Source organism: Ornithorhynchus anatinus, chromosome 8, assembly GCF_004115215.2.
Source record: "Ornithorhynchus anatinus isolate Pmale09 chromosome 8, mOrnAna1.pri.v4, whole genome shotgun sequence".
Classification (NCBI taxonomy): Eukaryota; Metazoa; Chordata; class Mammalia; order Monotremata; family Ornithorhynchidae; genus Ornithorhynchus; species Ornithorhynchus anatinus.
Genome location: NC_041735.1, coordinates 66,288,790 through 66,359,916, shown reverse-complemented (window position 1 = coordinate 66,359,916; position 71,127 = coordinate 66,288,790). Strand labels below are relative to the sequence as shown.

The following is a 71,127-nucleotide window of genomic DNA, read 5'->3' as shown; positions in this document are numbered from 1 at the left end:
GGAAGGATAACGTGCACTGGGTCTCTCGGCGCCCACCGAAGCATCTTTCGGCGTTTGGATCGACGCGAAACGCTCTCCGCTGTCGGGGTGACGCTCCCTGTCACTGTTCCGGCAAACAGGAAGCTTTTAGGATGCCGTTTTCTGTCCCACCCTGTAAACGTGTCTCTCCGAAGGGAAGAGAGTGTTGGCCGAGACGGATATAAATCGAGACCGATGCTCATCTTCCAAACCTTGGAGGTCATTCGATCGTATTTATTGAGCCCTTCCTGGGTGCAGAGCACTGTACTAGGTGCTTGGGACAGCGCAGAGCAACACGATAACGGACACACTTCCTGCCCACAGTGAGCTTACGGTCTACGCGCTTGATCTTTTACTCTGCCCCCTTCCTCTCCTCCCCACGATTCTATTCAAGAGCCAGTGGTGTCGTCTTTCTGTCGGGCGGAGACTCCTCGCCGGTGGCTTTAATAATGACGTTGGTCTCTGTTAAGCGCTCACTATGTGCCGAGCACCGTTCCAAGCGCTGGGGGAGACACGGGGGAATCAGGTTGTCCCACGTGGGGCTCACGGCCTTAATCCCCATTTTACAGCTGAGGTCACTGAGGCACCGAGAAGTGAAGTGACTCGCCCGAAGTCACACGGCTGACGAGTGGCCGAGCGGGGATTCGAACCCATGACCTCTGACTCCAAAGCCCGGGCTCTTTCCACTGAGCCACGCTGCTTCTATAGGGACTTTAAGGACTTACGAAGCTCTCCGCGCTCACATCCCTCACACCCATGAGAAGCAGAGTGGCCTAGTGGATAGAGCCCGGGCCCGGGAGTCAGAAGGACCCGAATTCGAATCCCTGCTCTGCCACTGCTGTGTGACCTTGGGCGAGTCCCGACTAGCCCGTGAGCCCGTCAATGGGCGGGGGCGGTTCCTATCTGTTGCCGAATTGTCCGTTCCAAGAGCTCAGTACAGTGCTCTGCATGTAGTGAGCGCTCGAGAAATACTCTTGAATGAACTCCGTGCCTCAGTTCCCTCATCCGTAAAATGGAAATTAACACCGTGAGCCCCGTGTGGGACAAGGACTGGGTCCAAGCCTTTTTACTTGCATCCACCCTAGTGCTTGGCCTCTCAGGGCGGCACCTGGAGAGTTTCCAGCCCTCTACCGGTCTCGGCTACGGGAGGGAGAGCCGAGCGGAGGCCCGTCCGTTGCGGGCCCGGCCCGTGGCCGGCGAGCGGCAGGCCGCGGGCTGCAAGTCAAAACTCACCCACCCACGCCGGGGAGCAGAGGCCCGGGAGAGAGTCGAGGGCGGAGACTGGAGTTTACCGCGCGGGAGGACGCGGCGGTAAACCACTCCTGGATTTTGACCAAGAAACCTCTGCGGATCCACTACCGGCACGATGGCGGATGGAGAGCGGGGCCTTCGGGGAGAGATGCGTCCGTGGTGCCGCTAGGGTTTGGAAATGACCCGGCTGCATAAGACAATACAGGACCCTAGCGTGGCTCGGCGGAAAGAGCCCGGGCTTCGGAGTCGGAGGTCACAGGTTCGAATCCCGGCTCTGCCCCTTGGCAGCTGTGTGACCGTGGGCGCGTCACTTCACTTCCCTGGGCCTCAGTGACCTCATCTGGAAAGTGGGGATGAAGACCGGGAGCCCCACGTGGGACGACCTGATTCTCCCGTGTCTACCCCAGCGCTTAGAACGGTGCTCCGCACGTAGTAAACGCTTAACAAGCACCAGCATTATTATCATCAACATTGTGATTACAGTGACTGGCACATAGTGAGCGTTTATCAAACACCACCGTCATATCCCTCGCTGCTCTCCCGCTGCATCCCAGTCCGCACACTTTGCTACTGACACGGCTGCGGCGACCGACCAGTGAGAAGCGGCATGGCGTAGTGGATAGAGCAGGGAGTCAGAAGGTCAGGGTGGCTCAGTGGAAAGAGCTTGGGCTTGGGAGTCAGAGGCCATGGGTTCGAATCCCAGCTCTGCCATTTGGCAGCTGTGTGACTGCGGGCGAGTCACTTCACTTCTCCGGGCCTCAGTTCCCTCATCTGTAAAAAGGGGATGAAGATTGTGAGCCTCACGTGGGACGACCCGATTCCCCCGTATCTCCCCCAGCGCTTAGCGCCCTGCTCTGCACATAGTAAGCGCTTAACAGATACCAGCATTATTATCCTAATCCTGGCTCCACCCTTGTCTGCTATGTGACCTTGGATAAGTCACTTCACTTCCCCTGAACTTCCGCCACCTCATCTGTAAGATGAGGATTGAGACGGTGAGCGCCACGTGGGACAGGGACCGTGTCCCACCTGATTTGCTTGTGTCCACCCCAGCGCCTAGAACAGTGCCTGGCAAATAGCCAGCACTTAATAAATAATCTTAATTATTGCTACCCTCTCTATTTTTACGGCTAGCACTGCTGCTACTAAGTGTATAGCAAGTTTTTTGGCATGCAGAACTCAAGGCAACTGCAGCTTAGTGCCGACACTGTGCTTTAGTGCCGTGACTCAGGCGGTCGATCGATCAATCGATGGTATTTATTGAGCGCTTACATGATGCAGAGCCCTGCATTAAGTGTCTGGGAGAGGACAGTGCAACAGAGTTGGCAGACACGTCCCTCCCACAGTGAGCTTCCGGTCTAGTGCCGGAGGGGGAAGAAACATTAAAAGAAATGACGGGTAAGGGAAGCGGCCGAGCTTCCGAAGGAAGCCTGAGAGCTGTGGACACAAGGATCAGACCGGGGTGGGGAGGGTGGAAGGAGTAGTTAAGTGCTTAAGCGGGGGAATTAAGCACATGGAAGAGGGTTTTTCTTTCTTAATGATATCCGTGAAGCATTGAGAGGTCGTTGTGGGCAGGGAAAGTGTCTCTCGATGGTTATACTGTCCTTTCCTAACGCTTAGTACAGTGCTCTGAACACAGTAAGCGATCGATAAATATGACCGAGTGCACTAGGCGCTGATTTTACCCCGGGAGCATCCCGGTCTTTTCAGCTCACATTTTTCAGTGACTTTTCAGGATTTCTGCAAGGTCTGACTTTCTCCCCGACAGGTTCCTCGGTCAGATCTCTTCTACCGATGGCAGCCTCGTCAGGCATTCCCTGACCAACAGAGCGGCGGCTAGATTCTGAGGTGGAGTGCGAGCTCCTTGAAGGCAGGAATCACGTATTTTTTTTTTTTTTAATGGTAAAAAACAGGATAGGAAGCACATCGATTCTTTTGCCTAGTAGTGTTGGAGAAGGCTGGGGCAAATTCCACGACCTGCCTGAAAGACAAGCAAATGGATTTTGGAGCAAATTAAACCAAAGTGCTCTCTGGAAGGCCAAATGACCCAACTTAGATGAGCATATCGTGGACACGTAAATCCGGGAGGATTCATTCTCTGGAGAAGACACTAAGGCTAGGAAGAGTCCAGGAAAAACGTGGAGGAGGCGAACCGGCAGCTAGACGGATAGAGGCCGTAACAACGGTGACGGAAGAACCGCTCAGAAGGGTCGCGGATCACGGCAGAGGACGGGACGTTCCGGAGAAGGCTTGTCCGTGGAGTCACTATGAATCGGACACGACTCGACAGCGCTTAATAATGAAAATTTGTTAAGCGCTTACTATGTGGCAGACGCTGTTCCGAGCCCTGCGGTGGGGGTCTAGTGAATTAGGGCAGACACGGTCTCTATCCTTCATGGGGATCGCGGTCTAAGTAGGAGGAAGAAGCAGCGTGGCTCAGTGGAAAGAGCCCGGGCTTGGGAGTCAGAGGTCATGGGTTCAAATGCCGGCTCGGCCGTTTGTCAGCCGTGTGACTTTGGGCAAGTCACTTCACTTCTCGGTGCCTCAGTGACCTCATCTGTAAAATGGAGATTGAGACTGTGAGCCCCACGTGGGACAGCCTGATTCCCTTGTGTCTACCCCGGTGCTTAGAACAGTGCTCGGCACACAGTGAGCGCTTAACAAATACCAACATCATCATCAGGAAGAGCAGATAATAGTATACTAGACGATAAGCTCACCGTGGGCAGCGAATACGTTCGTTATACTGTATTCCCCCCCAGCGCTCAGGGCAGTGCTCTGCGCACAGTAAGCACTCAATAATTACGATTGACTAGCCGACTCCCCCAAGCACTCAGGCACAGCGTTCTGCACACAGTAAGCGCTCAATAAATACAATTGACCGACTGACTCTCGGGAAGTGCTTAGTAGAGCTCCCTGCACAAAGTCGGCGCTCAGTCAATAGAATCGACTGACTCCCCGGACACTTAGTACGGCGCTCAGGACACGATAAGTGCTCGATAAACACCATCAGTGGATCGGTTGAGTGATTAGAACTCAGATCTCCCGATTCCCCTTTCCAAGCTTTCCACCGGCCCCCCGGGAGGGCTCTGCGAAAGCAACAGCAGAGGAAAGCGAATGGATTCGTCCAGGAGGGACTCGAACGACGAGGAAGCCGTCGGGGACGTATTTCTCCAACAGAATCTCCCCGGAGAGGCTGGCAGGCTGCCCGCACTGCAGGAGACGTGCTATTTTGCTCCCTCCGAGTGACGGCGTGCCCATAAATCCTTCCGTTGCAGGCTCCCCGTTCTTTTAGAGCCGGAATTTATGGCCGCAGAAGCTCCAGCGGCTCAGCGGATGACTGATAGTGGAGTCCCCGGCCTTTCCCCTCCAAGTCATACGTTTCAATCTACCCTGGTTGGGCAGAGACGGAAATTTCTTCCCCACGGTAGCCGGGGGTTGACCTGCCGGACGTCAATTAAATTCCTCAAGTTACCTAGCGGGCCTAAAATGACGGGGACGGGCGTAGGATGGGGTGAGAAACGTCTTATCTCGGAGCAAGGGCCCGGGACCACATTTAAAATATTGCCGTTTCTTTCCTCCAACTCTAACATTCCTTGGAAAAGCTCGTTTCTCCCTCCTTTTAAACTGTCTGCCCTTCCGGGGTAATCGTTCGATCCGAATCAGTCAACCAGTCGCATTTATCGAGTGCTTACTGTGCGCGGAGCACCGTATTGAGCGCTTGGGAGAGTAGCGTGGCTCAGTGGAAAGAGCCAGGGCTTGGGAGTCAGAGGTCATGGTTCGAATCCCGGCTCTGCCCCTTGGCAGCTGGGTGACCGTGGGCGAGTCACTTCACTTCTCTGTGCCTCAGGTACCTCATCTGTAAAACGGGGATTAACCGTGAGCCTCACGTGGGACGGCCCGATGACGCTGTATCTCCCCCGGCGCTTAGAACAGTGCTCGGCACCTAGTAAGCGCTTAACAGATACCAACATTATTGTTACTCAATAGCGGTGTCGCCTCGTGGATAGAGCCCAAGCCTGGGAATCTGAAGGACCTGAGTTCTAATCCCAGTTCTGCCACCTGTCAGCTGTGTGACCTTGGGCAAGTCACTTCGCTTCCTCTGGGGCCTCAGTGGCCTCATCTGTAAAATGGGGACTAAGATTGTGAGCCCCATGTGGGACAGGGACTGTGTCCGGCCTGATCAGAGAAGCAGCGTGGCTCGGCGGAAAGAGCCCAGGCTTGGGTGTCAGAGGTCATGGGTTCGAATCCCGGCTGTGCCACTCGGCCGCTGCGTGACCGTGGGCGAGTCACTTCACTTCTCTGGGCCTCGGTGACCTCATCTGTAAAACGGGGATTAACCGTGAGCCCCACGTGGGACGACCCGATGACCCTGTATCTACCCCAGCGCTTAGTACGGTGTCTGGCACATAGTAAGCACTTAACAAATACCGACGTTATTATTATTATTATTACAGTGCTTTGCACACAGTAAGCACTCAACAGATACAACTGAACGAATGAATGACTCGTTCCCTTTATTCACCACCTACCGCGCTCCCAGCCCCACAGCCTCTATGTCCGTATCCATAAGGAGAAGCAGCGCGGCTCAGTGGAAAGAGCCCGGGCTTGGGAGTCAGAGGTCATGGGTTCGAATCCCAGCTCTGCCACTTGTCACCTCTGTGACTGTGGGCAAGTCACTTCACTATGCCTCAGTGACCTCATCTGTCAAATGGGGATGAAGACTGTGAGCCTCACGTGGGACAATCTGATGACCCTGTATCTCCCCCAGCGCTTAGAACAGGGCTCCGCAGATAGTAAGTGCTTAACAAATGCCAATATCATTATTATTATTACAATATAAAAGAGTTGGTTGACATTCTCTGGCCCCAGGGAATTTATAATTTAGAGCACTAAGCAATGTCAGTACTGGGTTAAACCAATGATCTATCCTGCCCCGTGTTCTATCTCTACCAGTGGCAAGAGAAGCAGCGTAGCTCTGTGGAAAGAGCCCGGGCTTGGGAGTCAGAGGTCATGGATTCGAATCCCATCTCTGCCACTTGGCAACTGTGTGACTGTGGGCAAGTCACTAAACTTCTCTGTCCCTCAGTTACCTCATCTGGAAAATGGGGATGAAGACCGTGAGCCTCACGTGGGACAACCTGATTCCCCTGTATCTACCCCAGCGCTTAGAACCGTGCTCTGCACACAGTGAGCGCTTAACAGATACAAACATTATTAGTATTATTAAAAGTAGTCGTCGAAGTACTTACTGAGCGCTTACTGTGCGCAGAGCACCGTACTAAGTGCTGGGGAGAGTGCAGATAGAGTTGGTAGACATGATCCTGGCCTGCAAAAGTTCACAGTCCAGAAGGGAAGTTTATAGTCTCTCAAAACCCTACTGCTGACATGGCTCGGTGCTAGAAATCCGGGGCCCCATAAAACAGAAAACGCACAGACCCTTCCGTCTTGGAAAAACCTTAAAATCCACAGGGACTTGAAATCAAGTTCCCTGAAGCGGATTAACCCGTCAGTTTTATTAACAATAGTTTGCATTTATCATTTTTATTGGCTTCATCGCGGAACACTCTATGGGGATAAAGGATGATTTTAAAAATCAGAACCGCTATCGCCCACTGCTTCTTTTAGCAGCTTAGAGAGCGAAAAGCCGAGCACGTAAAGCAGAGCACTACGGCAAAACCTCTAGATGTTTAACTGCTCCATTCCCGCTTCTCTGCTCTGATGCCCAAGGCCAGGAAATAACGATAATAACGATTGTGGTATTTGTTAAGCTCTTCTTTGGGCCAGACACCCGAACTAAGCGTCGGGGTGGTTCCGAGCAAATCGGGTCGGACACGGTCTCGATCCCCATTTCACAGATGAGGTGACTGAAGCCCAGAGAAGTGAAGCGGCTCGCCCGAGGTCCCACGGCTGACAAGTGGCGGAGTTGGGATTAGAACTCACGGCCTTCTGACTCCCAGGACCGGGGTCTGTCCACTCTGACTTGCTTCTCTGAGCTATGGATTTTCCCCTCCCCTACATCGTGTTATCTGCTAAAAACAGGCTGGGGTCCGTCTCCCGGGCTCAGAGCAAGTGGGGGGGGTCTGGGGGAGGCGCTCCGGATTCGAATGGAGAAACAAAAGTTGCTTGACAGAGCACATTACGCCTTTCCTACAAGTTCATCTTTCATTATATGGCATTTATTAAGCTTGAACTATATGTTGAGGTGCTGGGGATTAAACGATAATGTTGGTATTTGTTAAGCGCTTACTATGTGCAGTGCACTGTTCTAAGCGCTGGGGCAGATACAGGGTAGTCAGGTTATCCCACATGAGGCTCACAGTCTTCATCCCCATTTTACAGATGACGGAATTGAGGCCCAGAGAAGTTAAGTGACTTGCCCAGAGTCACACAGGTGACAAGTGGCAGAGCCGGGAATCGAACCCCATGACCTCTGCCTCTCGAGCCCGGGTTCTTTCCACTGAGCCACGCCGTTTCTATAGAATAATGATGGTATCTGTTAAGCGCTTATTATGTGCCAAGCACTGTTCTAAGCACTAGGGTAGATACAAGGTGATGATGATGATGATGATAGTATTTGTTGAGCACTTACTATGTGCCAAGCACTGTTCTAAGCTCTGGGGTAGATGCAAGGTCATCAGGTTGTCCCACATGGGGCTCACAGTCTTCATCCCCATTTTCCAGATGAGGTAACTGAGGCCCAGAGAAGTGAAGTGACTTGCCCAAAGTCACACAGCTGACAAGTGGTGGAGCTGGGATTAGAACCCACAGCCTCTGACTCCCGAGCCCGGGCTCTTTCCACTAAGCCACGATAGTCTCTGTCCCACACGAGGCTCACGATCCTCTTATATCCCTTGATAATAGAAGGATATTTTCTATCCACAGTTTGTGGATGAGGAAGTGGTCTTGTCTTACGCTGTCGAGTCATCTCTGACCCATAGCAACGCCGTGGACGCGTCTCTCCCAGAACGTCCCACCTCCGTCAGTTGTTCCGACAGTGGAGTTTTCCAGGTAAAAATCCAAAAGTGGTTGACCAGTACCTCCTTCCGTGCAGTAAATTTGAGTCTCCACCTTCGACTCTCTCCCGCGCCGCCGCTGCCCGGCACGGGGGAGTTTGGACTCGTGGCCGACGGCCTGTCGCTCGTTAGCCACTGGCCAAGCTAGGAATGGAATGGACGGGCCACTGCTTGACTCTCCCTCCCGTAGTCAAGACTGGCAGGGGACTGAAAACTCTCCAGGTGCATATTGGTGGGTATTTTTTATGGTATCTGTTAAGCACTTACTATGTGCCGGGCACTGTGCTAAGCACTGGGGAGGATACAAACTAATCAGGCTGGACACAGTCCATGTGCCATGTGGGGCTCACAGTCTTAATCCCCCATTTTACAGATGAGGTCACAGAGGCCCAGAGAAGTGAAGCGGCTTGCCCAAAGTCACAGAGCTGATAAGCGGCAGAGCAGGGATTAGAACGCAGGTCCTTCTGACTCCCGGGTCCGTGCTCTCTCCACTAGACTACTCTGCTCCTCAGGTTAGTGACTTGCCCAGGGTCACACATCAGGCTCGTGGCCAAGCTGGGACTCTCGGCAATCTCACGTTTCCTCTTCCCTCCGCGTCCTACCGAAACCCCAAGCTCAGCGTGGCCCAAACTGAACTCCTCGTCTTCCCTCCCAAACCCTATCCCGTCCTCTTCCCATCACTGTAGACAACACCGCCGTCCTCCCCGCCCCGCAAGTGAACCGCCATGATATTACCCTCGACTCAATCTCTCGTTCGACCCGCGTATTCATTCGGTCAAAAATCCGCTTTGTTCTTTCTTCGTCTAGCATCAGCCCCTTCCTCCTCCAACCGAACCTCCCCCATGTCGGTCCAAGCACCTGTCACGCCCCATCAGGCCTACCGCATCAGCCTCCTCGCTGACCTCCCTGCCTCCAGCCTCTCCGGTCCGTTATCCTTCACTCTGCGGCTCGGTTCATTCTCCAAAGGATGACTCTGCACACGGCCCCTCACTCCTCCCGAACCTCCAACGGTCGCCCTTCCCTCTCGGTGTGGAGCAGAAACTCCGGGCCGTCGGCTTTAAGCCACCCCCAAAGCTCTCTTCCCTTTTATTTCTCCTCGTTCCTCTCCCACCGATCCGCAAACTCTTCTCCTTCATCGCCAACTATCCTCTGCTCTTCCATCTCGCCTCTCTTATAGTCTGCCCCTCGCTCGCATCATTCGGTAGAATTTATTGAATGCTTACAGTGGGCGGAGCACCGTGCTAAGCGCTTACATCTCCCCGCTACCCAGTAATCCCTCCCCTTCCTGACAGAGCACCATTCTCCCTATCTTCAAAGCCCTACAAAAATCACACCTCCTCCAGGAAGCCTTCCCTAAGCCCTCATGTCCCCACCCCATTTCCCTCCCTACTGAGTCGCGAAAGTCCTGCACATGTTTCGATCCCAACTCCTTCCTCTCACGGCGATGACACACATAGCTTTAAACGCCGTAATTTATTTTAGTGCCGCTGTGAATTCCTCGAGGATACGGTCCACGTCTACTAACACCGTCGTTCTTCCGAGCGCCTAGTACGATGCTCTACACCGAATGAGAGCTCGATAACTACTATCGACTGATTGACTAGAACCCAAGTCTCCTGACTTCCCACCCCAAGATCTTTCAGGCCCACGGATCCTTTTTATTCCTCAATAGATCCCCAAAGCCAGGACAGCGAGACCAAGATTTTCAATCCCAGAAAACGCCTCTGGGAAAGAGAAGTTTGGAGCATTTCTTCATAGTTTAAAAAAAAAATACCTGCTCCGCTGCTCAACCAAAGAGAAAATAAGCCTTTACTAATTTGAATCGTAAATCCGTTCTCGGTTAAATGTCAAAATTAAAGGTTTTCTAACTAAGGTTAACAACCTTGACTAAGAAGGTGAAGAACTTCGAATTACATATTTAATGAAATTCTGGGGCCTAATGAATAGTGACCACTTCCTGAGATAGATTTCATTTCCTTCTTGCCCTCTTCAGGTGAATAAGAAGATGGACTGGAAAAAAAGCAACGAGTAATGATTTGGAATAAATAATCGATGCTGTGATTCAGGCCGCTTCAACGAAAAGGGGTTCCCCTATATAAAGATTAATTATTCAAGCAAAAGAGTTCGTTATGGGTGGTTTCTTTTCATTGATAACCCGTGGCTCACAAACTAGAAGTTATCCTCTGTGAAATTGGATAAAGAAGCTTTTCTGTGGAGGGAAAAGAGAAAGGTAAACAGTGGGTGCATTTGGAGATACTCATAATTTTTCTGACTCCAGACTTGTTCTGCAGTATCGCCTTGCATCAGTCAATCGATCGTCTTTATTGAGCATTACCATGTGCAGAACCCCGCATTCAGCTCTTGGGAAGGTACAACAAGACAGCACTGGTTGAGGAGGATTAGGGTGGCGAGGAGGACACCGATCTGAACTCAAACTTACGTTCCTCCTCCTTAACTGAGAAATGGGCCCAGGTCAGAAAGAAGATTTTCTCAATCAATCAGAGCACTCGGAAGGGTATAATAGTTAACAGATATAGTATCCCTGCCCTAAAGAAGCAACGTGGCTTGGCGGCAAGATCACGGCCTTGGGAGTCGGAGGCCGTGGGTTCTAATTCCGGCTCTGCCATCTGTCTGTTCTATGACCTTGAGTAAGCCACTTCACTTCTCTGTGCCTCAGTTACCTCGTCTGGAAAATGGGAATTAAAACCGTGAGCCCCACGTAGGACAACCCGATTACCCTGTATCTACCCCAGCACTTAGAACAGTGCTTGGCACATAGTAAGTGCTTAACAAATACCATAATAATAATAATAAAAAAGGACCTTACAGTCTACAGTGTGTGCAATGCACTGTACCGAGCGTTCGGTAGAGTACCCTAGTTAATATGATCCCTGCCGTCAAGGAGCTTAAAGTCTACTCTGCTCAAAGCACTGTACTGAGCGCTTGGAAGAGTATAACAGAGCTAATTGACCCAAGATTCCTCCCTTAAGCAGAGGAAAGTTCTGGGGAAACTTTGCATCCCAACATCACCTAAATGTTCTAGAAGAGTCTTCGCTAAAATAGAGAAGTTACACGAGACTCTAACCAGTGTCAGTCGGTCAGCCAAGAGCTGGTTGTTGGATAGAGATTGTCTCTTTTGTTGCTGAATTGTACTTTTCAAGCGCTTAGCACAGTGCTCTGCACACAGTAGGCATTCAATAAATATGATTGAATAAATGAATGAATGAATGACATTTATTGAGCATTCACTGGGTGCCGTACTAAGTGCTTGGGAGAGTACAATATAACGCCATAATAGACGCATTCCCTGCCCTTATTGAGCACTTACTGCATGGAGGGCAGCGTGGTCTAGTGGGTACAGCCCTGGGAGTCTGAAGGACCTGGGTTCTAACCCCAGCTCTCCAACTTGCCTGCTGTGTGAGCTTGGGCAAGTCATTTCACTTCTCTGTCCTCAGACTCCTCCTCCGGAAACTGGGAATTAAGACGGTGAGCCCAGTGTTAGGCGTGGATTGGGTCCAACCTGATTATCTCCTATCTACCCTAGTGCTTAGTAGAGTGCCTGGCACAGAGTAAACACTTAACAAATAGCGTAAAAACCCAAAACAAACAAAACGGAGTTAGTAGGCATATTCCCCGCCCACAAAGAGCTTACAATTTAGAGCGGGAGGCGGATATTAATGAAAATAAGTAGTTTATAGATATGTACATAAGAGCTGAGAGCCTGAGGTTGGGGTGAATATGAAATACCCAAAGGGGAGTTAAGCGTGACTTGCAATCCTGAAGATCCAATAAATAAGTCAAGGGAGAATCCAATTTTATTCATTCAGGAGTTCAGGAGTGCAAACTTAACTTGACCTCTGTTTGCCACATTAAGCTCTCTGAAAGAATGTCATCGGGGCAGAAACCGGGAAACGAAAAAGGAGAAAAGAAAAACGAATAGGGAGAGAAAGAGGCTTCTTTCGAGCAGCAAAAATTACGGTGGAAATATGAATCATTAGGCTAAAAAAAACCACCAAATCCTAGAAATAATTTTAACATTTGAATGGCTCCATTAGTTTGAATTCTAAGTCAGCAGGCATAATGAGGTTTAAACAACAAATTCATCTGTGACATGAGAAATTTATACTTTAAGCTCAGTGTCATAATTAGCAGTCAGATGAGCGGCAAATTAATAAATTAAAACATTCAATTCCACCCTGAACATTTAAGGGAAATGCATGCATAATTCTCATTACAGGGATAAAAATGAACGATGCATCTTCCGGAGAAGAGAGTTGTTCATTTTCCTTTATTCTTGACGTGTGGATTGAGGGTTTTTCATCTCCCTCTCAGGACTGCGTTTTAAAGTTCTGATGTCACCTGGGATTGTTACATGAGTCTAATTTCACCTGTCACACAGTAGGTGGCACATTAAATAAAAAGACTTTTCAATATTAATAAGATCTGAAGTGGCATCTACTTCTCGAATGCCAGGCGGCATTGCTTAGAACAAAGGAAAAAAAAAAAAACCATAATGAAGCCTCTTTTCTGAAGGAGCGAGCTGGAGTGTTGAGCACACAATCCCGGTCTCCGGTGAAATTCGCTCTCTAAATCACTTATTGCCCTCGTCTACCAAAGGACGGTCATTTTTTAAGCAGTATCCCCCCTAAGAGGACGATCCACGTCAAACGGAAGCTCCTTACTGTTGGCTTTAAAGCTCTCAATCCCCTCGCCCGTTCCTACCTCACCTGGCTCCTCTCCTACTCCAACCCAGCTCACACACTTTGCTCCTCTAATGCCGGCCTACTCACTGTACCTCCATCTCATCTCTCCCACCGCCAACCTCTCGCCCGCGTCGTGCCCCGGCCTGGAACACCTTCCCTCTTCATATCCAACAGAAATCACTGTCCCCACCTTCACTGTCTCGTCTCACGCCGTCGAGTCGTCGCCAAGCGACTCCACGGACACATCTCTCCCCGAACGTCCCACCTCCCCCCGCCGTCATTCTGGTAGTGGATCCAGAGCGTTTTCCTTCATTCAGTAGTATTTATTGAGCGCTTACTATGTGCAGAGCACTGTACTAAGCGCTTGGAATGTGCAAATCGGTAACAGACAGAGACAGTCCCTGCCCTTTGACGGGCTGACGGTCTAATCGGGGGAGACGGACAGACGAGAACAGTAGCAGTAAATAGAATCGAGGGGATGAACATCTCAGTAAAGCAATAGCAAATAAGTAGAATCAAGGTCATGTACATCTCATTAACAAAATAATTAGGGTAATGAAAATATATACGGTCGAGCGGACAATTACAGCGCTGAGGGGACGGGAAGGGAGAGGGGGAGGAGCGGAGGGAAAGGGGGGAAAAGAGGTTTAATAATGTAGGTGTTCGTTAAGCGCTCACTATGTGCCGAGCCCCGTTCTAAGCGCTGGGGTAGACACGGGGGAATCAGGTCGTCCCACGTGGGGCTCACGGTCTTAATCCCCATTGTACAGATGAGGGAACTGAGGCACTGGGGTAGAGGGAGCAGAAGGAAAAGGGGAGCTCAGTGTGGAAAGGCCTCTCGGAGGAGGTGAGCTTTAAGTAGGGTTTTGAAGAGGGGAAGAGAATTGGTTTGGCGGAGGTGAGGTGGTGAGGTGAGGAGTTTTCTCGGGAAACAGCCGGAAGTGGTCGACCGCTGCCTTCTTCCGTGCGGTCGACTCGAGTCTCCCGTGTCGCCGCTGCCCACCATGGAATGGAGATGCCTCTGCCTGCCTCTCCCGCCTGTATCCAAGATTGGTTGAGTACTGGAAAGTCCCAGGTGCCGTCCTGAGAGGCGCCCACTTTCATAAGCCTTCTTAAAAGTGCATCTCCTCCAAGAGGCCTTCCCTGACTAAGCCCTCTTTTCCTCTTCTCCCCCTCCCTTCTGCATCACCCTGACTCGCTTCCTTCATTCATCATCCCCTCCCAGCTCCACACCACTTATGTCCAGATCCGTCATTTATTTATTCATATTAATGTCTACGTTCCCCCGCTAGCCTCGAAGCTCATGGTGGGCAGGGAACGTGTCTACCGACTCTGTTATATTGTAATCTCCCAAACGTTTAGTACAGTGCTCGGCCCACGGTAGGTGCTCAATAAATACCACTGATCGACGGATTGACCCTAACACAACCTCGACAGCTCATCTGCGTACCCTGCACTTTGGCATTCACCAAATGGATCGGATTGGAAAGTTGCTTCGGCACGGCCTGATGGGAAGGACACGGGATTGGGAGTCGGGAGATATGAGTTCTCATCCTAGCTCTTCCACGTGCTTGCTGTGTGACCTGGGACAAGTCACTCACCTTTTCTGTTCCTCACCTTCCTCATCTGTAAAAGGGAATGCGATCCTTGTTCCTACTCTCCTTTAAGACTTCTTATCCCCCCTGTGAGATGGGAATTATACTCATTCATATTTATTGAGCGCTCACTGTGTGCAGAGCCCTGGATTAAGCGTTTGAAAGAGGAAAATACAACAATAAACAGCCGCCTTCCCTGCCCACAGTGACTTACGACTGACTTGATTGCATTTTAGTCAACCCAGAATTTAACCCAGTGCTCAGCACCCAACAGATACTGAAGTTTCAATCATAGGTAGGTTAAATATATTGGGAAGAGTGGTTTAGATCCACTCATGTCTCTCCCATGATTCAAGGAGGCAGTGTGATAATAATAAGAATAATGGTGGTATTTGTTAAGCGCTTACTATGTGCAAAGCACTGTTCTAAGCTCTGGGAGGGGGTTACAAGGCGATCAGGTTGTCCCACGTGGGGCTCACAGTTTTTAATCCCCATTTTACAGGTGAGGGAAATGAGACACAGAGAAGTTAAGTGACTTGGCCAAAGTCACACAGCTGGCAAGCGGCAGAGCCGGGATTCGAAGTCCCTGATCGAATTCATTCAGTCAACTGTACTTTTTGAGCTCTTACCGTGTGCAGAGTACTTTACTAAGCACTCGGGAGAGTACGATAGAACAACCAATAGACACATTCCCTGTCCAGAATGAGCTTGCAGTCGAGAAGACAGGGGGTCCAAAGACACGATCGACTGGATCCCAATTTTAATTTGGGTTTAGGGTTGAAAAACCAAAAGGAGAATTCAATGCTATACCGACTACAAGAAATCTGAGGCAGTACCATTTCGACTTTTGCTTAGCTATTTTTCTACCCCATTTGAAAAGGTCTACCTAGGGTATGAAGTTTGCTCTTAGTTGTCATAGATGTCAGAGGCTAAGATTCTCTCTGAGGGAATCCAGAGTGTTGGAGGTTCTGGCAGGGATGGGCCGACGAGAGAACCGGGTGGAGGGGACGTGGAAGAGAAGTCAAAGACGGCTGGTGGTAATCAGCAGCAATCAGAAGCCGACACAAACAGGGAGCAGGAAGAGTGAGCTTCCCTCTCTTGCCCTTCTGGCCCGCTGAAATAAATGTGGCGGAAAAGATGGAGGGATGCTTTTCTTCCATTTGAGGTCTGTGAGTGTGTCATCCTTGGGAGAAGCAGCGTGGCTCGGTGGAAAGAGCACGGGCTTTGGAGTCAGAGGTCAAGAGTTGGAATCCCAGCTCTGCCACTTGTCAGCTGAGTGACTGTGGGCAAGTCACTTCACTTCTCTGCTCCTCAGTTGCCTCATCTGTAAAATGGGGATTAAGACTGTGAGCTCCACGTGGGACAACCCGACTCCCCTGTGTTGAATCAGAACAGTGCTCTGCACATAGTGAGGGCTTAACAAATACCAACATTATTATACTTAAATCTTCTCAATTGGACCGGATCGCAGAAATGGAGTTTCACAAACATCTCTCGTCCGTCAGAGATTTGGAACAACCAGCTCTTGGGGGTTGACGGGGGAAATGAGAGGAATCGACTTCCGTTTCCAGCAGCCCACGTGCTCTGCTGGGGGAGTAGGGGAGGTTGGTCTGCTGTGTTGGCTTGAGCAGAGAATAATGCTGGTAGTGATAATAATAATATTTGTAAGCACTTACTATGTGTCAAGCACTGTACTAAGCACTGAAGTAGACGGAAGTTAATGAATCAATTCACTAATTCATTCAGTCGTATTTATCGGATACTTACTGTGCGCAAAGCCCTGTACTAAGCACTTGGGACTGTACTAAGCACTTGGGAAAATACAGTATAACAACAAACAGATGCATTCCTGCCCCCAGTAAGCTCACAGTCTAGAGCAGGAGAAAGACATTAATATGCACAAATAAATAGATAAATAAATTACAGTTATATACATTCATTCAATCATATTTATTGAGCTCTTACTGTGTGCAAAGCACTGTACTAAGCGCTTGGGAAAGTACAATATAACAATAAACAGACACATTCCCTGCCCATAACGAGCTCACAGTCTAGAGGGGCAGACAGACACCGATTAAATAAATAAATAAATAAATAAATGTCTAAGTAGGAGGGAGAACAGGTATTGGAATCCCCATTTTGCAGGTGAGGGAACTGAGTCACAGAGAAGTTAAGTGACTTGCTCAGGGTCACCCAGCAGACAAGGGGCAGAACAGGGATTAGAACCCAGGTCCTCTGATTCCCAGGCCCATGATCTTTCCAGGAGGCCACAGTGGAAAGAGGAAGGAGGACAGTAATCTTTAACTGCTATTTTTATTATTTGAACAAGCACCAGCCCCCATCACAGAAGGCTCCTGGGTGATATTTGCCTGAAACAAATAGACCGTGAGGTCCTTGTGGACAGGAAAAATGTTTCACATTGTATTTTCCCAGGTGCTTAGTCCAGTGCTCTGCACATGGTGAGCACTCAATAAATATGATTGACTGATAAATGTAACTGATGGAGAAACAGAGCCCCGCTAACGCTCCAAACAAAGATGGCCACCATCTGAAGTTTCAGTCTCCAATCCAAAGTCCCGAAGCCACAAAACTGGGTCTTGAGGAAGGGTAAATGGAGGCAGGATCCCAGCATGGAATAGTGGCTAAATCACAGGCCTGGGAGTCAAAGGGTCATGGGTTCTAATCCCAGCTCTGCCACTTGTCCGCTGTGTGACCTTGGGCAAGTCACTTCACTTCTCCGGGCCTCAGTTCCCTCATCCGCAAATTGGGGATTAAGACTGTGAGCCCCGTGTGGGACAGGAACTGAGCCCCAGCAGATTTGCTTGTATCCACCCCAGTGCTTAGTACAGTGTCTGGCACATAGTAAAGACTTAGCAACAACAATTATTATAATTAATTATTAACCATATTTACTGAACACCTCCTGAGTGCAGATGGGTTCTATGATTGGCCAGGGTGGTCTCCTCAATAAGGAGTAGAATCAACTGGAAAACGATCCCAGAGCTTGAGTGGAAAGAGTCAAATTATCTTTTGAGGGAGGAAGAGCCTTAGTTGGGAAAGCAGTAAGTAAATTCGGAGGATGAGAGATGCAGGTGGTAATATTTGCTCTAGAGAAGCTGGATGAAACGATGAAAAGAAATGATAGTTCAGCTGGAAACGGAAATAGTCCAGGCCCCATTCGCTACCATTTATCGTTCCCCTTCGCGCGTCTATACATAGATGTTGGCTCAATGAAGCTCGAGTGCAAAATCTCCAAACATGTGCAGTTCTGTAGTTTATTAAAATTCTGCAAAGATTTTGATATTATTTAAAGACTCGGCAGAGAAGAGTGTCTTACGCGGAGGACAATGGGTCATTTTTTTTTACGGTATCGGTTAAGCGCTTACTATGCGCCAGGCACCATACAAAGCCCTGGGTCAATCAAGTTGGGCGCGGTGCCCGTCCCACACAGGGCTTAGAGAAGTTGAAGTAATAATCCTAATAATGTTGGTATTTGTTAAGCGCTTACTCTGTGCAGAGCCCTGTTCTAAGCGCTGGGGTAGATTCAGGGTCATCAGGTTGTCCCACGTGAGGCTCACAGTCTTCATCCCCATTTTCCAGATGAGGGAACTGAGGCGCAGAAAAGTGAAGTGACTTGCCCACGGTCACACAGCTGGCAAGTGACTTGCCCCAGGTCACACAGCGGAGAAGTGGGGGAGCCAGGATTAGAACCCAGGTCCTTCTGACGCCCAGGCCACTAGATCACTAGGCCACACTGCTCCTACCCCAGCAATTAGTACAGAGGTGCTTAAAAAAATACTATTGAAAAAATAGCGGCAAAGTTAACAGGCCTGTCACAGTAAGTCACAGTAAGAGCTTAGCCTTTGATTATGATCTCTCCTCACCCTGCTCATCTGAGGAGAAATCTCATCCCCAGGGGCGAGCCTGCGCACGAATTGTAGTTGCGAGGGTTGGTACATGTTACGGGCCGATCGTGTGACTGCCGAAGGACCGTTTTAATTCCACGCGTTCCCCTTCTTCTCGGGGCCAGAGTGTAGATCCCTCTAGACTGTAAGTTCACTGGGGGAAGGGACCGTGTCTGTTAATTATAGTTGCGCTGTACTCTCCTAAACGCTTAGTACAGTGCTCTGCGCCGATGAAGAGCTCAATAAATACGACCTGGACAAAGGAATGAATCTCAGCGAGGAAGCTTTGCAGGTCAGGTGAGGCCCCGCGTGAGCCACCTACGATGGAGAGATTCTCGATGACAGGGACTCGATGGATAGTTCGTATTTATTGAACGCTTCCTGCGGGCAGGGCACTGTACTCGGCACTTGGGAGAGTATAATACGACGGGGAAGCAAAAACCCTGGGGAAACAAAGTCCTGAAGCAACTCAGTTTGGTGTTAACCTCTCCGATTGACTTCCCGTCACTAGTTCAAACTTGAAAAAATCACTGTAGTCACCCCCCTCTCCCGTCTCAGAGTTTCCTCGTGAAGAGTCAGAACTTCAGAGGTTCCAGGTCACTGAGCATTCCAACATCTGAAGTCGCAGATTTTACCAGTGAAACATAGCACACCTGGGAGGAAACACAAAACCACAAGACTCAAATTGTCTTCTCAACTTTCAGTTAAGAAAAGACATGGAGGGGAGGCGAACTGAAAAGAGCCAACAGCCATACTCAAAGGTGCCTGAAAAGGAAAATATCAACCCTAAATTTGGAAAAATAAATACAAATAAATGGCGGTATTTGTTAAGCGCTTACTTTGTGCAAAGCACTGTTCTAAGCACTGGGGATACGAGGTGATAATAATAATGCTGGTATCTGTTAAGCGCTCACTATGTGCCGAGCACCGTTCCAAGCGCTGGGGTAGACACAGGGGAATCAGGTCGTCCCACGTGGGGCTCACGGTCTTAATCCCCATTTTACAGATGAGGTCCATGAGGCACAGAGAGGGTAAATGACTTCCCCCAAATCACACAGCTGGCAAGCGGCGGAGCTGGGATTAGAACCCAAGACCTCTGACTCCCAAGCCCGGGTTCTTTCCACTGAGCTACTCTGAATTAATGATATCATTTGAGCACCAAGAAGCCTTCGCTGATTAAACCTTCTTTTCCCCTATTCGTTCTCCGTTCAGTATCATCTACGCTCTTAGGTCTGTAACCTTTGGGCACCTGGTATTCACCCCTCCCTCAGCCCCGAAGCACTTAGAAGCTGAGGAGCAGCACGGTGTAATGGATAGAGCCGGGGCCTGGGAGTCGGAAGGGCCTGGGTTCTAATCCCGGCTCGCCCACGTGTCCGCCGTGTGTCCTCGGATAGGTCACTTCACTTCTCTGGGCCTCAGTTACCTCGTCTGTGAAAAGGGGATTGAGACCGTGAGGCCCCATGTGGGATAGGGACTGTGTCCAACCTAATTTGCTGGTCTCCGCCCCCGTGCTTAGTACAGTGGCTAGCACATAGCCCTGAACAAATACCATTATTAGTATTAATTAATACTAATAATGGCATTTGTTAAGCGCTTACTATGTGCCGAGCACTGTTCTCAGCGCTGGGGTAGGTACAGGGTAATCGGGTTGTCCCACGTGAGGCTCAAAGTTAACCCCCATTTTCCAGATGAGGGAACTGAGGCACAGAGAAGTGAAGTGACTCGCCCACCGTCCCACAGCTGCCAAGTGGTGGAGCCGGGATTCGAACCCATGACCTCTGACTCCCAAGCCCGGGCTTAATTATCATCACTTACATACGTACCCGTAATTTATTTATCATTTCCAGTTCTGTCTCCCCCTCTAGACTGTAAGCTCGTCGTGGGCAGGGAACGTGTACTCTCCCAAGGTCTTAGGTCAGTGCTCTGCTCACAGTAAGTGCTCGATAAATACCACCGATCGACTGATGTACAAAGAACTGTGCTAAGCATTTGGGAAACCGCGATAAAAACGCAAGACAGCCTCTCTCCTTGATGAGATCACAATGTTCATATCCTTACACTCCTCTATTGCTCCTGTCTAAAATTGATTTTATAATATCCCCGCCCAGACTCTGAGCTCCCTGTGGGCAGGGATCAGGCCGACCAACTCTGTTGTCTACTCCCAAGAGTTTAGTACAGTGCTCTGCACATTGTTGGGGGTCAAGAGCTGTCGAAACTCCTCACTCTTGGCTTCAGCGCCGTCCATCCCCTGGCCCCCTCCTACCTCGCCTCCCTCGGAGAAGCAGCGTGGCTCAGTGGAAAGAGCCCGGGCTTTGGAGTCAGAGGTCATGGGTTCGAGTCCCGGCTCTGCCACTCGTCAGCTGTGTGGCTGTGGGCGAGTCACTTCACTTCTCGGTGCCTCGGTGACCTCCTCTGTAAAATGGGGATGAAGACTGTGGGCCTTACATGGGACCACCTGATTACCCTATATCTACCCCAGCGCTTAGAACAGTGGTCTGCACATAGGAAGCGCTTAACAAGTACCAACATTATTATTATTATTATCATCTGCTAAACTAGCTCACTTCCCCCCTTCAAAGCCCTACTGAAAGCTCCCCTCCTCCAGGAGGCCTTCCCCGACTAAGCCCCCCCCCCATTTCCTCCGCTCTCCCTTCCCTCCCCATCGCCCCACTCGCTCCCTCTGCTCTACCCTCCTCCCACCCCCCAACAGCACTTGCGTGTGTATACGTATATATTTATAATTCTATTTATTTTAATCGTGATGCATCTATAGCTATAACTCTATTTATGTGGACGCTATTGATGCCTATCTTCTTGCTCTGTTTCGTTGTCTGTCTCCCCCTTCTAGACCGTGAGCCGGTCGTTGGGTAGGGATTGTCTCTATCCGTTGCCGAAATATACTTTCCAAGCGCTTAGTCCAGTGCTCCGCACACGGTAAGCGCTCAGTGAATGCGACTGAATGAATGAGTAGTGATAATAATGTCGGTATCTGTTAAGCGCTTACTCTGTGCAGAGCCCCGTTCTAAGCGCTGGGGGAGATACAGGATAGTCAGGTTGTCCCACGTGAGGCTCCCAGTCTTCATCATCCCCGTTTTCCAGATGAGGTCACTGAGGCCCAGAGAAGTGAAGTGACTGGCCCACAGTCACACAGCTGACGAGTGGCGGAGCTGGGATACGAACCCATGAATGAATGATTGGATACCACTGATCGATTGATTTCATGTGGGGAAACAGACGGGCAAATAATTTGCAAACAGTGGGAACCGGATGAAGAACGATGCTACGATTGGTAATAGCCGATCAAGAGATGAAAACACAGGTGGAAAGGAACATGAGTTGATATATTCGTAAGTGCTGAGGATCACTGAACTCTACAAACGTCACTGAGAAGCCGCAGCGCGGCTTAGTGGAAAGAGGACGGGCCTGGGAGTCAGAGGACCTGAGTTCTAATCCCAGCTCCGCCACTTGTCTGTTGTGTGACCTTAGGCAAGTCACTTAACTTCTCTGTGCCTCAGTTGCCTCATCTCCTTAGGCAAGTCACTCAACTTCTCTGTGCCTCAGTTACCTCATCTGTAAAATGGGAATTGATTTTGAGACCCACACGGGGCAACCTGTTAACCTTGTAACTACCCCAGTGCTTAGAACAGTGCTTGGAACATAGTAAGAGCTTAACACATGCCGTCAGTATGGATTTTTATTATCATCATCGTTAATCATCATCAATGACATTTATTAATAATAATGTCGGCGGTTGTTAAGCGCCCACTATGTGCCGAGCACCGTTCTAAGCGCTGGGGTAGACACAGGGGAATCGGGTCGTCCCACGTGGGGCTCACGGTCTTCATCCCCGTTTTACAGATGAGGTCACTGAGGCACAGAGAAGTTAAGTGACTTGCCCACAGCCAGCTGACAAGTGGCGGAGCCGGGATTCGAACCCATGCCCTCTGATTCCAAGGCCCGTGCTCTTTCCACTGAGCCACGCTGCTTGTCTATTTGTTGAGCTCTTATTTAGTGAGCACTTCCTGAGCACTCACTATGTGCAGAGCCCCGTGCGAAGCACCTGGGGAAGTACAATACAACAGAGTTGGTAGATACAACAAGCTTCCAGTCCGGTGGAGGAGACGGACATTAAAATAAATACCCAATTTATAATAGAATATATATGCGTACGTATATAATCCTGGGTGGAGTTATTAATTCGGAAACGTCTGCCCGGAGCAGGTGGGATTTCACGAGGTTTTGAAACATGAGAAGTGTGTCCCGGCTGATTTGAAAGGAGAGGGAATTTTAGGCAGAGGAAAGCGTGGCCTGATGGAAAGGGCCCGGGCCTGGGAGTTAGAGATCTGGATTCGAATCCCGGCTCCGCCACTTTTCTGCGGTTTGACCGTGGACCGGTCACTTCGGCTCTCTGTGCCTCAGTTCCTGTGAGCCCCCCGTGGGACGAGGACTGCGTCCAACATGATCAGCTTGTGTCGACCCCATCGCTTAGAACAGTGCCTGGCCCACGAATACGTGTACATAGAGAAGCAGCGCGGCCCAGCCCGGGCTTGGGAGTCAGAGGTGACGGGTTCGAATCCCGGCTCTGCCACTTGGCAGCTGTGGGACTGCGGGCGAGTCACTCGACTGCTCTGTGCCTCGGTTCCCTCATCTGTAAAACGGGGATGAAGGCTGGGAGCCTCACGTGGGACAACCTGATTCCCCTGTATCTACCCGCGCGCTTAGAACAGTGCTCCGCACAGAGTAAGCGCTTAACAAATACCAACGTTATTATCGTCGTTAGTATGTATGAATGAATACAATCAAGTCAGAGGGCGCAGTTCCTTCCTTCAACGAATTTATGGAGCGCGGTTTGGTCTTGATCCCTGAAAAAGTGGAATCTGCCCATATTGGTCAACATCTCCCCCCGGCCCTATACGGTATTGAGGACAGCTTAAATGCTACTAACCACTGTACTCTCCCGAACGCTCAGTACAGTGCTCTGCACAGTGTAAAAGTTCAGTGCACGCTATTGTTTGATTGGATAAGGCGAGGGGATGTTTTCACGGAGCTCTGCTTCTCCCTCTAGACTATAAATTGGCCGTGAGCGGGGAACATGTCTGTCGACTCAGTTTGGGCAGGGAATGTGTCTTCCAGCTCTGCTTTATTGTTACGTAGTACTCTCCCAAGCACTTATTACAACGTTCTGCACAGAGCAAGCGCTCAATAAATATGATCCATTGACTGCTGGCTCTCCCAACTGCTTAGCACAGTGCCGTGCACCCAGTAAGCGCTCAGTGAATATTACCGATTGATTCCCAGTTGGTGGCTCTGCCAGAAGTCCAGGGACTGACACCTCCACCCCCACAAGCCCCGGCTCACTTTCTCATTTCTTAACGGCATTTGTCGAGCGCTCACCACGTGCCAGGCACCGTACTAAGCGCCGGGGTCGATACACGCTTCCTCGGGTTGGATAGGGTCCGACGTTCCACGTGGCGCTCACAGTCTGTACCCCCATTTTACAGATGAGATGACCGAGGATGAGAGGCGTGGGGTCGCCTGTCCGAGGTCACACAGCAGACACGTGGCGGAGTGGGATTAGAACCCATGACCTTCTGACTCTCAGGCCCGCGTTCTACCCACAGCTTCTCAGCGGGCACGGACAGGGGTGGCAAACACCTTCTGCCTCCACGGTCCAAGGCTTGGGTCTCCTCCCGGGGTCACTGACCCCCGCGGGAAGCGAAAGGGACCCCGCGCCCCGTCGTTGCTCCGGCCCACGGCCCTCGTGGCCCAGGGAGGGAGAGCGGGGGCGCGGACGGTGGTGTAGACTCCACTTGTGGGCAGCCAGGAGGAAGCAGTTGGAAGTCCGGGGGGTAGTAATAATAACAATGTTGGTATCCGTTAAGCGCTTACTATGTGCCGAGCACCGTTCTAAGCGCTGGGGGGAGATGCGGGGTCATCGGGTTGTCCCACGGGAGGCTCCCAGTGAATCCCCATTTTCCAGATGAGGGAACTGAGGCCCGGAGAAGTGAAGTGACTCGCCCACAGTCACACAGGTGACGAGTGGCAGAGCCGGGATTCAAACTCGTGACCTCTGACTCCCAAGCCCGGGCTCTTTCCACTGAGCCACGCTGCTTCTCAGGGAAGATGCGGGGGAGAATAAACAGAGAAGACGCACAGGGAACGTGACTACCGACCGTTATACTGTAGTCTCCCGGGCGCTTAGTACAGTGCTCTGCACACGGTAGACGCTCCGTAAATACCTTCGACGGATCCATCGTTGTCCTTCGAGAAGCAGGACTCCGTTGTCACTGCGCAAGGTTTAAATGACGTAGAGCCCCTTTCCTTTAGTCTCTGTGGCCCCGTCTTTAAACGCCTTCGGATCCACCGCACTTTTGTACATACCTATAAATATCATATTTATAGTAATGTCTGTTTCCCCTCCAGAGTGCAAGCTCACTGTGGGCAGGAAACGTGACCACCAAATCTGTTGGAATGAATTCATTCATCCGATCGTATTTATTGAGTGCCGACTGGGTGCCGAGCGCCGTACTAAGCGCTTGGGAGAGTGCGGTATAACAATAAACAGACACAGTCCCAGCTCCAGATGAGTTCACAGTCTGGAGGGAGAAGGAGGGAAACAGACAGCAGTACTAATAAATAAATGTCAGGCAGACGCAAAAATGAGCTTGTTAAGGGCAGGGAACGTGTCTGATGTTATATTTTACTCTCCCGAGTGCTTGGTACAGTGCCTTACACGCAGAAAGCGCTCACTAAATATGATTAATAACAATAACGATGTGCTGTGGGGGCGGGAGGGAGGAAGAACAAAGGGAATAAAATCAGGGTGACACAGACCAAGTGCTTGGTCGACACAATAAGCACTCAATAAATACCGGTGACGATGAATAAATATGACTGACGACGACGATGATGTAAATGGAGGGTGAGAGAGAGGCTGACAGAGGGTGTTGGCCCCAGAGCACCTGAGGAATTAATTGTGGTGTCTGTGAAGTGCTTACTCCATTCATTCCACTGTATTTATTGAACGCCTACTATGTGCAGAGCACCGGACTAAGCGCTTGGGATGGACAGTTCGGCAACAGATAGAGACGGTCCCTGCCCGACGACGGGCTCACGGTCTAAACGGGGGAGACAGACAACGAAACAGAACCAGGCACCGGACTAAGCGCCAGGGTGGATACGAGCAAATCGGGCCGGACACAGTCCCTGTCCCACGAGGGGTTCACGGTCTCAATCCCCGTTTTACGGACGAGGGAATTGAGGCCCAGGGAAGTGAAGGCATTTGCCCAAGGCCACACAGCAGACGAGCGGTGGAGCCGGGGATTAGAACCCATGACCTTCTGACTCCCAGGCCCGGGCTCCGTCGTGCAGCCCGTGCGCTACGGCCCAGGCCCCCGCTGTTCCTGCGGAGATTCCCCAGACCCCCGAAGCCTGCGGGAGACTGTGGGACCGATGTTTCGAGACAAGAAACACTTGCTTTTAATCCCAGGAAATTTCCAATCTCTGACCCACTTGCCCCGCCCCCCCCCCCTTGTTATTGCTCAGTTGCTCAGAGAAGCAGCGTGGCTCAGTGGAAAGAGCATGGGCTTTGGAGTCAGAGGTCATGAGTTCAAATCCCGGCTCGGCCACTTGTCAGCTGGGTGACTGTGGGCAAGTCACTTCACTTCTCTGGGCCTCAGTTACCTCATGTGTAAAATGGGGATTAAGACGGTGAGCCCCCACGTGGGACGACCCGATTCCCCTATGTCTACCCCAGCGCTTAGAACGGTGCTCGGCACATAGTAAGCGCTTAACAAATACCGACATTATTATTATTGTTTGGTATTTGCTAAGCGCTTACTACGTGCCAGGCACTGTAATAAGCACTGGGATAGATAGGAGAGAAGCATCACGGCGTAGCGGCTAGAGCGCGGGCCCGGGAGTCAGAAGATCGTGGGTTTTCATCCTAGCTCTGTCACTTGTCTGCTGTGTGACCTTGGGCCACTCGCTTCACTTCTCTGGGCTTCGCTAACCTCGTCTGTAAAATGGGGATCGAGATTGGGAGCCCATGTAGGGTAGGGACCGCGCCCAATCCGATCTGCTTGTATTCACCCCAATTCAAAGGCGCTTAGTACAGTGACTGGCCCACAGGAAGCGCTTAATGATAATAATAATAATGGTGGTATTTAAGTGCTTTCTATGCGCAGAGCACTGTTCTAAGCGCTGGGGGGATACAAGGTGCTCAGATTGTCCCACGTGGGGGCTCGGTTTTAATCCCCATTTTACAGATGAGGTCACCGAGGCACAGAGGAGTGAAGTGACTCGCCCCAAGACACACAGCTGGCAAGCGGCAGAGCGGGGATTCGAACCCATGACCTCCGACTCCCGAGCCGGGGCTCTTTCCCCTGAGCCACGCTCTGCTTCTCTGCCGCTTAACGAATACCGCAATTATCATCGGTGGACCGAGCGCAGCCCTGGGAGTCAGATGGACCTGGGTTCTAATCCCAGCCCTATCACGTCTTCTGTGTAACCTTGGGCAAGTCACATCAGAAGCAGCGTGGCTCAGGGGAAGGAGCACGGGCTTTGGAGTCAGAGGTCATGAGTTCGAATCCCCGCTCTGCCACTTGTCAGCCCGGTGACCGTGGGCGAGTCACTTCACCTCTCTGTGCCTCAGTGACCTCATCTGTAAAATGGGGATGAAGACTGTGAGCCCCACGTGGGACAACCCGATTGCCCTGTGTCTACCCCAGCGCTTAGAACGGTGCTCTGCACATAGTAAGTGCTTAAATACCAACATTATCATCATTATTACATCACTTCTTGGGGCCTCAGTTACTTCATCTGTAAAACTGGGGTTAAGGCTGTGACCCCACGTGGGACAGGGACTGTGTCCCAACCAATTTGCTTGTTTCCACCCCAGAGCTAAGCACAGTGCCCAAGCCCATAGTAAGTATTGAACAAATAACAATAATAATAATGGCATTTGTTAAGCGCTTACTATGTGGCAAGCACTGTTCTAAGCGCCGGAGGGGGGGCTGGTACAAGCTCATCGGGTTGTCCCACATGAGGCTCACAGTCTTCATCCACCACTATCATTCATTCCATAGTATTTATTGAGCGCTTACTCTGTGCAGAGCACTGTACTAAGCGCTTGGCATGGACAAATCGGTAATTATTAAACCCGGGCTTGGAAGTCAAAGGTCGTGGGTTCTAATCCCCACTCCTCCACGCATCGGCTCTGTGACCTTGGGCAAGTCACTTCACTTCTCTGGGCCTCAGTGCCCTCATCTGCCAAATGGGGAAGCAGCGTGGCTCATTGGAAAGAGCACGGGCTTTGGAGTCAGGGCTCATGAGTTCGAATCCCAGCTCTGCCACTTGTCAGCTGTGTGACTGTGGGCAAGTCACTTCACTTCTCTGTGCCTCAGTTCCCTCATCTGTAAAATGGGGATGAAGACTGTGAGCCCCACGTGGGACAGCCTGATTCCCCTGTGTCTACCCCAGTGCTTAGAACGGTGCTCGGCACATAGTAAGCGCTTAACAAATACCAACATTATTATAAAGACTCTGAGCCTCCCGTGGGACGACCTGATGACCCTGTATCTCCCCCAGCGCTTAGAACAGTGCTCTGCACATAGTAAGCGCTTAACAAATATTAGCATTATTATTATTATTATCTCTCCCAACGCTTAGAAGAGTGCTCTGCACATAGTAAGCGCTTAACCAATATTCTCCTGCTTCTTATTTCCAACTGTGATGGTGCACTCTCCCAAGCGCTTAGCACAGCGCCCCGCACATTGCAACCGGTGCAGCAGGAGGCCCCTCCTATGCGCGCGCCCGCCACGCGTTCCCGGGGACAGAGAGCTCCGCGCCTGCGCACTGAAGACAGGTGGGGAGGGGCGGGGGGAGTCGTCGTCCAAGGCCGGAGGAGCGGTCGCGCCTGCGCACTGAAGACAGGTGGGGAGGGGGGGGAAGTCTTCTCCGGGGCCGGAGGAGCGGTCGCGCCTGCGCACTGAAGACAGGTCGGGGGAGGGGAGTCGTTCTCCAGGGCCGGAGGAGAGGCCGCGCCTGCGCACTGAAGACAGGTGGGGGGGGAGTCGTTCTCCAGGGCCGGAGAGGCCGCGCCTGCGCACTGAAGACAGGTGGGGGGGAGTCGTTCTCCAGGGCCGGAGGAGCGGTCGCGCCTGCGCACTGAAGACAGGTGGGGGGGAGTCGTTCTCCAGGGCCGGAGGAACGGCCGCGCCTGCGCAGTGAAGACAGGCGGGGGAGCAGGAGGGGGAGGAGGAGGAGCCGTCGTCCAGGTCAGGAGGAGCGGGCGCGCCTGCGCCGTGAAGGGAGGCGGGGGGGAGGGCGGGGGCGCCGGCGCAGTGAAGAGAGGCGGGGGCGTGGGGGGGGGGGCGAGGGGGCGAGGGGGGGCGGGGGAGCGTGCGCGCCTGCGCAGAGCGGGCATTAAGGCCGGCGGCCGCTGCGGGGCGGGCGGGGCTCGAGGTGACGCAGCTGCGGGAGGCGCTCTGCACCGCTCCTCCCCCTTCCCTTTCCCCCCGCCGGAACGCAACGCACCGCACCGCACCACACCGCACCGCACCGGACGGGACCGCACCGCACCGCACCGCACCGGAGCCCCCGGGTCGCGGGTGAGGGGGCGCCCGGAGGGACGGGACGGGCCGGGCCGGGCCGGGCTGGGGAGGGGGGCGGGGCGGGGCGGGGCGGGGCGCTCCCCTCCCCTCCCCTCCCCTCCCCTCCCCTCCCCCAGCTGCACTGCACTGCCCGCCCCTGCCCCTCGCCGCCGCCTCCTTCTCCTCCTCTTCTTCCCCTCCTCCTCCCGCTCCCCATTTTCCTCCTCTCCTCCCCCTCTTCCTCCTCCCCATCCTCCCTCCTCTCTTTCCATCCTCCCTCTTCCCCTCCTCCTTCCCCCATCCTCCATCCTCCCTTCCATTCTCCCTCCTCCCCTCCTCCCCTCCTCCTTCGCATCCTCCCGTCCTCCCCCCCATCCTCCTCGTCGTCCTCCTCCTCCCCGTCGGGTCGGTCCCCTGGCCGAGGAGCCTCCGCGGCCTCCCTGGTCCTCCCTTCCTCCCTCCCTCCCTCCCTGGTCCTTCCTCCCTCCCTCCCTGGTCCTTCCTCCCTCCCTCCCCTGCCCGCCCCCCTCTGAGCCTCTGTCTCCCCCTCCACACCGGCCGCTCCTTGTGTGCAGGGGATGACCCCGTTGGACCCTCCCAAGCGCCTACGACAGTGCTCCGCTTTCATTCGGGCGTATTGATGGATTCGGGAGGTATTTAGTGCACCCAGGAGGTGCTCAGTAAATACCCCTTGATGGCCCCTTTCTCCATCCATCCCCCAGCGAGGAGTCGCCTCGTCCTCCACGGTCCTTTCTCCCTGCCTGCCCTCCTCTGAGCCTCCGTCTCCTTTACCCTGCAAGCCCCTTCTGGGCGGGGGAGGTGTCTGGTGGACTCGATTAGACTGTCCCAAGCGCCTAGTACAGCGCTCTGCACACAGTGGGCGCTCAGTAAATACTCTCGATTGCCCCCTTCCCCCTCCCCAGGCTGAGGATCCGCCTCCAGCCTCCATGGCTCCTGCTCCCCGCCCCCCTCTGAGCCTCTGTCTCCTCCTCCACACTGGACGCTCTCTGTGGGCAGGGGGTGGGCCTGTCATAAGTCTCTTGGACTCTCCCAAGCGCTTACTACAGTGCTCCGCACACAGGAGGTGCGCAGTAAATGCCCTCGATTGCTCCGTCTCCACCGCCCCCCTCTCCCCCTCTAAACCACCGGCCCTCTACGCCCCAGGTCCCTTGTGGGCGGGGGGGGGGTGCCTGTTGGAGTCCATTGGACTCCACCAAGCGCTTAGTACGGTGCTGTGCGCACAGTGGGTGCTCAGTAAATACCCTTGATTGCCCCCTTTGTCCATCCCTCGTCCCTCCCCCGCCTGAGGAGCCTCCTTGGGCTCCCTGCCCTCACTGCCCCTCTCTACCCTGGAAGCTCCTTGTGGTTAGGGGAATGTGCCTGTTAGACTCTGTTGGAGACCCTCCCAAGCGCTTAGTACAGTGCTCTGCACACAATGGGCACAGTGCCCTGCACATAGTGGGGAAATACCATTAATTACCTTTCTCCCACCCTTTCTGTCCCCCCCCCCCCCTTCACCCTCTTTTGCTGAATGATGGTTTTCATTCATCCGTATTTGAGCGCTTACTATGTGCAGAGCACTGTACTGAGTGCTGGGAAAGTACAATTCAGCGATAATAATGTTGGTTTTTGTTAAGCGCTTACTGTGTGCCGAGCGCTGTTCTAAGCACTGGGGTAGATACAGGCTAATCAGGTCGTCCCACGTGAGGCTCACATCTTAATCCCCGTTATACAGATGAGGTAACTGAAGCACAGAGAAGTGAAGTGACTTGCCCACGGTCACACAGCTGACAGGTGGCAGAGCCGGGATTCGAACTCATGACCTCCGACTCTGAAACCCGTCCCCTTTCCACCGAGCCACGCTGCTTCTCCAAAGAAAGACAATCCCTGCCCACGCCGGGTTTACAGTCCAGGCGCTGTACTGGCCAGGCACTGTACTAAGCGCTGGGGTGGATACAAGCCAATGGGATTGGACCCAGTCCCTGTCCTATGCGGGGCTCACAGTCTCAATCCCCATTTTACAGATGAGGTCACTGAGGCCCAGAGAAGTGCAGCGACTTGCCCGAGGTCATCCAGCCGATGCGTGGAGGAGCTGGATTTAGAATCCGTGACCTTCTGACCCCCAGGCCCGTGCTCCATCTACTAAACCGTGCTGCTTCTCGTGTCTTTTCTATCCCCTCTTTACCCCCCAACTCACATTTCTTTTTTCTCTTTCTTTTCCTTTTTTTTGGGGTGGGGGGGGGGGGGGATGGCGAGGAGCTGGAAGCTGAGCGAAACCACGAGTGTTTTCTTCATGTCAACGGCACGGGTGGCCCGAAAACCACCCTGTAGGGGTGGTGAAATGTCCAAGGAGGATTGAAAGCCGCCAAAACCGTATCCTGACAAGTGCGCGTGTGGTTGCCGGCCGTAGCAGCCGTGGCCGTTGAACTCGGAGTCTCGGGAAGGCCCCACGGTTTCCTTTTCTTGCTACTCCTTTTTGTGTGTGTTTTTTACATAGCGTAGTAATAATGTTGGTATTTGTTAAGCGCTCACTATGTGCCGAGCACTGTTCTAAGCGCTGGGGTAGACACGGGAATCAGGTTGTCCCACGTGGGGCTCACAGTCTTCATCCCCGTTTTACGGATGAGGTAACTGAGGCACAGAGAAGTGAAGTGACTTGCCCACAGCTGACAAATGGCAGAGCTGGGATTCGAACCCATGACCTCTGACTCCAAAGCCCGTGCTCTTTCCACTGAGCCACGCTGCTCCTCTTTGAGGTGGTTCTAGTGTTCAGTGTCCGGTGCTGATAGGTTCATTCGGTCGTATTAGGCGATTAGAGTGTGCAGAGCACTGTACTGAGCGCGTGGGAAAGTACGCAGTGATGTGATGATCCCCCCCCTCCGCCTTTCATTATTCGAATGTAGCCCCCCCCCCCCCCCCCCCCCCCGGAAAGCCAGGGATCCTGCCCGATTCCTCCCCGGTGTGTCTAGTACAGGTCTTTGCCCGCAGTAAATGCTCAGTAAGTACTGCCGACCATGGCGGGGTCAGCCCTGGGGCTGGGGACGGCGCGGGGGGCGGTCTCGTCGGTGGTGGGCCGCATTCACGGCATCATTTTGCTTCTGATGCTCTCCCTCCTCCCGCTGCCCCTCAAGGGATTTTTTTCCCATTGCTTCGCACCGATACCAAAGTGGCACCGGAAACGTTTTTTCTTAAGGCCGCCTCGATCCCAGCCTGGGCCCTGGCCAGAAGACTCGGTGCCCCCACCGATAATAATAATGATGATGGTCGTTAAGCGCTTACTATGCGATAGGCACCGTCCTAAGCCGTGGGGCGGATACAGGGTAGTCAGGGTGTCCCGCGTGGGGCTCACGCCCGGAATCCCCATTTTACGGATGAGATAAGCGAGGCACAGAGAAGTCAAGCGACTTGCCCCAGGTCATACAGCGGACGTGTGGAAGAGGCGGGATTAGAACCCCCGTCCTCTGACTCCCAAGCCTGTGCTCTTTTTCCACTAAGCCGCGCTGCTTCTCCGATGAGACCGCCTCCCCTCCTGCTCGAGAAGCAGCCGGGCCTAGTGGACAGAGCCCGGGCCCGGAAGTCAGAAGGACCTGGGTTCTAATCCCGGCTCCTCCACGTGTCCGCTGTGTGACCTGGGGCAAGTCGCCTTACTTCTCGGTGCCTCGGTTCCCTCGTCTGTAAAAGGGGATTAAAGACTAGGAGCCCCATGTGGGGCAGGGACTCTGTCCAACCCCATTTGCTTGTTTCCACCCCAGTGCTTAGTACGGTGCCTGGCACGTAGTGAGCGCTTAACAAATACCATTATTATTGTTTTTCTGACTCGCATCCGTGATACTCTCCTAAACGTTTGGCGGAGAGGAACGGGAGCAAGACACGGAAGCACCGTCTCCCTGAGCTTGTAATTCAGGAGAAGCCTGAAGTAGCTTAGAGGTAGGAGGAAGAATCAGTCAGTGATATTCAGCACTTACGTGAAAAGTGCTGTAATAATAATGATGATGGATTTGTTAGGCGCTTAATATGTGCCCGAGCACTGTTCTAAGTCCTCAGGTAGTCGCAAGGCCATCGGGTTGGCCACAGTCCCTGTCCCGTGAGGGGCTCACGGTCTTAATCCCCGTTTTACAGATGAGGTAACTGAGGCACGGAGGAGTTGAGTGATCCGATCACCCAACAGGCAAGTGGCGGAGCCGGGATTAGAACCCAGGGCCTTCTGACACCCAGGCCCGTGCTCCATCCGCTAGGCCACGCTGCTTCTCAGGACAATAGATGGAAGATGTGTTCCCTGCCCACAAGAAGCGGGACCGGTCAGTGGTTACTCCTCCGCACAACTGTATATATCTTCGTTATCCTATTTATTTTGTTAATATGAGACGTACTTCACCTTGATTCTGTTGGCTGTTGTTTTAATGAGACGTTCTTCCCCTCGATTCTATTTATTGCCATTATTCTCGTCTGTCGGTCTCCCCCCGATTAGACTGTGAGCCGGTCAGAGGGCGGGGACTGTCTCTCTCTGTTGCCGATCTGTCCATTCCAAGCGCTTAGTACAGTGCTCTGCACATAGTGCTCAAATACTATTGAATGAATGGCCTTTATATCATCATAAGTGGTCCTTTTTGACGGTTTACTAGGTAAAGAGCAGTGCTCTGCACGTAGTAAGTGCTCAATAAATACTACTGAATGAATGAATGGTCTTTATATCATCATAAGTGATCCTTTTTGACCATTTACTAGGTAAAGAGCACTGCACTAAGCACTTGGGAGAATAAAATGTAGCAGAGTTGATAGGCAGGTTCGCCGCCCACAACGAGCTGATCTACAGATCGTGTACTCGGTGCCGAGCACTGTACTAAGCACTTGGGAGCGTAAAATAGAGACAGTTTCTAGCCCGGCAGGAGAAACAGATACGAAAATAGGTTTACGGGTTAGAAGAGGAAGAAGGACAAAATTATGAGGATGGAATGGCTGCATAAATTGAATGTATAAACATAGGTGCAAAAGGATGGAGGGATGGAATATATCTTGGCGAAGAGTTGGGTTACGTGACTAGAATGTGTGGGTCACATGCAATAAAAACAACCCAGAACCTAGAGAGAAGCCGTGTGGCTCAGTGGAAAGAACCCGGGTTCGGGAGTCAGAGGTCATGGGTTCGAATCCCGGCTCTGCCGCTTGTCAGCCGGGCGACTGTGGGCAGGTCGCTTCACTTCTCTGGGCCTCAGTGACCTCATCTGTAAAATGGGGATTGACTGTGAGCCTCACGTGGGACAACCTGATTATCCTGGATCTCTCCCAGCGCTTAGAACAGTGCTCGGCACATAGTAAGCGCTTAACAGATACCAACGTTATTATTATCTTCTGTGACACCGGTCAGTAAGTCGGTGGTATTTATTGAACGCTGTGGGCAGAACACTATACTAAGCCTTTGGGAGGGTAGACGGCAACCAGGTTGGTAGACGAGTTCCCTTCCCACAACGAGCTTACGGTCTAGAGGTCCTACATCCTCTCCCTTGTCTCGTCTTGGAACCTTCGAGACCAAAATCCAAATTTATCCCCATTTTGGCAACCGGAAATTCTTCAGCGTGGCTCAGCACGGGCTTTGGAGTCAGGGGTCGTGGGTTCGAATCCAGGATCCGCCGCTCGTCAGCTGTGTGCCTGGGGGCAAGTCACTTCACTTCTCCGTGCCTCAGTGACCTCACCTGTAAAATGGGGATGAAGACCGTGAGCCCCACTGTGGGACGACCTGATTCCCCCGTGTCTACCCCAGCGCTTAGAACGGTGCTCCGCACATAGTGAGCGCTTAACAAATACCAACACTGTTGTTATAAAATGTCTCTATTCTTTCAAATTCAGGAGACTGTAAATCTACTGGAGAAGCCTATTCGAGGGGGAGACAGTTCCGTCCACAGTAAACTCTCAGTAAATACCGTCGATTGATGGTGTCGATTTGGCTGCCAAGCACAACCGGGAGGGTTTTGATAATACAGCCTGTGTGCCCTCCTGAGCGAGGGGATCGCATCTGGTGTTAAATTGCCTTTGGAAAATTCAGTTGCGAACGGAGACGTGGGCTCGAGGTTACCAAGCGCCGGCAGGCGCTATTGCCGAAGCGCATCCCTACGCCAACCCGCTCAAAAACATCGTTGACGTCTGACGTCGTTTTAAAACTGCAGTTCACGGTTTGGAGCCCTGTCCTTAATGGATAAATTTTGGCGAGCGATTGCGGGCAGTAAAACGGGGCGTTGGGTTAATCCTAGTGGAGGAAGGCGCGTGGGGATAGAGGTCGGAAAACCCGCCAGGAAAATCGTTCTACCGTATTTTGGAAATTGAAGTTGGGGTGGCTCAGCCTCGCTGTGCAGCCTGTGTGGGGAAATGGTGCGGTAGAAGTCTAATTCTGTGTATTTTAGGTGTGTGCAAAAGGTCTTGTTGCGGTTAGTACAGAGTCTAACGTTGGGTAATAGAGCCTGACGGGCAGAATTTGTTGAGCAATATTTGAGATCATGGGTAATTAAAGGGTTCTCCCCGTTCTGCCCTGGTGAGAATTTCATTCATTCAACAGTATCTATTGAGCGCTTACTATGTGCAGAGCACTGTACTAAGCGCTTGGACTGTACAACTGGACTGTAGAGACAGTCCCTGCCCATCGACGGGCTTACAGTCTAATCTGGGGAGACAGACGGACCGAAACAATAGCCATAAAGAGAATTTCTCCAGCTGCCTAGAGCATTCCCTCTTACCGGGTGGGGAGTTTCTGGCTTTCAATAGTAACGCCTGCTTGAGGCTCTGAGGTTCCCAAGCAGTGGATCAAAAGCACTGATTGAGCTCCTACTGTGTGCCGAACACTGTGCTGGAATTAATTCACGTGTGTTAATCCTGCCCTCGAGGAGTTTACCATCCGGATTGTCTCGTGGAAGGTGATTTCGGGGGTCGGCGGTGGCCGATCACCCACCTCCATGCCGCACCGGGGAGGTGAAGAGTTGCCTCTCGATCCTAGTGCTTGGCACCTAGTAAGTGCTTAACGACTACCATAATGATTAATTATTATTCATAGCACCGACAAACTCTTTTTGTTTTAGAATTGCTCACTCGAACCCACTGCCGCCTTGGCAGTGAATCCTCTCTCCCTCAGTGGACAAGGGAATGAGTCTTGATGCACATCCCTCAGTTCTTTTCCAATCGGTGGTATTTACTGAGTGCTTCAGCGCTTAGAATAGTGCTTTGCACATAGTAAGTGCTTAACAAATACCATTATCATTATTATTATTATTATTATTATTACAGAACGCTGTACTAAGCACTTGGGGATAGCACGGTGCAGAAAAATTAGAGACACGATCCTTGTTCCCAAGAAGATTACAGTCTACTGAGGGAGACAAATATTAACATAAATTGCAGATATCAAATAATGGTAACGATAATGAGGGTATTTGTTAAGCATGAGAAGCAGCGTGGCTCGGTGGAAGGAGCCCGGCTTGGGAGTCGGAGGTCATGGGTTCGAATCCCGGCTCTGCCACTTGTCAGCGGTGTGGCTGTGGGCAGGTCACTTCACTTCCCTGTGCCTGTTACCTCATCCGTAAAATGGGGATGAACTGTGAGCCTCACGTGGGACAGCCCGATTACCCTGTATCTACCCCAGCGCTCAGAACAGTGCTCTGCACGTAGTAAGCGCTTAACAAATATTATTAAACGCTTACTGTGTGTCAAGCACTGTTCTAAACACTGGGGGAGATACAAGGTAATCGGGTTGTCCCAGATGGGGCTCACAGTCTTGATCCCCGTTTTACGGATGAGATCACCGAGGCCCAGAGAAGTGAATTGACTTGCCCAGAGTCACACAGGAGACAAGTGGCAGAGCCGGGATTCGAACCCACGACCTCTGACCCCCAAGTCCGGGCTCTTTCCATAAGGCCACGCTGCTTTAAGATGTTAGACGTAAGAGCCATGGGGGTGGCTTATAATAATAATGTTGGTGTTTGTTAAGCGCTTACTGTGTGCCGAGCACTGTTCTAAGCACTGGGGGAGATGCAGGGTCATCGGGTCGTCCCACGTGAGGCTCACGGTTAATCCCCGTTTTACAGATGAGGGAACTGAGGCCCAGAGAAGCGAAGTGACTCGCCCGCAGTCACACAGCTGACGAGTGGCAGAGCCGGGAGTCGAACCCGTGACCTCTGACTCCGAAGCCCAGGCTCTTTTCCGGAGTGCTGAAGGAGTATCCATCCAAGCACATAGGGGGTGCAGAGGAGACGGTGGTTACGTGAGATGCCTAGAGGCGGCCGTTCAATGTTGGAAGTAACTAGTGAGATGGATTGATCATGGACAGGGAACATGTCATCCAACTCATTTGCATTGTACTCTCCCAAGTGCTTAGTACAGTGCTCCGCACACAGTCAGTGCTGAATAAATACCTCACTCTGCTTGGCTCCTTCCCCTCCTCTCTGATTTAATAATAATGATAATAAAATGATGGTATGTAGGTGCTTACTATAATGCCAAGCGCTGGGGTAGATACAAGGTAATCAGGTTGGACACAGTCATTCATTCAATAGTATTTATTGAGCACTTACTATGTGTGTGGGGGGGGAAGGTACACAGTCCTAATACCCATTTGACAGTTGAGGTAACTGAGGCCCAAAGAAGTCAAGTGACTAATAACGTTAATATCGTTGGTATTTGTTAAGCGCTTACTAGGTGCCGAGCACTGTTCTAAGCGCTGGGGGAGATACAGGGTCACCGGGTTGTCCCACGTGGGGCTCACCCACTTTTAATCCCCATTTTACAGATGAGGGAACTGAGGCCCAGAGAAGTGACGTGACTCGCCCACAGTCACACAGCTGACAGGTGGCAGAGCCGGGAGTCGAACTCGTGACCTCTGACTCCGAATCCCGGGCTCTTTCCAGTGAGCCACGCTGCTTCTGACTAGCCCGAGGTCACACAGAGCAGGCAAGTCGGGGGGGGGCGGGGGCGGGATGAGAACCCAGGTCCTTCTGACCCCCGGGCTCTCTCCGTGCTCTATCCATCAGGCCACACTGCACAGGATAGGGGAAGGAAAGAGGAGGGAATTGGGAGAACCTGGAAGGGTTGCTGGTCTGAGCGCCTCTAGCCCAGTCATTCATTCAGCCCTATTTATTGAGTGCTTACTGTGTGCAGAGCATGGCCTAGTGGCAAGAGCACGGGCTTGGGAGTCAGAGGACGTGGGTTCTAACTCCGGCTCCGCTACTGGTCTGCTGTGTGACCTCGGGCAAGTCCCTTCACTCGTTCTGTAGTATTTATTGAGCACTTACTACGTGCAGAGCACCGTACTGAGCGTTTGGAACGGACAGTTTGGCCACAGATACAGTCCCTGCCCCGAGATGGGCTAACAGTCTAAACAGAAGTATACACAAGTGCCGTGGGGAGAGGAGGGAAGAGCAAAGGGAGCAAGTCAAGGTGATGCAGAAGTGCCTTCCCTTCTCTGTGCCTCAGTTGCCTCATCTGTCAAATGGGGGATGAAGACTGTGAGCCCCAGCGTGGAACGGGGATTGTGTCCAACCTGATTACCTTGTATCTACCCCAGCGCTCAAAACGGTGCTTGTCCCGTAGTAAGCGTTTAACAAGTACCGTCATTATTAATTATTACTACCGAGCAGTAGGTGGAAGTCAGGCCCGGCCCGGGTAATAGGATTTTAGTCCCCCTTAGAGATGGCCCGGGGTCTCTGTTGGAGTCGTGGACGCGGGGCTCCCATCCCGGCACAGTGGCTAGCGGCCAGTTGGCAAGCGGCTGCGGGCTGACGCGGCGTCTCCTGGCCGGTGGCGCTCCGCTGCTCGAGGGATGAGGAGGACACCCCTGCCCTCTGGCTACCGAGACAAAGCAATAATGATAATTACGGTATTTGTAAAGCGCTCACTGTGTGCCGGGCTCTGTACTAAGCACGGGGGTGGATCCGAGCAAGTCGGGTTGGACCCAATTCCTGTCCTATGTGGGGCTCACTATCTCAATCCCCAGTTGAGGGCACTGAGGCCCAGAGAAGCGAAGCGACTTGCCCAGGGTCTCGCAGCAGATATGTGGCGGAGCCAGGATTAGAATCCACGACCTTCTGACTCCCAGGCCCGGACTCTACCCACTGGGCCGTGCTCCTTCCCACTGCCTGCCTCCTGAATGTTGCAGAGAGGCACTTTCCAGTTCGTCAACGTTGCTCTTTCTAATGCTGAGGGAGGGAAGTATCGATCGGGCCGGCTCTGGCCCGTGGAGAACCAAGTGGGAGGTCGATTTGTCCATTCCAAGCGCTTAGTACAGTGCTCTGCACATAATAAGCGCTCAGTAAATACTATGGAATGAATGAACGATGGTGCTTGCGCACCTACCTACTGCCGAAGAACTCTAGCTTAAGGTCTTGGGAAAGTACAGTACGATAGACTTGGCAGGCACCAGTGGCACAGTGGAAAAACTCATTCAAAATACTTTCCAAGCGCTTAGTACGGTGCTGTTCACATAGTAAGCGCTCAAATACGATTGAATGAATGAATGAAAAATTCTTCTCTCTGCAGGTAGAACCCAGGCCCCCCAGCCTGGGCCTTAGTTGAATTTATTGCTTCTATTTACTGATTCCGTTCGTGATCCTGTCCTCGATTCTATTTATTGCTATTGTTCTTGTCTGTCCGTCTCCCCCGATCAGACCGTAAGCCCGTCACAGGGCAGGGACTGTCTCTATCTGTTACCGATTTGTCCATTCCAAGCGCTTAGTCCAGCGCTCTGCACATAGTAAGCGCTCAAATACTATTGAATGAATGAATTTATTGAGCGCTTAGTAATAAGGGTGGTATTTGTTAAGCACTTACTATGTGCAAAGCACTGTTCTAAGCGCTGGGGGGATACAAGCCGATCAGGTTGTCCCACATGGGGCTCATAGTTTTTAATCCCCGTTTTACAGATGAGGTCACGGAGGCACAGAGAAGTTGTGACTTGCCCAGAGTCACACGGCAGATGAGTGGCGGAGCTGGGATTAGAACCCATGACCTCTGACTCCCAGGGCCGGGCTCTTTCCACTGAGCCACGCTGCTTCTCTTAAATGACCTGCCCAAGGTCACACAGCAGACAAGTGGCGTATCTGGGATTAGAACCCAGGTCGTTCCGATTCAGTCAGTTGTCTTTGAGTGCTTACTGTGTGCAGAGCACTTTACCGAGGGCTTGGGAGAGGAGGGTACAACAGATCGCTAGTCATGCTCCCTCTCCATAACGAGCTTCTGGTCCAGATGAGACAGACAGTGATATGAATAAGTCATTTATAATAGATAATTTAAAGATACGTACATAAGTGCTCTAGGGTTGGGGGCGGGACGAATATCGAGTGTCCAAAGGTCACGGGTTGAAGTGCGTAGGTGACACAGGAGGGAGAGGGAGCGGGGGAAAAGAGGGCTTAATCGGGGAAGGCCTCTTGGAGGAGATGTCATTGAATAAGACTTTGGAGGGGAAGAGAGCGGTGGTCCGGCAAATACGGAGGGGGAGGGAGCCCCAGGTTAGGGAGAGGACGCGGGAAAGGGGTAGGCGGGGAGATGGACGACATCGGGGCCCGGTGAGGAAGCTGGCACCAGCGGAGCAGAACGGGCCGGATGAGCTGGAGGAGATTAGGGAGGGTGGGGTGAGCTGATTGAGGGCTCTAAAACCAATGGGGAGGAATTTCTGTTTGATCCGAAGGTGGAGGTTCTTGAGTGGGGAGGCGTGAACCGAAGGCTTTCGTTGATAAATGACTTTGGGCAGGAGAGCGAAGTCTGGACTGGAGTGGGGAGAGACGGGAGGCGGGGAGGTCAGCGAGGAGGCAGACGTGGGGTAGGATAGGTGCTTGGCTCAGGATGGTGGCAGACTGGAGAGGAAAGGACGGATTTTAGCAACGTTGGGAGCGTAGACCCGATTGGATTCGTTGACGCTGAATATGTGGGTGGGATGAGAGGGGTGAGTGGAGGACAGTGCCCAAGTTACGGGCTTGTGAGGTAAGGAGGATAGTGGCGTCTGCCATGATGGGAAAGATTGGACGGGCGGGGCGGGGGTTAGGGTTTGGGTGGAAAGATAAGGAGTTTAGGTTTGGACGTGTTTGAGGGGTGGCCGGGACATCCAAGTAGAGATGTCTCGAAGGCAGGAGGAGATGGGAAATTGCAGGGAAGGAGGGAGGTCAGGAATGGAGATGTAGATTTGGGAATCATCCATATAGAGGTGGTAGTTGAAGCCGTGGGAGCGAATGAGTTCTCCAAGGGAACGGGTATAGGGGGAGGAGGGGGAAAAGGAGGATCTAGAACTGAGCCTTGAGGGACCACCCCCCCCCCCCAGTTAAGGGGTGGGTGGCAGAGGAAGAGCCAGAAAATGAGACTGAGAAGGACCAGTCAGGGAGGTAGGAGGAGACTCGAGAGGACAGCGTCAGTGATTTCAAGGTTGGATACCATGTCAAGGAGAAGGAGGTGGTCTAAAGTGGCTGGGAGGTCTAGAAGAATTCAGATGGCACAGAGGCCATCAGATTTGGTGAGAAGGAGGTCACTGGTTACCTTAGAGGACCGTCTGTGTGGAGCCGAGAGGCAGAAGCCAGATCGGAGGGGAGGTAGGAGAGGATCGGAGGCTAGGAGATGGAGGCAGCGGGTGTTAACGTACCTCTCAAGAAGTCTGGAGAGAAAGGGAGATTCCCGGCCCCGTGCTCAATCCACCAGGCCACACTCCTTCCTGCCTGCAACTTAAAAGTAGAATGAAACTCTGGAGCATTAACAGGTGAGGAAAAGGGCAGCGAAGGGGCAGAAAGGACCCAACAAATGTTGGTAAAGATGAATGACGTCGTCGAGGCTTTCTGAAGAAGTCCCCGGTCCAGTCTTGGTCGGGGGATTGTGTTTACCCGGTCACGCAGGCTCCACAGCCTACCTACTCCCTTCTCCCGCTTCCTTCTGTCCCCCTCTCCCCATTGTTCCCCTGCACCGGTCCGGGGACGTGCTAAGAGTTAGGGTGCGCTTAACCCCGAAAAATACGTTTCCATCTCAAATGATGATTATCCCTTTTAAATCTGAGGAGACGGTTCAAAATAAAGAGTTGAGGAAGCTATTTCCGAAGGAGGGTTAATCCTGTCCCGGGATTTGTCTTGCCTTTTGCCGTCGAGTCGTTTCCGCCCCATAAGCGACGCCGTGGACGCGCCACTCCCAGAAAACGCCCCCTCCGTCTGCAGTCGTTCTAGTAGTGGATCCAGAGAGTCTTCTTGGTAAAAATACAGAAGTAGTTTACCATGGCCTCCATCTGTGCCGTAAATTTGAATCTCCGCCCTGGATTCTCTCCCACGCCGCCGCCGCCCAGCACGGGCGAGTTTTGACTTGTAGCAGATGGCCTGCCGCTGCCCATGCTAGGAATGACATGGAAAGGCCTCTGCTTGACTCTCCCTCCCGTAGTCGAGACTGGTAGAGTCCTGGAAACTCTCCAGTTGCCACCCTGAGAGGGGCAGAATGTTCCTGGTAGAATATTAATCTTCTTAATGGGAAGAAAGCAGTGTAGTCCCAGGGGAAATAGGCCAGCTCGGGAAGCCCGAAACCCAATTCCAGCCTCAGCTCTGCACACCACCACCCCCGGCTAGCTCCGTGAACTCGGACAGTCAGGCGGTGGGGTTTTTAATCAGTGTTTACTGTGTGCCAAACACTCTGCTAAGCCGCCAGGAGAGTACAGCGGAGTTGGGAGGCGCTAGCTCAGCCTGCAAGGAGTTGATAATCCGGCAGGGAAGAAAGAGTCAAGTGACGGAAAGGAGCAGGAACAGACCTCAATCTCTTCGTAGCATTGCTTCCTCGTCAGTGCAGTGGGGCCGATCGCACACGCACCCGCCCCTCCCCACCTCACAGGAATGGGGTAAGACAGAAATGCAATTACCGAGGCGGAGATTCTTCGGGGGAAAAAAGCGCTCTCCGATTTGTCGTTCAAAATAAGTGGTGACCTTGAGCAGGTCACATTTTAGCTATTACAATAGCACTTGAAAGGCTGAATTTCATTTGTTTATGCAATTCCTTTACGTTTGCAAATTGAATTCCCTTACACCTTGCAGTCCCCCTGGATGCCGGGTTGATAAAGCAGTAAGTGACGCGAGTAAGGAGGACAGGTTTTAATCCCCATTTTCTTATACATTTATCCATGCGTTTATGGGGAGTTTGTTTTATTTGTATGATTTCCTCTTCCTTCCCACCCCGTCATTTATAAACCCCTTAAGGCCGGGGGTCTCATCTGTTTCTGTTTTCAGTGTACTTTCATTCATTCATTCATTCAATAGTATTTATTGAGCGCTTACTATGTGCAGAGCACTGTACTAAGCGCTTGGGATGAACAAGTCGGCAACAGATAGAGACGGTCCCTGCCGTTTGACGGGCTTACAGTCTAATCGGGGGATTAGACTTTCACCAGCTTCTCGTTCTAAACTGTATGCCTGGGCTGAATATTTCAGTGGTGATGATGATACGATATGGAAAAGCATTTCTTTGTGGAAAATTAACTTGTATGTAGAAATGTCAGGCAGTGGTATTTGAGTGCTTATTGTGAGCAGAGCACTATAATAATAATGATATTATTTGGGAAGCAGCGGGGCACAGTGGATAGAGCAGGGGCCTGGGAGTCAGAAGTTCTTAGGTTCTTATCCCGGCTCCGCCACTTGTCTGCTGTGTGACCTTGGGCGGATCACTTCACTTCTCTGTCCCTCAGCTCCTCTGGGATATGGGGATTGAGACTGAGCCCCGTGTGTGACAGGGACTGTGTCCAACCTGATTTTCTTGTTTCCACCCCCGTGCTTAGTGTAGTGCCTGGCACGTAGCGGGTGCCCAACGGAAACCACGATTATTGTTATTAAATGCTTATTGTGTGTCAGACACTGTTCTCAGCACTAGATAAAAAGCTCATCAGATTGGACACAGTCCCTGTCCCACGTGGGGCTCACAGTCTTAATCTCCATTTTACAGAAGAGGTAACTGAGGCCCAGTGAAGTGACTTTGCCCAAGGTCACACAGCAAAGTGGCAGAGACGGGATTAGAACCCAGGTCCTTCTGACTCCCAGGCCCTATCCACTGGGCCATGCTGCTTCCCCCTGTACTACAGTACTATTAAGCACTTGGGAAAGTACATTATGACATGTTCTCCCCCTACAGTGAGCTTACAGTCTAGAGCGGGGGAGTGGAGTGGAGGGGGCTTTATGAATCGAAGGAAATCATCCGTTCTGCATACCTTTTTCATTTGGCGAGGTGGCTAGACCACTGCCGGAGAGCTAGGGCCCGTTCTTCCTACAGCGTGAGTCTTTCCAGGTATGACACAGCCCTCGTTGGTGCCCAGAGTCATCGGGGAAGGAAACTTGTGCAAAAAATAATGGTGCTATTTAAGCCCTTATTACGTGCCAAGAACAAAGCACCGGCAGAGTTATAAAACAGTCAGCTCACACTCCCTATTCCAAATGGAACTCAAGGTTCACGGAGCGGAAGTATATAATGCAACTCTTCTGAGCACGAGGTTCTTAGAGAACATCACTACCCCATTCTAGCAGAACTAGGATAAGGGTGTCACCCTCATCAAAGTGTTGCTAAAGCATTTTCCCTCCACTTCTGTCTGTCTGGGACAGTGTTTTCTTTCTGAAGTGTTTGAATCCTTACTTTCTTTTTTCTGTTAGAGTTATTTTTGGGTCAGGGGTCCGTTTGGTATCTAGACTACTGATCTAAATCTTGTTTTTCCTTTTTTTATGCTCTGATTTCCTTCTCCCTTCCCTCACGGCCCCCGTTTCTAAACGTGACCAGCCTAAAAGCTTGAAATGTAAAAGTCTCAGTTGACCCAACTGTATTTTATTCCAGAATGCAACCCGACTCTCTCCTCCTCCCGCCTTCAGAGAATCACGTGAGGCCCACACGCACCTCTGCTCTACTCCATAAACCGAGCGAAAGCAGATTCCTTATCAAAATCGTGTTAGAGTTGGACTTTGGGGAGCGGGAGCCGTCCCTGAGGCTGACTGTTCCCTTTGTTTACCAGACATGGGGAAATCCCTTTCCCACCTGTCTCTGCACTCGAGCAAGGAAGAGAGCGCCAATGGATCCAGCTCGGCAGATAACATGCGGAATGGCCTGATTCACTCGGAAGTCACAAATGAGGACGGGCGGCCCAGCGACGTGTCTCAGTTTCCTTACGTGGAGTTCACGGGAAGAGACAGCGTCACTTGTCCCACCTGTCAAGGCACGGGACGGATCCCTCGGGGTAGGTGGCCCTGCGTGATTTTTACTAGCCTGACCGTAGCGGGTATAATTCATTCAGTCGTATTTATTGAGCGCTTCCTCTGTGCGGCGCGCTGTGCTAAGCGCTTGGGAGAGTGGAACGCAACGGTAAACAGACGCGTTCCCTGACCGCAAGGAGCTAACAGTCTAGAGGGATGAGCTAACGGTTGTGGTATTGAAGTGCTGACGGTGTGCTGTGCACTGGCATAGGTATGATCCAAGCAGACCGGAGTCAGTCAGTTGTATCCGAATGCATATTGTGGGCAGAGCACCATATCAAGTTCTCGGGAGAGAACAATATATCGTTTCTTGCCCACAAGGAGCTGGCAATCTAGAGGGGGTGATCGACATTTAAAAGAAATAAATGACATGTATGGACATACGTCCTGTGGGGCTGGGAGGGGTGATGAATAAAGGGAGCAAGTCTGGAGCAAGATACAGAAGGAAGCGGGAGAAGAGGAAGGGGGGGGGGGGGTCTTAGGGAAGGTGTAAAGCACTCTAAGTGCTGGGAAAAAATGTCCCCGTTACCTTTTGACCTCAGGTATTATCTAAATTTGCACATTCAAGTTTCATTTCCGTTCCCGAAGGTTTACATAAGACGGGGCTAGGACAAAAGGAAGAAGGAAAAGGTCCGGGTAATCCGCCACCCAAATAATCGGTGATATTTACTGAGCACTTTGTGCAGAACACGGTACTAAGCCCTTGGGAGAGTACCAATTCATCTGTAATATTTATCGGGTGCAGAGCACTGTACTAATCAGTTGGGAGAGCACAGTAGAATTAGAAATCATGATCCCTACCCTGGGAGTAAGGAGCACTGTAGTTCGTGCTGGGAAGAGTATAGTAGAGTTAACACAACTTCGTCCTTCAAGGAACTTACCGTCCGATGGGGAGACAGCCTTGGGAAAGCTGGTGGTTTAAAATCTCAGAACTCCAGGAGCAGCCTGGCTCAGTGGCTAGAGCCACGGGCCTGGGAGTCAGACGGTCGTGGGTTCTAATCCCATCTCCGCCACTTGTCTGCTCTGTGACCTGGGGAAAGTCACTTCACTTCTCTGGGCCTGTTAACTCATCTGGAAAGCGGGGATGGAGTCTGTGAGCCCCACATGGGACAGCGACTGTTCTCCAACCCGATTTGCTTCTACCCACCCCAGCGCTTAGTACAGCGACTGACACGTAAGCGCTTAACAAATGGTGCTAATAATAATAATGTTGATATTTAAGCGCTTACTATGTGCAAAGCACTGTACTAAGTGCTGGGGTAGATGCGGGGCAATCAGGTTGTCCCACGTGAGGTTCACAGTCTTCATCCCCATTTTCCAGATGAGGGAACTGAGGCACAGAGAAGTGAAGTGACTTGCCCACAGTCACACAGCTGCGAGTGGCAGAGCTGGGATTCAAACCCATGACCTCTGACTCCCAAGCCCGGGCTCTTTCCACTGAGCCACGGCGCTATTATTATTGTTGTTGTTCAGATTTTTAAACTTTCGCTTTGGAGATGGTACATCTGTCAGTGTCTTGGGTCTCGGCTCCTTACGGTATGTCTGGAGAAAGTGGTGCGGAGGAATTATAATATCGTGAGGTACTCCATCCGGAAAGAAGCTCGGATTGTTCGGCGACCCTCTCGCCCGCGAGTGTGTGAGTTCCCAGATGGGAGGAAATCGGACAGAACGCTGGGAGGGCAGCCCACTTGATATTGAGTAGAGTGGGTGTCGGGATAATTGACCGGCGAGAAGAAGAGGAAGCCGACGGATGTATCATTGGGCACACAGTTCCCGGCTAAGGTGCCTGCCAGCCCCTTGGAGGAGAGCACGTGGGCCCGGGTTTGGCCATCTGGCTGGTCCGGCCCAGCTTCGGGGCACGGCTCTAGCTCAGGGACCGGGCGTGAGTGAGCCCGGGAGCCCCGTCCCCTCTCCTCGGAAATGACGCTTCAGATTCCCAGCCTCCCGGGACACACATCTTCGGCCCTTTTCCGACTTGAGCCACGGGCCTCGGGGCCGTCGACTCTCATTCTGTTCGCATTTAACAGCTAGGTACCTGAGCGCCCTGTCCGCTCTTAAATCATCACAAGCGTCACCAAATCACTAGAGGCGGCGCGGCCCCGTGGGTAGAGCACAGACCTGGGAGTCTGAGGGTCAAATCCCAACTCTGCCATTTGTCTGCCGTGAGACCTTAGGCGAGTCACTGGATTTCTCCCCGCCTCAGTTTCCTCCTCCTAAAATGAGGATCGAGATGGCGAGCCCCATGTGGGACAGGGGCTTTGTCCAACCCGATTTCCTCTCTCCGCCCCAGCGCTCAGTACAGTGCCCGGCACGTAGTAAACGCTTAAACACCATTGTTACTGTTAAATCATCACTGGTTTGTAAGCGATGCAGGGAGTTTCAGTTCCGTTATTCCGTGTTCTAGTGCGGTTGCTTTTGTACAAAAAAATGCCCATCGCCATACGTTCTGAAATTGTACTTTCGCTGACATTAAGGCGTTTTCCAGTGAATACTGATTTTACCAAAAGAAAACAAAAGAGGGAGAAAGAAAAGTGTTATATAGGCTGAGACCAGTGGGCCATCCACCCCAGTTATTCTGTCTGCTCCAGAACGGAGGTCGCTAGCCTGGAAATCTTTCCTCTCGGCTGGGCTCCTGCCTTATTCAGCGTCTTCCAGTTTTCTCTAATGATCTGCAGTGGGTGGCCCTATCCTTCGTGCATCTTGTTCGTCCATCTCGAGCTCTCCGTCGTCGCTAGCTCGCCCTCTTAATAAGCGTCAGGGACCTACCTTTCTTTCTTAATTAGTGTCAGGGGGCTCTTTCTCCCTGAATTTATCACGGACCACCCCCGAGCCATTTGGTACATGCTTTGTGTAACTTCTCTGGGCCCGAATTCAATCGTATTTATTGACCGTTTACTCTGTGCAGAGCTCTCTATAAGCACATGGAAAGTACAATTCGGTGACAACGCCACCGATGATTTGAGGAAGCGAGTCAAAGGAGAGTCCAAGATATCATCCTAAAGTCACACCTTTTAAGCTCAGAGGCCTCTAATGTGTTGTTGTCACTGGGGGTTCCCCTGCCCTAAATTTATGACTTTAATCACCCTCGGGGTGAAGCTCCTTTTTGAAATCACCCCATAATGTATCCCCATCAATGTATTTCAACCTCTGAATGGGCCTATGTCATCTGCCCAGCTGGTAGAGTTGACTGCTTATTTTCCCTTAGGAAAAATCAGATTCCTTAGGATACTACTAGATGCAATAATAGCTCCCAGCAGCGCTTCTTGGAGGCCCCTGCTTTTTACACATCCCTAGTTAAAAAGTAGTAATTTCCCCCTTCCCCTTTATTTCCTATCTATAGTCAGACCAAAATATCCCCCCTCCACCCAGTTCCAAGATATAGATATGCAGTTTTTTCTAACGGTTTTGGCGAAGAACTGTGCCAAAGGCCATTTGAAAATCTAAACATATTTAGTGTAGTAGCTCTCCTCTGGCCACACACTTCCCGACCCCTTCGGGGAACCTCGGTAGATTGGAGAGGCGTGATTTTTGCCTTACATAAACTGTGTTTTTTCTCTCCCTCTCCCCCCTCCCCCCCCCCAAAAAAAAGGTTATTTTGTCTATGCATGTATAGGTTTGAAGGGAAGTTCCCTGGTCTGCAGTTCTCCGGGCAGCCCCATTACAGCTGTTTGTTCTATTTGGGAGGTACTTTGGCCATAAAGTGATCTCCTACCTCATTGGCTATTTGTAATGATAGGTCGCATCCTCTTGCTGGATTTCCGTACCATTCCTTGTTAGCTTCTAATCCTGGTTCTGCCAAGTACTTGCTGTGTGACTTTGGACAAGTTACTTCTGCGTGCCTCAGTTTTCCCATTCTCCCTCCTACTTAGACCATGAGCCCCATGCAGGACAGAGACTGGATCTAACCTAATTGATTTGTATGTAGCCCAGAGTCTAGAATAGTGTTTGACACATAGTGAGCGCTTAACATGCCATTAAAAAAAACCAAAAAGAGACCCTCAGATGACTTGTTTCCATGTAGTTGATGGGTTGAAAACATCCTATGCTCTTAACCACAATTCTATCCAGTTCCTCAAATTTATTGCATCAAATATATGAATCACATTTTTAGTGAATGCCTACTTCTTGGTGTTTTTTTTGTTTTTTCCTCCCTCCCCCAGTGGTATTTAAGCACTTGCTATGTGCCAGACACTGTACTAAGCACTGGGACAGATTCAAGCCAATCAAGGTGGACACAGTCCATGTCGCACATGAGGTTCACAGTCTTAATCCCCATTTTTCAGCTGAGGGAACTGAGCCACAGAGAAGTGAAGTGACTTGCATGAGGTCACAGCGGATTTGTGGTGGAGCCGGGATGAGAACTCCGGTCCTCTGACTCCTAGGCCCTTGCTCTTTCCATTGGGCCACGCCGCAGAGCACTCTGTCGAGTGGTTTGGAAGCATTCAGAAGCTAGTGCTCAAGATCCCTGTCCTCATGGAATTTGCAGTCCTGGGGAAGCAGATGCTAATGTAAATGAAAACGGGCATAAGACGAGAAAGGGGCCCATATATGACCCAGTGTGAAAGCAGCGGGGGTTGTGTGATACTCACGTGCTCCGGGAACGTGTTCGGAAAGTACAGCTCCCTAAAACAATTGAAAAAGCCGCCGTCTCAAAGCCTGGTCTTTCTGTTCCAGCTTAACTGTTGTAGAGGCTTATCTGTGTATTTAAATTTTTTTCACTGAAAGCTTTCTCTTTCCTCGCCTTAAAAATATGTCCTGTATTTTAGGTCAGGAAAACCAGCTGGTAGCCCTGATTCCGTATAGTGACCAGAGACTGAGGCCCAGACGAACGTAAGTAGTCAAGTCGCCTTCGTGCGAAACCTTGTGCTGCCAACGGAGCTTATTCCAAATTCTTGGATTATTTTGAAAGGGATGGCAAAGTGTATAGGAATATTTGATTTTTGGAAAACTGAACTCATTTTCAGTTGCCTTTCCTTAACTGTAGGTAGAATTAGCCACAGTGTTCCCCAAGTTTAATTCCCAGTGTTTGGCCTTCTCGTTATGATTTTCCCCACAAATTTGATAATATGGAAGCACATGGAAATGAAAACCATGACGTTCATTCACAGGGGCTGGAATGGATAGTAGTAACGCTGGGGGTAAAATGATTTCAATTATTTTTTGTCCTAAATGGCGTTAAATATGTTTCTTCTGGCTATTAGCCTGAAATATTAGGTAATTTAGAAAAGGAATGTGTTTATAATGTAAGTCTGTTATTAGTTTCCGAGATTAATCGGGTTTTAAAAACGAAACAGATCGCTTTGGGCCAAGAGGAAATAGTGTCACCAGTTTAACGTGCAATATCATCTCTCTTCAATTAGCTTTAAAGAGAATATTTTCAGTATGTGGTACCAGGAGAGGATTACCGGGTTGCATATTCACATTTTCCTTTGTGTAGATTTTCTCTTTCTTAAGTCTCTATGGCAATTCCTTTCTGAATAATACAAATGTAGTTCTATGGTATGACTATTTTAGAAGATGAATGAGATCTTCCCTTTATAACCTTTTCTTCTGCGTAATATTTACAAGTCAACGGAGGACCCAGTTGAAATATTTGCTCCTCTCCGACGACTTAAAACTATTTAGGGTGTGGACCTTTCCAAGTAGAATTGCACTCTCAGCTCCCTGCTCTTCCCAGGTTTGCCAAGATCTTTACGCGGTGCTCGCTCCGCTTCAGCTCCCCGCTCACTGATTCTCATTCCGGTTCAAGATGGCTTTGGGAATCTCGGTTAATAACCCGTATCCCGATGGCCCGGCGGAAAACACGGGCGGTGTCATTTCAGGAAGCTGTACGTGATGGCCTCTGTGTCGGTGTGCCTTCTCCTCTCGGGCCTGGCCGTCTTCTTCCTGTTCCCTCGCTCCATCGACGTGAAGTACGTCGGGGTGAAGTCGGCCTACGTCAGCTACGACCAGAGTAAACGGATGATCTATCTAAATATCACGGTACGCCTCTGTTCCTTTCTCAGTCCGTCGATGCTACGTATTCATAATAATGGTATTTATAAAGCGTTTACTATGTGTCGGGCGCTCTTCCGACCGCTGGGCTAGGTATGGGCCAGTCAGGCCGGACACGGTCCAAGTCCCACATGGGGCTCACAGTCTTCGTCCCCGTTTGACAGATGAGGGAAATGAGTCCCAGAAAAGCGAAGCGACTTGCCCACGTCCTGTCACGCGGTTCACAAGAGACGGAGATGGGATTGGGGATTGACTGTGAGCCTCACGTGGGACAACCTGATTACCCTGTAATAACAATGTTGGTATTTGTTAAGCGCTTACTATGTGCAGAGCACTGTTCTAAGCGCTGGGGGAGATACAGGGTAATCAGGCTGTCCCACGTGAGACTCACAGTCTTAATCCCCATTTGACAGATGAGGTCACTGAGGCACAGAGAAGTCAAGTGACTCGCCCATAGTCACACAGCTGCCGAGTGGCAGAGCTGGGATTTGAACCCATGACCTCTGACTCCCAAGCCCACGCTCTTTCCACTGAGCCATGCTGATTCTCTATATCTACCCCAGCGCTTTGAACAGTGCTCTGCACATAGTAAGCGCTTAACAAATACCAACATTATAATTATTATTATTAGAACCCGGGTCCTTATAATAATAATAATGATGATCTGGCTCCCAGGTCCAAATTCTATCCACTAATGATAATGATGGTATTTAAGGGCTCACTATATGGCAAGCACTGTTCGAAGCACTGGGGTAGAAATAAAGTAATCCGGTTGTCCCACGTGGGGCTCACAGTCTCAATCCTCATTTTACAGATGAGGTAACTGAGGCACTGAGAAGTGAAGTGGCTTGCCCAAGGTCACACGGCAGAACAGTAGCGGCGGGGGGATTAGAACCCACGTCCTCTGACTCCCAAACTCGTGCTCTTTGCACTAAGCCTCGCTGCTTCTCACTGATTGACGCCGAGCGCTGACTATGTGTGGAGCACTGTCCTAATTGCTCGGGAGAGTATGAGAGCACAATTATCAGACACGTTCCCCGCCCCTAACGAGCTTACAGTCTAGAGGGGGAGAAAGATATTCATTCTCAGAAAGCCACCAGGACATGGCAGCACTTTTTTAATAGAGCGGGGGGAGGGCGGAGAGTGTGCGTGAGAGACAGTGCCATGAGCCGCTCTCACTTCCTCATCTCTTGATTTGGGGTAAAAAGGGAAAGTCATCGCCGCTGCAAGATCTTTGGAGTAGAGGATGGGTCTCGTCTGTGATCCAGCAGAAGTTCAACTTTGGCCTCGTTGGCAAAGGGCGTCTTTGCCAAAGAGCCTGGGCTTCGGAGTCGGAGGTCACGGGTTCGACTCCCGGCCCTGCCACTCGTCAGCTGTGTGACTGTGGGCGAGTCACTTCACTTCTCTGGGCCTCAGTTCCCTCATCTGTAAAATGGGGATTAACCGGGAGCCTCACGCGGGACGACCCGATTACCCTGTATCTACCCCAGCGCTTAGAACAGTGCTCGGCACGTAGTAAGCGCTTAACAAATACCGACATTATTCTTATTATCTGGGTCCTGGTGTGAGTGGGATCAAGGGAAAGCAGGCCGTGGAGGTTCGGGCTTTTACAGGGTCCGGGGTAGAAGCAGCGTGGCCTAATGGGTAGAGTACGGGCCCGGGGGTAGGAAGATCCTGGGTTCTGATTCTGGCTCCGCCACCTGTGTGCCGGGTGACCTTGGGCAAGTCACTGCGCTTCTCTTTGCTTCCGTTCCCACATCTGGAAAATGGGGATTAGGACTGAGCCCCACGTGGGACAGACCGGCCATCCTGATCAGGTTGTATCTACCCCAATGCTTAGTACAGTGCCTGGCGTATAGTAAACACTTAAATGCCATTTAAAAAAAAAAAAAAAAAATCGGGGGATGAGATGCCATGATCTTGGTGCCATCCCCCTGCCTCCGAGCCCCCTGGGGAGCTCAAGTTGAACAGGATGTGGGGGCGACTCCCCTCTCGGCTTCTGTGAGCCCCGAGCGGGGCAGGACCTGTATCAGACCTGATGATGGAGTGCTTGGCACATAGTACGAGCTTAACAAATACCACAGTTACATCAACCGCATCCTCTTCTTGAGAAGCAGCGTAGCTCGGTGGAAAGAGCCGGGGCTTGGGAGTCGGAGGTCATGGGTTCGAATGCCGGCTCTGCCACTTGGCAGCTGTGGGACTGTGGGCAAGTCACTTCACTTCTCTATGCCTGTTACCTCATCTGTAATAATAATGTTGGTATTTAAGTGCTTACTATGTGCAGAGCACTGTTCTAAGCGCTGGGGTAGATAAAGGGTAATCGGGTCGTCCCACGTGAGGCTCACGGTTAATTCCCATTTTACAGATGAGGGAACTGAGGCACAGAGAAGTTGTGACTTGCCCACAGTCACACAGCTGCCAAGTGGCAAAATGGGGATTGTGAGCCTCACGTGGGACAACCTGATGACCCTGTATCTCCCCCAGCGCTTAGAAAAGTGCTCTGCACTTAGCGCTTAACAAATACCCACGTTATTATTATTCCCCCTCCCCCGCAGATACTTACAGAAAAGGGTCAGTGGCTCACAGGCCCAGGTAACCTCCCTCTTGGAGGGTCATGAGGAAGCAAGGTGTGACATAAGATTGCTTCGGGGGGGAAACGAGGGGTGAAGCAATGTCCCGTCCTGTGACTTGCTTCCTTCCAAGTCCGGAAGCGAGAATTTGCCATGGATGTCACCGCTCAGGGTTATTTCCTGGCATTTGGGTGGTTTTTTTTTTTCCCCGTAATCTGTGCCTGTTACCTCATCTGTAAAATGAGGATTAACTGTGGGCCTCACGTGGGACAACCTGATGACCCTGTATCTACCCCAGCGCAAGTAGCTCAGCAGTTTTGCTCCTCCCTCCTAAACGTCTACTGATTTCTGATGGACATACCTTATAGTTTGTTTTTTCCCCTTTTCCTCATTTTTCATCTACTCCATTTATTTCCAAATTAAACCCATCCTTCGCTCGTCGGAGCTCCTTCGGATTGATATTTCTCTCGTAGAAGAGCCTGATGTTTAACGTTGGAGAGGACAGGGGAGCGATAACTTCCTTAACGTGCGTCAGATGGGCTCTGTTGGCCTCAGACTTAGCATCGCACGCAGGGAATTTTTTATTTCTTGTTTCTTATTCAGCTTTACTGCTTTAATGCGTTTCTTCCTTTATCTGATTTTTTTTTTTTTTGTGATCGTTTGCACCGTTGGCTCTTGGAAGGAAGTAACGAGAGCTGGAGATGAGGAAGCATAGACTCAGTTTTAACCTAACACTTAAACCCTGAAGTCTTCATGCCCAAAATGAGACCACATAAATGTACTGGGTGGGAAAGAGACCGGGCCTTGGGATCAGAGGACCGAAAGCAGGATGGCGTAGTGGATTTAGAGCATAAGCCTGGGAGTCAGAAGGTCATGGGTTCTAATCCCGGCTCTGCTAGTTGTCTGCTGTGTGACCTTGAGCTAGTCACTTCACTTCTCTGGGCCTCCAGTTGTCTCGTCTATAAAATGGTGATTGAGACTGTGACTGTGTCCAACCCAATTTGCTGGTATCCACCCTCGTGCTTAGTAAAGTGCCTGGCATATAGTAAGTGCTTAACAAATGCCACAGTTATTATTATAATTATTATTCTAATCCCCGCTTTGTCATTTGGCTGCTGAATGGCCTCGGGCAAGTCTCTCAACTTCTCTGTGCCTCCATTTTACAGATGAGACCTGAGCTTCAAATACCTCTTCTCCCTCCTTTTTGGACTATGGGCCTCTGTGGGACAGGGACTGTGTCCATCCTAATTATCTTATATCTACTCCAGCTTTTAGTACAGTGCTTGGCACATAGTAAGCACTTAACCTACCATCACTGTTATTCTCTAATCTCCAGGCCCCCATGTAACCTAATGACAGAGGGAAGTGAGACATTTTTCTGGCCGTCTGCAGACACCTCCACTGTAGCCGCGCTTTTTTGATTTTAGAAGGGATTGATCTTAGCCATGGTGGTCAACTTTATAATCCACTTCATTACAGAGGGGTCTTGTGATGAGTTGTGTGGTTTTAGCATCTTTTTATAGTATTTAAGTACGTACTGTGGGTGAGGTGCTGTACTGAGCTCTGGGGTGGATACAAACCAGTATCCCCCACCTAATCCCTGTCCCACGTGGGGCTCCGTCTTCATCCCCATTTCACAGAAGAGGTAACAGGCCCAGTGAAGTGAGTTGTTTAAGGTCACACAGCAGACAATTGGCAGAGCTGGGATTAGAACTCAGGTCTTTCTGACTTCCAGGTCCGGGCTCTATCCACTAGGCTATGCTGCATGTTCTAGGTTTTCCTGCTCAGGAAAGATTCTTTCTCTGGTCCGTCCCTTCCCCGCCCGGATTGAACGCTGGCGGGTTCTAGGAAACCTTCCAACATCGTGCATCTGTCTGGGTAGGATACCACGTGGACCTGGAAGATTCAGTCAATCAATCAGTCGTCTTTATTGAGCACTTTATGCTGAACACTTTACTGACCGCTCGGGAGCATCCAGTACAGCAGAGTCGGTGGACGTGTTCCCTGCCCACAAGCAGCTCACAGAGGAGAAGGCAGACATTCATGTCAATACAGAAATTACAGACATGTACCTCCGTGCTGTGGGGCCGAGGGGGGAGGTGAATAAAGGGTGCCAATCCAAGCGCAAGAAGCGGTTGTGACCACGTGCCTGATGTCGATTTAAGGATCGCAAACAGTTGAAAACTGTTGTTGCCAAAAGCAGCGTTTAGTACAGTGCCTGGCCCATAGTAAGCACTTAACCAGTGCCATTGTTATTAGCTCATGGTCTGGCGCTCGAAAATCGAGTTCCCCACCTTCTGGAAGAACTGCACAAGGTTAAGACAGAGTAACTGATTTCCGTGAAGGTTAATTCGATTCTCGGTCGGCCCCCAGAGGGTTCTGCTCTAGTCTCTTGGTGATTTTCAGAATGCGTTTAGAATTTGCCTGACAAACCGTGGTGCGTCGATCAGCCTAACTTCTTCTCTCCACCCCCTTTTCAGAACACATTAAATATTACAAACAACAATTACTATTCCGTGGAAGTCACGAACATCACAGCCCAAGTCCTGTTTTCCAAAACGGTTATTGGGAAGGCACGTTTGAACAACATGACGGCTATCAGCCCGCTAGACATGAAACAGGTAAACCTCAGTGGTGCAGTGTTTTTGAGACCATTAAAACCGGTTGTGTTGGTTCTCACTCTTTCCCGTTTGTATTCTCTGTTTCAGATTGATTACACAGTGCCTACAGTTATAGCTGATGAAATGAGTTACATGTAGTAAGTGGTAATTTTGTAATTTCGGGGGGGGGGGGGATGTGGTTAAATATTTATATAGGTACGAATATATAGCGTTCTGTTTGTATCGAGAGCTGTCCGTCGAAAGCTTTCAGTGCCTTTAACATCTGAAATTTTAACCTTTGATGTACAAGTTGGAGACGTTTTGAAAGGCCCTCATAGTTCTTTGCTCTGGCGCTTTTATCCCAAAAACATCTGATCCCCAGGTGTTCATTTTGTGGTTCTCGCTAGAACGCTTTCTTGGGAGTCAGAAGGACCTGGATTCTAATCCCAGGTCCACTACTCGTCTGCCGCGTGACCTCGGACAAGTCGCTTTGCTTCTCTGTGCCTCAGTTCCCTCATCTGCCAGGTGAGGATTAAGACTGGGAACCCCGTGAGGGAACGGGGCGGTACCCAAACCGCTTGGCTCGTATCTATCTTGGCGCTTATACAGTGCCTGGCACGTAGTAAGCGCTTAACAAATGCCATTATTATTAGCTCATGGCCTGGAGCTGAGGATGCTCAGTAACTGTAGGCGGTGCCCCATTAAAGAAGCGTCTGGCACAAAATCTGCCGTACTTGGCAAACTTCAGTTTTGGTTCTGACCGCCCTAGACTGGAAGTACATTCTGGGCAGGGACAGTGTCTATCAACTCAGGTTGTACTCTCCCAAGAACGTAGTACAGTACTGTACAAATCAATAAGTCTGATCGATTGGAGCATTTATGACGTTCTCTATATACCGCTTAGGAGCGTGGATCAGATACGATATTATACTGAGGGCTTTTTCGTTAACGGTGTCTGTTTTTCCTTTAACAGTGATTTCTGTACACTGCCATCAATCAAAGTCCATAACATAGTAGTCATGATGCAGTAAGTATGACCTCTTTCCTCACTTGGGGCCGGTGATGGTTTTCGAAGCCTCTGGGCCTATCGCGCTTTCCCAAGTGCTTTGCATAGTGCTCTGCACACAGGTGCTCAGATAGCGTTGATCGGATAATGATGACAGTTATGGTATTTGTTAAGCACTCACTACGTGCCAGGCACTGTACTGAGCGCCGGGGTGGATACAAGCAAATCGGATTGGCTACAGTCCCTGACCCACATGGGGCTCACGGTCTTAATCCCCGTATTACAGATGAGGTAAGTGGGGCCCAGAGAAGTGAAGTGACTTGCCCAAGGTCACAGAGCAGACACGTGGCCGAGTCAGGATTAGAACTCCTGACCTTCTGACTCCCAGGCCCATGATCCAGCCACTGTGCCAGGCTGCTTTGGTTTTTATTCAGCTAGGTGCGCTGTGAAGAGACCAAGAGCGGTTTCTACCAGTACGGCCTATTTCACAGTGTTAAGGTGACAGGTCAGCGCCCCGCTGCCCTCGGCCTACCATTCTGAAAGTTGAGGGGCAGACAAGAAAACCCCATCGACCGTGTCCGAGGGAAGCCAGGGATCGTCCAACCCGGAGACCCCATCTGGCCACTTAATCCGGAAGCCATTCCAGATTGACTCTTCTGGGACCGTTTCCCCATGATCGGCAGAGCTTCACCTTCTCCCAATAGTCATTGTAATAATAATAATAATTATGGTATTTGTTAAGTGCTTACTATGTGCAGAGCGCTGTTCTAAACACTGGGGTAGATACAGGGTAGTCAAATTGTCCCACGTGGGGCTCGCATTTTTTTTTAATCCCCATTTTTACAGATGAGATAATTGTTTTGACCCCTAAATGTCTGCAGAGCCCCGGGTGAAGGCTCTGGGGTTTTTTTATAGTATCTGTTAGGCGCTTACAATCTTTCAGACACCATTCTAAGTGTTGGGGCAGGTACACGTTCATTAGGTCGGACACAGTCCCTGCCCCGCCTGAGCCTCACGGTCTAAGTACGAGGGGGAGGCAGGATTGAATCCCCACTCTGGACGAGGAAACCGAGGCACAGAGAAGTGAAGTGACTTGCCCGAGATCATACAGCTAGCAGTCGGCGGAGCTGGGATTAGAACCCAGGCCCTCTGACTCCCAGGCCCGACCTCTTTCCATGAGGCCACACTGCTTCCCGGGGAGAGAATCCACTGGTGGTGGTGGTCGATAGCAGTGATAGTATTAAGAGCCGACAGCGTGTAGAGCGCTGGACTAAGCACTGGGAGAGGAAGACACTGGGATTACTAGTAGTAGAGGAGGACACTGGGCTTAGAGAAGCAGCCTGGCTCAGGGGAAAGAGCATGGGCTTGGGAGTCAGCGGTCATGGGTTCGAATCCCGGCTCTGCCACTTGGCAGCTGTGTGACTGTGGGCAAGTCACTTCACTTCCTCTGTGCTTGTTACCTCATCCGTAAAATGGGGATTAAAACCGTGAGCCCCACGTGGGACAACCTGATGACCCTGTATCTACCCCAGCGCTTAGAACGGTGCTCTGCACATCGTAAACGCTTAACAAATACCAACAGTATTATTATAGTGGTGAGCGCTCGCTTGGTGTGCAGAGCACTGGACTGAAAGAGCGCCCGGGTGGGAATGAGACGGGGACCCTGTGCCTCACGATCTAAGAGTTGAAGTGAGGAGCAGGGATTGGAGAATGACCCCTCAGGAATAATGGATCCGCGCTGTTTATTGAGTGCTTAATGCGTGCAGAGCTGTGAGGCACAACGGGAACTTAGCCCGGGACCCCCGACCGCAATTAAGATCGCTTCCCCCTCATCTACCTGCTTGGAGGCAGAGAACGGAAAGTCAGCCCCATTCTTGAATTACGCCCAACGAATGTCACGGTACCCGTGGTACTCTTTCAGGTGCTATGTGCTGAAGGCTGGGGTAGCTACCCGGTAATCAGAGCGGACACAATCCCCGCCACGTGGGGTTCACGGTCTAAAAACCGTGCTTAGGGGAAGCAGCGTGGCTCAGCGGAAAGAGCCCGGGCCTGGGAGGCAGAGGTCATGGGTTCGGATCCCGGCTCTGCCACTTGTCAGCTGTGTGACTGTGGGCAAGTCACTTAACTTCTCTGTGCCTCAGTGACCTCATCTGTAAAACGGGGATGAAGGACTGTGAGCCTCACGTGGGACGACCCGATTACCCTGTTTCTACCCCAGCGCTTAGAACAGTGCTGTGCACATAGTAAGCACTTAACAAATACCAACATTATTATTATTAAAAAGGAGGGAGAGTAGGGCTCTTGTCCCCATTTCAGAGAAAAGTGAGGCGCAGTAAGGTCCAATGACTAGCCCAAGGTCATACAGCAGGCATGTGGGAGAGCCAGGCCTGGAAGCCAGGTCTCCCGACTCCCCAAACCTGTGCTCTTTCCAGTAGGACACACACCTGTCCTGTGGTTCATCGGTCAAGGGTGCTTGTCTAGTTTACTGTGTGCAGAGCACTGTACTAAGCGCTTGGGAGAGTACAGTATAACAGAGTTGACACGTTGCCTGCCCAAGGTGACCAACTTCCTTATTCTTTCCTCACGTGCCCTGGTTTTTCACCCTTTGTTCATTTTTGCCGCTCAGCGGCATCTGCGCAGCGATAAATCAGTCCCGGCTGGGGCCAGGGCCTCCTTTTTGATCCCACGGCATCGTATCCGCCCCAGGACTCCGCAAGCGCTTAGCAAGCACCACAACTATTCTTCTACCCATCGTCCGCCTTCAGCCACACCGCTTCTGTGAGAGAAGGCTTAGTCTCACACCAAGTAGCGTAGCTTAGTGGATAGAGCATGGGGCTGGGAGTTGAGAAGGACCTGGGTTCTAATCCCGGCTCTGCCACCTGCCTGTGACTTTGGACAAGTCACTTCATTTCTTTGGTCCTCAGTTCCCTCAATTGTAAAATGGGGATAAAGACCATGAGCCCCACATGGGACGTGGTCTGTGTCCAACCTGATTAGCCTCTGGCTACCTCGGTGCTTACTATAGTGCCTGGCACATATTAAGCACTTAATAAAAAACATTTAAAAAAAGTCGGTTCTCCGGCAGCATCGGACAAAACCCACGTTGTGGAAATCATCAGTAATATTGAGCACTTACTAATAGTAATTGCTTAAAAAAAATTGTTGAAGGCCTATCCAGTGGTGTCAGGTGTTTCCGTCACTCCATCCTATTTTGAATGGCATTTTCAGTTAATCTAGAGTTTGTGAAGCGCTTACTATGTGCCGAGCACAGTTCTTGTGAGCAGAGCACTGTGTTAAGAACTTGGGAAGGGAACAGAATTGTTAGATGGGTTCACTGCCCTTGAGAAGCTTCGAGAGTCATAATCTAGATTGCACACCTTGACCAACACGCGGAGGTTGTGTGTGTGTTTTGTGGTTTTTTTTTCCTCCCCCTCCCTTGTCTCCACCTCTCTTTAGGGTGACAGTGACAACCACCTACTTCGGGCACTCGGAACAAATATCCCAAGAGCGCTACCAGTACGTCGACTGTGGAAGAAACACCACCTACCAATCGGGCCGCTCCGAGTACCTCAACGTGCTTCAGCCGCCGCAGTGAAGACCCTCCCGTCCCCGGGGCCGGGAAACATGGAAACGCGCTCCCGACCCCCTCTAGCACGGAGAACTGCCGAACGGGTCCCAGACCACGCTCACTGACCCACGGGTCTCCGCGCCGTCCTTCCTCGGGGCGGCACTCACCACGTGTTGAACCGTCAAAACTGTCCCTGCCTCTCCTCTCCGTTGTCAGGATGTCTCCCCTCTCGGCACACGTCACCCAGCAGACGCCGCCGCTCCCGAACCCTCTTAGGAATGGGGACAGTGTCTCGTTTCGTGGTTTTTTTTTTTTTTTCCCCTAGGGAACGCTAGATCTTGGTCGAGGGCTCACAGCTCTGTTTAAATCTGGCTGTGTGCAGAATTCGCAAGAGTTTCCTGACTGGTCTCCGGGCCAGCCGGTAGTTAGGAACACACGACAGCTTCGGTCTTCACGTGGCCATTGGAAAATCACCTCCCGCCACCCATAGAGCCCGTTACCAGAGCTTTCCTTTTCTCCCGTGGCCGTATCCGTACAGTAGCGTTCCGTGATCTCTAAGGAGAAGGTATGCCTCGGTATCTCTGCGATTGTTCGCTTTTCCCGGATCAGGATCGTGCCCCTGGGCTGCTCTCACGTCCCGTAGAGAGCCGCTTCCTCCTGGGAGAAGACCTTCCCCTCGTAGGCATCATCATCAGAATCTGCAGGTGTGTGGGGCGTGCGATAAACCTCCTCACCCCTCTCTTTCTGTTGTGATTCTGAAGGTGTGGGTCTGTGAGCCTCCGTTGGTGTAAGTAGTTATCCCTGGCATGGCTTTTCTGCGACTCCTGTTAGTTAGATCTGAAATCAAACGTGTAGTAAATAGAAAACCGAAGGTAATGGGACGATCGCCCGGATTTGAGGCAGGCGTTCTGCGCCCGGTTTGGACCCTGTTCATACCGTGTGCGTCTTTGTAAACATGAGGCATAATGTGGAAGGACGTGGTCATCAAAAGATAATCAAACCACATTGCTCCACTCGGGCATTGTTTTTCTCCGACTGCGATCCTAGAGGTTGGTTTTCCTTCCCTAATAATCAAGTGCCTAAACAGAGGCTGGGTTGAGCACGCTTTGTAATGGAAAAAAATATCCCCCTGGTGAGGTGGCTTAAGTAATACAGTAAATGCCAGATCACTCGATTCAGTATTCTTGAATTTTAAGTTGAATTATGCTGAAGATTTTTTTTCCCCCTCAACCGGTCTATCCACAGCCATCCGTTTTTATTTTATTTTTTAGATGCTTGAATCTGAACTGGCTTGGTTTTTCGTCAAAATTTCCTCATTCTACCTTCGTCTTGGCAGTTAGGGAGTGTTAAGTGGTTACTGACTGACTCACCTGGAGAATTAACTTGGAAGTTTCACCCTGGAAATTTCAGCCCAGCTAACAGCAGTCAGTCGTCAGGTTTCTTTCTGCTCTGACGCATTTGGAGTTCGGAAGGGTCTGGTCCGTTTCTTCCTCAAGGGGTTGGCCTTCCTTCCCTCCCCGTCAGGGTGTCACGGTAGATTGAAGCAGAATACAAATTAAGATTGCTTTCCCAAAGATTTCAAAGTCTGACGGGATTGGGAGAATGAAGCGGGACCCAAAACAACTAACCTTCCAAGTGAAAGTCATAATTGGGTGAACAGTTGATTTCCAGGCTCTAAATTTGATCCCTGTCAGATTTTCTTTGTTTTTTTTTTTCTATTCCATCTTTAGTGTGACACTACTTCTCATGTCCAGCTCATTACGGTGGCAGGACAAATCTTCTAAAGAATAGTTTGAGTTGGGGAAGGATGGTTTTCCAAAGGATATCACTAGAGAGAGAGGATAACAAACTACTTGCCAGTAAATACAGAACTCAAACCAACTTTCTGGGTTGCTTGATTAATGATCTTTTTAAATGTGCTTCCCCCCCCCCTCCAAAAAAAAATGCAGTGTTGAATTTGGATATAAAGATTTCAAGTGACAAACTATAAATAAGCATTGATATTACTACATCGCTAAACTATCCATTGCACAATTTTAGGTGTTTTGCAGCTAATGGAGACAAAATAGCTCTCATAGCTTAGGAAGAATGAGTTTTTAAGATTGGTTTTGAATCCTCTTGGTAAAACTAGAGTCTTAACAACAGTAGTTGTAAATACGTTGTGTCCAATTAATGTCACACTCTTGTGTTTGTAGAGGCTTGAGTGGTTTAATAGTGATTTTCCTCCTCCCCCGCCACCCCCTATAAAGGGTAAAATCAGCTGAACACTTAAGTATCTGGAGCGTCTTCTAAAATACCTTGATAACGGAATTAGACTAAGTACTACAGAGCAGAATTTGGTGATCTGGGTGAGGTGGCAGGGGAGAATCCTAACATTTTTCACTGGTCATTTAACTGTGGCTATTACTGCAGAAAAATATGTAAATTATGGTATGTCCATTCATGGAGTCTTTTTGTGTAAATAAGCTAAAATATACGTATGTATACTGAAGTGAGGGGAAATGCGTAATATATTAATCCTGTTTCTTCGGTATTGGAATTCATAACCATCTTTATGACAGTAGCACTTTTCAGATATTTATGACTATCTTTATAGAACAGTTTTTTCAAGTGAATCATGTAATATTTAACTTCATGTTCATGCCAGCTAAAATCATCGATTTCTAGGTCTCGATTCAAAGTTGAGAATATTAATTCAGGGGAAAACTTTCAGTTCCATTTGGTGACAAAACTCGAGAAGAAAGAGGCCTGTTGACGGATGCGTTAACTGGTTGGCCTCGGTATCAGCACAGTAGCCTTGGTGTGACAGGATGTGAAAGAGAGTTCCCGGTGTTGAGTGATTTTTTTTTTTTTTTTTAATTGAAGACGACGCTCATTGGGATTCTGTTGGAGCGTAGCGGAGCTTTGACCCCTTAATAGCGGAGTCGGTCTCGAGTTTGTTCTGTGTGAGTTGGAAAGCAGAAGAGTGAGTCTGCAGGGTGTGTGGATTGCCCGGAGATCCGGGACCCCAAATCTTAGCATGACCACATGGGTGGTTCTGAACCTTCTGTCCCCTAGCCTTACTCTGGACAGTGTTCCTCTCTCCCGCCACTGTGACTCTCTCCCTGTAATCCAGATCCTCTCACTTTCTCTCCACGTCCCCAGACCCCTCCTTAACATTGAGGTGTCAGGCCTAGAACTCCAGGTGCTTTGGAGTAAAAGGGGCTCAGAAGGGGCAGGGGATCACGCTTCTCCTCCGTGTAATCAGGAAAGTCCACCTTCCGTTCGGTTGGCTTCCCCAGGTAGGCAGCCAGGCTCAGTTGGCTGGTATTTTCCTTCCCACGGTAAGTTGTTTTTTCACCTCACAGCTTCATGCAAGAAATAAGCGTAAACTTTAAAACGAATGTGGTTCACTTCTAGGAAAACTGACCTACCGTAAGTAACCTCCAAAGCGAAGTCTCGGGGTGGGAAAGCAGGGATTGCAATCATTCTCTCTATCTAACTCCCCTCCTCCCCCCGATTCTTAAATTTGTGGAAACCTTCGAGTATATTTATATTTTGTTAGGATGCTGTAAATGAAGAAATAGACTTTCCAGGATATTTTTAACGTGGTTTTTCAAACTTACTCTTCAGGTATCTCGTTCTCTAGCAGAACCCTGACATTTGGGGAACAAAAGCTTATCTGATTTTTTTCCCAAAGGGACTTAAATTCTTTTCTGAATGTGGACTACTCATGCAGCTCCTAATCTTCACAACAATTGCAGCTTTGAATGATGCTCATTTTAGGCTTTTGCGATCTGCTCTGGTAAGTCATGTGAATGCTAAAGTTTGGATATCGGTGGGCAGTTAGGATACAGTCAGCATATACGAAGTAATTTATGTTAAGCCTAATTTACGTGAAGCCTTCCTTTGTGTTTTTAGAGGTAATAGCTGCTCTGTACCTATGGACTTGGCAATGTTCCTTGTTCTAAAAAAAGTTTAAAATGGACAATATATTATTGTTCTCCCCTTTTGGCTTCCAATTTTGCTCGGTGACTAAAAATCATCTGCTCACCTTAAATACTTGAGACTGTGTAATGTCTGGTTTAAAGAGAAATACTACTGCCTAGCTCTACTTTGTAAACCAGTGTAACCCCATGAAGCTGTGTGATCCCATTAAAACTTGACTACATTTGACATGCGTCCTGGGTATACAAACTAAAATCTTTTGACATCATAAATCCATAGTAGCATCCCCAGGTTTAAGCTTTCCTATATTCCGTTAGCTAAAATTGTCCTGTCTGAGTGGTTTTGGGCCTAGAAACCTCATTTTATTTTGTACAGGAGAAAGTGACTAAAGTGCATTTCAGCCGGTTTTCTCACCTGAATGGTGCCGAGCAGAAATGGCCGAGACAAGTGTTCTTGGTCTAAGTGAATGAGGAGGTGTTAAATTTTGATTTTGAAAAGGTGCGTTTCTTCCCAACTGATTTGAAGTTTCCCAGTGCCCCCCACACAGCTCTGACTTTGTGACCACACAGCACCAAATTACAGATTTGTCTGGACCAAACTGGACCAGACCTTGGGCACTAAAACTTCAAAGACCCGTTATTCGTCACCGCCAAACTTGGAATTTTCCAAATTCAATGCCTTTTCAAGACAAAAGCACAGAATCTTTCTTCAATTGGTTTTACTTTTTTTGAATATATAAAAAGGGGGGTGGCGGGGACAGTATTGAGCCAGTCGCTCAAAGTTAATTCTCAATCTCTGCCCCGAAGATAATCAGTGGTATTTGAGTGTGAACGGTGTGCAGAGCACTGTACTGAGCACTCGATAATCTGGAGTTAGTCTCGTGTCCCCAGAATTGTAAGAATTAGAAATTGGGATACATTATTGCACTGTTCTAACTTCCGAAAAAGGTGGCATTACCACAGTGAGGTCTTTGGCTTAAGCCACGGAGCGAGATACATTCCCAAAGACGAAATATTTTGCGGTTCCGGAATTGCGTCTTAGAATAGGACCCCTTTTGAAATTCAAGGTTTTGAGAAGCACATGGGCTCTGCGTGGTTCGCGGGATCGTGTTGACTCTTGGTCCCAGAACAGACGGCCCAGGAAGATGATAGAAGTAAAAGTGAACCTGACCTAGCAATGGAAACTGTTTACTTCAGGTAGTCCGGCTAATGAGAGATGACTGTAGCTGCCATGGGGATTAAAACGGGAATTTAAAATTTGGCGGTGGGGGGTTCTGGGCACTAGAGTTCCCTTTCTGGGGGGGTAGTTCCATTCACATTCATTTAAGCTATATGTTGACACGCACACCTCCCCCCACCCCCCCGGGAATTTCTACGGTAGTGGGTGATCCTTGTGCCCCTAGCCATTATTTTGTATCAAATATGCACATGGTAGTTAACAGATGTATAGAGATGCTAAAAAAAAGTGATAACTATTTTTGTAATTCAAGAGTGGTACCTGTTGCTCTTGTAATGGTGAATGTCAAATTCTAATCCGTTTGTACCAAACATTTCTTAAGCATGAAAAATAAAGTTTCCATATGTCAGTGTTGACGTTTAGAACTCGGTGAAATGGAGTCTTTGATTCTGAACAAAATGCCAGCCAGTCTTAATGGATTCATCGTGGAGTTAGAGGATAGTTGAAGCACGGCGGGAGGAGGTGCTTATTGAAATACGATTCTTCATTCTGTTGCTTTTTAAAATATTCTGAGTTATTAGCATTTTAATGCAGCAATACTAAGTTTGGTTTGAAGCCTGGTTATAGTGTTCTATGGAGTATTTAGCATGCTGTTTTGAGGTGACATGGTGAGGCGTTCATAAACGTTTTGGGGGTGGCGTCGGAGCCCATGCTTAATGCAAAACCCCTGGCAGACATACTATTGTTTGGACAGGGGCTTGATCACATCCATACCTCTGTGGCGAAAATGCAATCTTCAATATGCCACTCATTCCAGGATTTTATTGGGGTACTTGTTTTGGACTGGTAGAACTGATAACTACCAAACCGTGCCAAGTGGGGTGCATGTAGTCATCTCTTCTTGCACCACCGTATTTCCTACTCGTAGTGCTCGGTTTTGTTTTTTGCTTCTCCCTGTTTGTCTTAACCGTATTTATTGAGCACTTATTGTGTGCAGAACACTAAACTGAGTGCTTGGGAGAGGTCAATACAACAGATTTGGCAGACCCGTTCCCTGCCCACAGCGAGTTTACTTTTTTCAAAGCCTCCTTTCTAAGCATTGCTCTGTTTCAAGGGATTGTACTTCCCAAGTGCTTAGTACAGTGCTCTGCATGCAAAGCGAAACAGAGCAAAACATAAACAAGACAACATCATCAAGATAAACAGAATCAAGGAGATATACACCTTATTAACAAAATAAATAGGGTAATAAATAATATATACAAATGAGTCAGCCCTTAATAAATACCACAGTTACAGACCAGGCTGGTCTGTCTCCTAGCTGTTGTCGTCTGGTAAGCGGCATCATTTGAGGCTCTGCTCCATCACATCTTTAAAGTATTGCTTATCATGTGGCATTTTCCCCCTGCCTCTCCATTTTGGCTCCTTTGAAAGCAGGTGGGGGTGGACAGGACCCTACCATCTTCCATTCTCCTGCTGCCATTTTGCTTGGCCGAAGAGAACACTAAATCTTGATGCTAAAGAACTGAGTTTGAGGACCTTGTTGCTCTTGGTGGGTTTTTTTTTCCCTGTTTTGGGTTTTTTGTATTAAGCACTCCATGTTAACCAGTTTTAAGCACTGAAAGAAGTATAAATTAGGTTGAATACGGTCCCTATCCGACATGGGGCTCACAATCTAAGTATGAGGAAGAACAGATCTCCCCCCGTTTTTAGTTGTAGAAAGCGAGGCTCAGAGAAGTGAAGTGACTTGCCCAAGGTCACTCAGCAGACAGGTGGCAGAGCTGGGATTAGAACCCAGGTCCTCTGCCTCCCAGGCCCACGGTCTCTCCGTTAGGCCAAGCTGCTTCCCTTCTTGTTGCCTGATGTGTGTAAACGGAGCATCTCGCCACGGTCATAGGAGGTAGGCTCTGAGATGGAGTCGGTGATCTGGCAAAAGAATGATTTATGTTATATTGGCCTAAAAACTGAAGGTAGAAATGTCCAAGTGACCAGAGATTCTCAATTTGTGCAGGGAACATGTCTGTTACTTCCGTTGCATTGTACCCTCACAAGTGGTTAGAACAGTGCTCTGCACATAGTAAGCGTTCAATAAATAAAGATGATAATAATGATTCTGGAGTAACGTGAGTCTCCCGAAACTTGAAAACCAAAGTTCAGAGCCACAAACTGCCAAATCTCATGCCCAGGGCTCTGATGAATGTCATCTAACCAATCCGTGTTATTTATCGGGGTTTCTCTGGGCCCAGAGCATTGTACCAAGCAGGAGGGGAGAATTCAGTACATCAGAGGTGGATAGAAACATTGCCTGCGCATAAGGAGGTTACAATCCAGATGGGGAGGTAGACATTAAAATGAATTAACACTTATGTACACAGATGCTGTGGGGTGAATAACAATTGGTCCCTCGTCCTAAGGATTCATCTTTTTGGTCCGGTTAACGTACCATAATGCTAAAACTAGCAGGAGCACTTTTTGATAAATAGGATTAAAAGATTGTTGGGCCATTTGGTCCAAAGTTGTCTCCGTGATAAACGTGGCCCTCTGCTTTAATGCTAGGCCTCCTGCCTTCCTTTCCTCATTCATTCATTCAGTAGTATTTATTGAGCGTTTACTATGTGCAGAGCACTGTACTAAGCACTTGGACAAATCGGTAACAGATACAGTCCCTGCCCTTTGACGGGCTTACGGTCTAATCGGCGCCCACCTGTCCCCAGCGCAGGGTTGCCCCAAATACTCTGTTCCCTACAGAGAGGGGGTGGAGACTCCTCCGGTCGTGCCCCCCTCCATCTTACGGGGGCTCTTTCTGTGACCTCATTCTTCGCGGGGAGGACAGTAGGCTGGGCTCCAGGTTGATCCCTTCCCTGCAGAGAGCGGACAATCCCTTTTGGAGTGGAGCTTGGGGAAGGCCGACACCTTGAAGAGGAATCGAAAGCGGTTTCGGGTACTGGAACTACCAGGTGGTGTTAAGCTCCCCACTGGACGGAGCCAATGGGTGAACTAGTGGGAATGAACGAATGGAAAGCAGCATGGCCTAGTGGAAAGAACACGGGCCTGGGCGTCGGAGGACCCGAGTTCTAATCCTGACTCCACCACCCGTCTGCTTTGTGACCTTGGAGAAGTCGCTTCCCTTCTCTGGGCCTCGGTCCTTCATCTGGAAAGTGGGGATTAAGACTGTGAGCTCCATGTGGGACAGCGGGATTGGGTCCAACCCGATTTGCTTGTATCTACCAGAGTTCAGTACAGTCCCTCACAACTAGTAAGTGCTCACAAAATGCCATGTTTTAAAAAAAAAAAAGCTGTCACCTTGAAGAAATGAAAGTGGTTTCTAGTACTGTAAAGAGCAAGTGTGTTCGACTTTCCAGGGGCCAGAGCACAGGGGCGAACTAAAATTCTACAACATTTTCTAGTCACTGAAATAAAGGGAAATCTAAATCTGTTCACTTTCGCTTTCTACAAATAAGGGGTGCCCACTGGTTATCTTAGTTTTTCTCTTCCTAGTTGAGACAGGGAAGCAAAGATGATAGGTGTTTTATTAAGCTTTTTACTATATGCTTAGCCCTGGGATTTAAAAAAAAAAAAAAATCACATCGCACACCATCCCCGACCCAGACGGGCTTCACAGTTTGAGGAAAGAGAACAGGTAATGAATCCCCATTTTACAAGGGAGAAAACCGAGGTGAAAGTGAAGTGACTTGCTCAAGGTCACACAACAGACAAGGGGCAGAGCTGGGATTAGAACCCAAGCCTCCTGACTCTGTCCTTTTGATCTTCCCACTAGGCTACACCGACTTAAAGTCTATTAAAATAAGCCCATGCCTCTTCTGCCCTCTGAGCCAAAATAAATCAATTTAACAACTTTGCTTGCATAGAGCATGCAGAATCTTTAGAAGAAGAGCAGATTGAGGTTTCACCCCCCTCGTGCCAGCCAGCTGGGAAATACCATTCAACCTTAGCGAATCCTTGCATTTCCCATGCCATACTACGCTGTTGTTTTCGCTCTAATAAAGAAACACCTGAGATTAATGGCAAAGGTCTACGGTATCTCACATGGCTCCTTCCCGGTGCCCTCTGTAGCAGCCAAGCAATTGTATTTAGTTAGCGCTTAGTGCGTGCCGAGTGCTGTACTAAACATGTGAAAGAGTATATCAGAGTGGGTAGACGTGTTTCCTGCCCACAACACGTTTACAGTCTAGAAGGAGAGACAGACATTAATATAAAGAGAAGCAGTGTTCCCTCGTGGCTAGAGCCCGGGCCTGGGAATCAGAAGGACCTGGGTTCTAATCCCAGCTGTGCCACTTGTCTGCCGTGACCTGGAGCGAGTCACTTAACTTCTCCGTGCCCGTTCCCTCATTTGCAAAATGGGGATTAAGACCGCGAGCTCCATGTGGGATATGGGCTCTGTTGAACCTGGTTAGCTTGTATCTACCCCAGTGATTGGCACATAGTGAATGCTAAAATGCCATTAAAAAATAAATTTCAGTTATGTATATCATAAGTGCTGTAGGGCTGAGGGAGGGGTGAATAAAGGGTGCAAATCATAGGGCAAGGGAGACAGAAGGGAGTGGAAGAGGAAATGACTTAGGGAAGGCCTCTTGGAGGAGAGATGTGCTTTTAATAAGGCTTTAATAATAATGATGATGGTATTAAGCGCTTACTATGTGCCAAGCACTGTTCAAAGCACTGGGGTAGGTACAAGGTAATCAGGCTGTCCCACGTGGGGCTCACAGTCTTAGTCCCCATTTTCCAGATGAGGTAACCGAGGCACAGAGAAGTGAAGTGACTTGCCTAAGGTCACACGCAGACAAGTGGCAGAGCGGGGATTAGAACCCACGTCCTCTGGCTCCCAAGCCCGGGCTCTTGACACTAGGCCTTGCTGCTTCGTGTCCTAGGCCTTCCTGCTTCCCATCCTGCTTTAAAGGTGAGGAGAGTGAGTGCCTGTCGGATATGAAAAAGGAAGACATTCCAGGCCCGAGGCAGGATTGGGGCAAAGGGTCAGCAGAG

General features: G+C 50.3%; 1 protein-coding gene across 3 annotated transcripts; it reads left to right on the top strand.

Moving 5' to 3' along the window:
* The first annotated feature begins 28,604 nt into the window (after positions 1 to 28,604).
* Positions 28,605 to 66,551, top strand: TMEM106B (transmembrane protein 106B). Of its 3 annotated transcripts, none has more exons than XM_029070284.2 (8): positions 28,605 to 28,665; positions 45,048 to 45,269; positions 50,052 to 50,115; positions 51,108 to 51,267; positions 56,330 to 56,470; positions 56,558 to 56,607; positions 57,423 to 57,476; positions 60,912 to 66,551. In XM_029070284.2, the coding sequence occupies exons 2-8, from the start codon at positions 45,050 to 45,052 to the stop codon at positions 61,048 to 61,050; spliced, it is 828 nt and encodes a 275-aa protein (XP_028926117.1). In that variant the 5' UTR covers positions 28,605 to 28,665; positions 45,048 to 45,049; the 3' UTR covers positions 61,051 to 66,551. The 3 variants fall into 3 exon arrangements, with proteins under 3 accessions (XP_028926117.1, XP_028926116.1, XP_039768755.1); XM_029070283.1 differs by lacking the exon at positions 28,605 to 28,665 and adding an exon at positions 29,066 to 29,098; XM_039912821.1 differs by lacking the exon at positions 28,605 to 28,665 and adding an exon at positions 29,711 to 29,733.
* The last annotated feature ends 4,576 nt before the right edge of the window (positions 66,552 to 71,127 follow it).

Coding starts and splice junctions, on each gene's coding strand:
- TMEM106B (XM_039912821.1), top strand. Junction 51,268..56,329: donor TGATCTATCTAAATATCACG/GTACGCCTCTGT, acceptor CCCCCTTTTCAG/AACACATTAAATATTACAAA. Junction 56,608..57,422: donor GATGAAATGAGTTACATGTA/GTAAGTGGTAAT, acceptor TTCCTTTAACAG/TGATTTCTGTACACTGCCAT.